General features: G+C 38.4%; 6 protein-coding genes and 1 pseudogene across 12 annotated transcripts; 4 read left to right on the top strand and 3 right to left on the bottom strand.

The window, feature by feature from the left end:
• Window positions 1-7,634: 7,634 nt before the first annotated feature.
• On the bottom strand, window positions 7,635-8,501 carry LOC140888493 (uncharacterized). The gene has a single exon (XM_073296182.1). It carries the CDS (start codon window positions 8,499-8,501, stop codon window positions 7,635-7,637), a length of 867 nt encoding a protein of 288 aa, XP_073152283.1.
• Window positions 8,502-24,207: 15,706 nt separating this feature from the next.
• On the top strand, window positions 24,208-25,794 carry LOC140888492 (uncharacterized). Its single transcript, XM_073296181.1, has 3 exons — window positions 24,208-24,857; window positions 25,014-25,203; window positions 25,429-25,794. Exons 1-3 carry the CDS (start codon window positions 24,208-24,210, stop codon window positions 25,792-25,794), a joined length of 1,206 nt encoding a protein of 401 aa, XP_073152282.1.
• Window positions 25,795-34,032: 8,238 nt separating this feature from the next.
• LOC140892895 (probable disease resistance protein RF9) lies at window positions 34,033-40,265 on the top strand (annotated as a pseudogene).
• A 906-nt stretch (window positions 40,266-41,171) lies between these two features.
• On the bottom strand, window positions 41,172-45,293 carry LOC140888491 (alpha-L-arabinofuranosidase 1-like). The gene is made up of 17 exons (XM_073296180.1): window positions 45,120-45,293; window positions 44,848-44,902; window positions 44,450-44,661; window positions 44,247-44,368; window positions 43,998-44,145; window positions 43,710-43,779; window positions 43,442-43,587; window positions 43,323-43,368; window positions 43,178-43,230; window positions 42,953-43,097; window positions 42,736-42,854; window positions 42,572-42,643; window positions 42,389-42,492; window positions 42,039-42,101; window positions 41,725-41,926; window positions 41,428-41,574; window positions 41,172-41,306 (listed from the first exon to the last, which is right to left on the bottom strand). Exons 1-17 carry the CDS (start codon window positions 45,291-45,293, stop codon window positions 41,172-41,174), a joined length of 2,013 nt encoding a protein of 670 aa, XP_073152281.1.
• A 1,850-nt stretch (window positions 45,294-47,143) lies between these two features.
• On the bottom strand, window positions 47,144-55,030 carry LOC140893365 (alpha-L-arabinofuranosidase 1-like). 4 transcript variants are annotated; one of them, XM_073302422.1, is made up of 19 exons: window positions 54,906-55,030; window positions 54,627-54,752; window positions 53,589-53,808; window positions 52,851-52,905; window positions 52,224-52,435; window positions 51,304-51,425; window positions 51,055-51,202; window positions 50,524-50,593; window positions 49,980-50,125; window positions 49,822-49,867; window positions 49,677-49,729; window positions 49,048-49,192; window positions 48,837-48,955; window positions 48,663-48,734; window positions 48,480-48,583; window positions 48,163-48,219; window positions 47,861-48,059; window positions 47,556-47,702; window positions 47,144-47,372 (listed from the first exon to the last, which is right to left on the bottom strand). In XM_073302422.1, exons 3-19 carry the CDS (start codon window positions 53,763-53,765, stop codon window positions 47,223-47,225), a joined length of 2,022 nt encoding a protein of 673 aa, XP_073158523.1. In that variant the 5' UTR covers window positions 53,766-53,808; window positions 54,627-54,752; window positions 54,906-55,030; the 3' UTR covers window positions 47,144-47,222. The 4 variants fall into 4 exon arrangements, with proteins under 4 accessions (XP_073158523.1, XP_073158521.1, XP_073158522.1 ...); XM_073302420.1 differs by having other exon boundaries at window positions 53,589-53,797; XM_073302421.1 differs by lacking the exon at window positions 54,906-55,030 and having other exon boundaries at window positions 53,589-53,797; window positions 54,627-54,798.
• A 2,550-nt stretch (window positions 55,031-57,580) lies between these two features.
• On the top strand, window positions 57,581-61,663 carry LOC140887522 (histone-lysine N-methyltransferase, H3 lysine-9 specific SUVH1-like). 4 transcript variants are annotated; one of them, XM_073294799.1, is made up of 4 exons: window positions 57,581-57,662; window positions 58,012-58,068; window positions 58,276-60,425; window positions 61,334-61,663. In XM_073294799.1, exons 2-3 carry the CDS (start codon window positions 58,066-58,068, stop codon window positions 60,280-60,282), a joined length of 2,010 nt encoding a protein of 669 aa, XP_073150900.1. In that variant the 5' UTR covers window positions 57,581-57,662; window positions 58,012-58,065; the 3' UTR covers window positions 60,283-60,425; window positions 61,334-61,663. The 4 variants fall into 4 exon arrangements, with proteins under 4 accessions (XP_073150900.1, XP_073150901.1, XP_073150899.1 ...); XM_073294800.1 differs by lacking the exon at window positions 57,581-57,662 and adding an exon at window positions 57,669-57,725; XM_073294798.1 differs by lacking the exon at window positions 57,581-57,662 and having other exon boundaries at window positions 57,778-58,068.
• Window positions 61,664-64,134: 2,471 nt separating this feature from the next.
• On the top strand, window positions 64,135-67,679 carry LOC140886902 (probable protein S-acyltransferase 4). Its single transcript, XM_073293810.1, has 7 exons — window positions 64,135-64,210; window positions 64,536-64,779; window positions 65,313-65,507; window positions 65,679-65,987; window positions 66,429-66,650; window positions 66,757-67,237; window positions 67,387-67,679. The coding sequence occupies exons 2-6, from the start codon at window positions 64,723-64,725 to the stop codon at window positions 67,228-67,230; spliced, it is 1,257 nt and encodes a 418-aa protein (XP_073149911.1). The 5' UTR covers window positions 64,135-64,210; window positions 64,536-64,722; the 3' UTR covers window positions 67,231-67,237; window positions 67,387-67,679.
• Window positions 67,680-71,208: the final 3,529 nt, after the last annotated feature.

Raw genomic sequence — 71,208 nt, 5'->3', positions numbered from 1 at the left:
GCTATGCGCTTAAAACGGCGGTATTGTTGTTGAACAACGTCCACACTAAAGCAGTGGACAAAACACCATACGAGTTATGGAATGGCAAAGCTCCTAAGTATTCGTACTTGAGGATTTGGGGATGTCCTGCTTACGTGAAGCGGACAGTGGGAGATAAGTTGGATAGTCGATCCACCTTATGTTATTTTGTAGGGTATCCGAAGAATTCAATCGGATATTATTTCTATTATCCTGCTGAAACAAAGGTGTTTGTTTCAAGGAATGCCACCTTCTTGGAGAAGGAGTTCTTATTGGATAAGAAAGGCGAGATGATGGAACTCGAAGAAATTCGAGAAGAACCCGAAATACAAAATAACGATTCTACACCTCAGGAACCATTGATAGACACGCCTGTACCTAGAAGATCCGAGAGGACTTCTAGACCTCCTATTCGATATGGTCTTCTTTTTGAAGGGGATCAAGATGAACCCGATGTTGGATGTGATCCAAGAAACTTCAAGGAAGCAATTTCTGATGCGGATTCAAATTTATGGCTTGAAGCTATGTAGTCGAAAATAGATTCGATGCATACAAACCAAGTTTGGTCTTTAGTAGATCCTCCCGATGGAATTGTTCCAATAGGGTGTAAATGGATCTACAAGAGAAAGCTTGGGCCTGATGGTAAGGTATTGACCTACAAGGCGCGATTGGTGGCGAAAGGTTATACTCAAGACAAGGAGTTGACTATGATGAAACCTTTTCACCAGTTGCAATGTTCAAGTCCATAAGAATCCTTATTGCCATAGCTGCTTGGTATGACTATGAGATATGGCAAATGGATGTGAAGACTGCTTTTCTTAATGGAGACATTAAGGAAGAAATCTATATGAAGCAGCCTGAGGGGTACACATCCATGGGAAGCGAGCATAAGGTATGCAAGCTTCAGAGATCAATTTATGGTCTAAAACAAGCATCAAGAAGTTGGAACCAGAAATTTGATGAAACCATAAAGGATTTTGGTTTCATCAAGAACCCGAAGGAACCATGCGTGTACAAGAAAGTAGTTAAGGATGCTGTGACATTCTTAGTACTTTATGTTGATGACATCCTACTCATTGGGAATGACGTAGGGATGTTGCAGTCAACAAAGATATGGTTATCAGGTAGATTCTCGATGAAGGATTTGGGTGAGGCATCCTATATTCTTGGGATACAGATCTATAGAGATAGATCTAAGAGAATGATAGGACTCACTCAATCAACCTACATCGACACCATATTGAAACGGTTTTCAATGGATAGGTCCAAGAGAGGACATCTACCCATGTGTCATGGAGTTTCTCTATCTAAGTCAATGTGTCCCAAGACGGATGAAGAGATAGAGAAAATGACACATGTACCATATGCGTCAGCCATAGGTAGTATCATGTATGGGATGATATCTACCAGACCGGATGTAGCATTTGCTCTGAGTGTCACGAGCAGATATCAAGCTAATCCCGGTCAAATGCATTGGAAAGCCGTGAAGGACATTCTTAAGTACTTACGAAGGACTAAGAATATGTTCATGGTATATGGAGGAAGAGAACTAAAATTGGAAGGCTATACCGACTCTAGCTTCCAAAGTGACGTGGATGACTTGAAGTCAACCTCTGGATTTGTGTTCATGCTCAATGGCGGTGCTGTCTCTTGGAAAAGTTCCAAGTAGGACACCACAGCAGATTCCACCACTGAGGCAGAATACATTGCAGCATCAGCTGCTGCTAAAGAGGCCGTTTGGATGAGAAATTTCGTCCAAGAGTTGGGTGTCATTCCTGAAGTTGTTGGTCCAGTTCCGGTGTACTGTGACAACACGGGTGCCATTGCTCAGGCAAAGGAACCAAGGTCTCATCAAAGATCCAAACACGTACTGAGGAAATACCACATCATCCGGGAGATTGTGGAAAGAGGAGACATCACTGTCGAAAGAGTGGCCTCTGCAGACAATATCGCTGATCCACTTACTAAGCCCTTGCCAGGACCATTATTTGACAAACATCGCGAAGCAATGGGTCTACGTAGTATGACTAGTTGGCTTTAGGGCAAGTGGGAGATTGAAAGAGTAGGTGCCCGGTGAGCCAACTTGTGGCTAAGGGCTTTGATGATTCTTTGTATAAACAATCTTTTGTTTAATATAATTTACACTTTTATTAATGGCAATGACTTTATCTTTCTTCATATTGTTATATTGTGATATACTATTGTTGTTTTGATAAAGACCTTGAATATACTATAGTGTATGTAAGATGTGGTAGAACATGGAGATGTCTATCATGAAACACATCTTATAGTCACTGTATATTCTAAACTGTTCCTAGTCGATTGAGCCGTCCGATAATAAGGATAAGGATTGCTCGAGTTTGAGACTAGCATTTGCGATGCAGAGTACCACGTTTCATTGGTAAGGAACATAGAGATGTTCGAAGCATGCAAATGGATATTCATACGATGAATGATCGAACTACCCTATCCGGACTTTCCAAGTGGTTATCACTTATCGAGTGGATAAAGTCCGCGGTTTTGGTTGTACACCATTAGTCCTTACTACTTGAAACATCATTGAGACTCTATATGCTAGTATTGTGCTTTGAATCATTTACCGACTCTATTGGGGTCATCAGGTGTCGGGATTGGGTACAGTTACAACACATATAGGAGTCGATGCTTTGTTGTCAAGGATTCACCACATACTTGAGAGTGTGGATATCCTATGCGATCTGAGGAGATATTAGTGTGACGAATCTCTGGCCAGAGTACATGATGTATTTTAAGAAATGGTTTCTTAGTAACACATGTGATGTCACTATTTGATCTTCAAGATGTATTGCATAGTTATCGAATCTCGAACGACTCTCGATTTACCAATGGTTGTTGATTCGATCGGGATATATGGATGAAGGGACCGTACTGTACGCTAACCAAAATCTATTGGTTCTTGCAGGCACTATCAGTGATACCTAGGGAATCATGGGGCGATGTTGCTAGGCGCTCTTACCATGATTCGATGGGCAAGTCGGAAATTGTTGTTCCGAGTCACAAGGAGTTGTGAGCCCACGGCTAGCTGTATCCCTGAACCATTGAGGGTCACACAGAGTAATGGATTTTTAATCCCCGTTGAGATAGTTAAATTTAAAGAGTTAAATTTAATGAACAAAGAAGTTGGACTTCTTAATTATGAGTAGAGGAGTAAGATTTCCTAAAATGACATAGGGATGGGCATTTTTGGAAATCACTGAATTCGGATTCAGAAAAATTTATCTTGACTTTAAAAGGTGCAGAAATGGTTTCTGTGCACATTGGTGAAATCGGTTTATCAATCGGAGTCACGATGAATTTTATATTAATTTCTGAACATGCGGGTTTTGCTTGTCGGGCTTGAACTTATGACTAATGGGCCCTAAGCTGTTAGTGGCCTACATTATAAATAAGTTATTGCAGTACAGAAATTACATACAACAGGTCACAATTTTCGAAAACCCTAGTATTTTTCTCTCAATAGTGGCCGCCCCCTTTCTCCCCTCTGCTCGGAAAATCCAGTCTGTGAATTTTGAATTACAGTCTGGTTTAACGGATCAAATTCGTTAATCTCTTCGTAGAAACTTCTGATAGATTTTCTAGTGCAATCTATCAGAGGGATTAAATATCCGTTCGTGGACCTGATTGAAGAACAGTTCGTCCATCAGTTCCAGGGATATACAACAAGAGCAGAGCAATCTGTTGGTGTCCATAATCTCGCTTCGAGATTGGAGGTAAAAATTTATAATCGTTATTTAATTTTTACACACACACAATTTAATCGTAAGTTTTGATACCCAATATGGAATCGTTCCATATAAAATTTTAAACTTCCGCTGCACCGGGTATCAATCCTGATTGATCTGATCGCGGCGTATTCCAACAAAAAGATCGTCGCTGGTGTTGTTAAACTACTGCCCATTCGGTCACACCTTCAATTGGCGGACATGTTCACTAAACCACTCACTTATTCATTGTTATTTTCGCTTATGTCCAAGATGGCTATCAAAAATATTTATAGTCCATCTTGAGGGGGCGTATTAAAGCTTAACTTATGCTTATTCGTGTTATTAGTTGAGTTAGTTAACTGTAGTTAAGTCAAGCGGTTAGTTTAGACCTTTGTATGTAAGCTTTCTCAGTTCACTTTTTGGATTAAGAAAAACATATTCATATATATGAATTCTCTCTTCCAACCGTAATAAAAACCGCGATTTTCAACTCGTCCTTCACAGTACAAAGCCGAGCTCCTCCTCTCGTGAGGTGAAAGAGTTTACTCACATTTACATGAGATATGATCAGATAAAAAATAAATAAATATTTACACACACATATAATATATATTACTATTTTATTAGCGTTGATTATTTTATGAGAAAATGATTTTTTTGGTAAACTTGTCTATTTTTTTTTTCTATTAACTTTTCAAATTTTGATTATGGTATAGTAAATTTTAATTTTTGGTTATTTTGGTCCAATTGCTAACGTGAGAGCTTAACATGTCAGTCTGGTGTCACGTCAACATTTTTCAATGTCACACCAGCATTTTTCGATGCCACGTAATTCATTAGACCAAAATAACGGAAAATAAAAAGTTGGTGTACCAAAACCGAGCTTTGAAAAGTTAATTGATCAAAACCAAAAAATGAACAAATTAATAGACCAAAAAAACTATTTTTCTTTATTTTATTACCGTAGATATGTTTAAATTAACTAACCTTCAATTAATTTGTGAAGTTGGTGATGAAATTACGATTATATGATAACTTAATTCCTAACAAAACCAAAATTATTATGCAACTTAGTTATTTTATACAATTTTCTCTTTTTTTAGTCATTACATGTTTTTTTATTTACAAAAAATGACACTTATTTTGTGTTTTTTGGTTTTTTATTTACGAAAATCCACTTACCTTTGTGATGTATCTATAAGCGCACGGAGCAAAACTTGTGTGAAAGGCTCACCCTAAAAATTTTTGGGAAGAGAAATCAAACTTTTGATAATTTGACAAAAGTTTAACTAATTCATCGACTTGGATATCATCTTGTACATCTAAATATATATTTATTTATACATATGCCCGTTATATATTATTATTATTATTATTATTATTATTAGATAAAAGGATAGTGCTCATTTTGACAAGATGTTGCAATTTGCAAAGCCAACTCTTTCGATCATATATCTAAGAATTACGAATGATTTTTGGAATAGATATGGGACACCCCTCTAAAACCCGAGAGTGAGAAATGGTCTTCACAACGTTCGGTTTTTAAGTGGAAGCGCGATCCTGTCGCCACAATGATTACTCCACCTATCGTCACAATGATGAGACGGAAGATTGAAAGGATGCAGCCAGGAAAGGTAATATATATATATATTCAATCTTCCGTCTCATATATATATATATATATAATACAAAACAACAATTGAAATGAATTATTATGATTGTAACAATTAAATTTGAAAGAACATTTGTACGAGATACTATAGGATTGAGAAAGATAATATAGTGGTTGTATTAGATTTTACGAGGCGCCTTCAAAATGAAGGGATGGCTTAATCCACCGACCGATGAATCCATTGGAGAAACGAACAAGGCGCCAAGGCCTCCTTTGGTTGTTGAGGCTTCGACTCACGAAAGTTCTATAGTTGGATTATATGAACAGTTTTCACAAATTAAGAATTGGCTGACTGATTCAACTCATGATCGACTCCCTCCAAGTCATGAACATTGTCGAGATGGCTGGAATCGGCAAGACTACTCTTGCAAGAATTTTGTTTGAGCAGGCAGCTACTGATTTCAAGTTCAAAATTCATGTTTGGGCATCACCGTCAGTATCTCGAACAAACAATGTGCAAACAGTGATCAGGGGCATTCTAGATTCCATAAGACCCAAGGAAGATGAAGTACTGGATGACAAGAGCATCGAACAATTTCCTGATGACTACACAATGAGCCGAATCATTTTGACGACTAGGCTAAGGGAGATGGATTTTGAAGACCAGTTGTGCAAGACTCATCGCATGAGGCTTCTTACGTCCAACAATAGCTGGACCCTTTTTTGTATGAAGGTGTTTGGTGAAGAAACATGCCCACAGGAGCTTGAGGACGATGCAAAACATATTTTATGGAATTGTGGAGGACTTCCCCTAGCTATTGTTGTGATTGGTGGTCTCCTCTCCAAAGTTAGTAGGAATAAAGATGACTGGCAGCTTATCGCAAGTTCTACTACGAACTCAATGGTAACTTCAACGGAAGAACCGAAGGAGATTTTTTCCTTGGGCTATAAGTACTTGCCACTTCATCTGAGAGCATGCTTTCGTTCCATGATAATCTTCTTGGTGGAAGATTATGAGCTCCTAGACCCTCGACTCGTGAGGCTTTGGATTGATGAGGGACTGGTGGACCAACTTGTTTCTAAAAGCCTCGAAGAGGTGGCTGATGAGTATTTGAAATATCTAATTGACAGAGGTCTCATTATGGTATGCAAGCGAAATGAAAATGGCGAAGCCGGAACGTGTGGCATTTTTATTATCTGGAAGGACTACTTCATGGCTGAGAACCCAGACATTCTTCAGGTAACTCAACATAACCAATTATTAGTTAGAAACTAGATGAAATCGTTGTATATATTGATCTTACATGTCAAAATGTTTGAAAGAAAAATATCAATGGTTTACCATCTTTTCAAAATGTAGTGCTAGCTCAACATGATCACAACTATAGCAAGGAATATTTATGATTCTTTCCCTTTCCTGAAACTAAATGTGGCTTTGTAGCATTTGTTGAATATATTATAGTTTCAGAACAAAGCTTGGCGATTATTGTTTAAATCGAAAGATCACATGTTAGATCATTCGATTAAAGTTTAATTTTCAATTATGAACGATGAACTCAATTTAAATTTTTTAGTACCATCTTTTGTGACAGATTTTACTCTTGAAATCAAGTCAACACACCACACCAAAAGAGGGCATGGAAGATCTTCCAAGAAGCTATAGCAAAGGTGTTTCCAGGAAAGTTGAGGAAGAGCAAGAGGAGGAAATTAAATTGGCGAAAAGTTTAGACATATCGATGGACATACTGTTTAATAACAGATACACGAAGGACTGCATTAGATATTGTTCATTATTTCCAACCACATTCGAATTCACCAAGGACATTCTAGTTTCTCTATAGATAGCGCAAGGGTGGACAACAGTAGGAAACGATGCATTCATCGAGGAAGCTTGCATTCAATGCTTTGATATATTGTTGAAGGGCAAATACGTTGTTCCCACGGGGTATGATCCTCATGGTGCGTGAATGTAAAAAGGAGAGTGAATGCTGATGAATAATGAATAGTGAGTAATGAATGAACACAATAATAACAGTACTTGTATTTATAGGGGAAATATATTAAGTTACCTAGTCGAATTATAATATGTCATGTAGTAGGACTCTTCATCCATTGGACCCTTCTTAATTTTATCTCTATCTTGTGAATATTTGAAAAGATTCAAGCTTATCTCATATATATCATAGTCCTAATTGAATTAGAAAGGGATACCCGCGACCCATTAGAAACAGACCATGTCGGCCCAAAATGACCAGCCCTGGTCAAAGTCCAACATAGCCCGAACTGGGCTGGACCTTAACATGTTGGGTCATATCGGGTAGACCCACTATAAAAGGGCTCGGGTTATATTTTCTCGGGGTAACATACCCCATGTTTGCTTTGTTAAAAGCAGTATGATCTTTGGTAAGAAGAGATTCGAAGAACTTAGCTCCAGACTCTTGAATACTCAGGGGGTTATCCAGCGATTCGCCATTGTCCCAGATACGGTAGATTTTATTCACCGAACTCCTTCTATTAACCATGTTGTGGAATACCTTTGTGTTCCGCTCACCCTCAGCCGCCCATTTGCAAGCTGCTTTTTGTTTCCAGAAAGCTTCCTCTATAGAGAGACCCAGGGCGAGATTAGCCTTAGATAGGTTAAGAGCAGCTCTATTCCAATCTGAAGGATCTCTGTCAAAATGATCCTCTGCCTGCGAAGCTAATTTCTCAAGACCTTTAATTTCATCAAACACATTACCAAATATGTTTCTGTTCCACCATTTGAGATGGTGTTTCAACCTCTTTAACTTGGCAACCATCCAAAGCATACCTCTATCAGAGCACGGATTGTTCCAATTAAGTCTAACTGTCTGTAAGAAATCAGGATGAAGAATCCACATATTCTGAAATCTGAAAGAAGAAGTCGGCTTAGGCAAGAAAGGAGCAGAGATCTGCAAGGGACAATGATCAAAAGAACCTCTATGAAGATGCTCAACTTTGAAATAATTAAAATTCTCTGACCAAGCAGACGAGATAAGAACTCTGTCTAATCGCTTCCAAACCCTCGAGTTAGTCCAAGTAAAATAGGGACCCACATAACCTGCATCAATCAAACCAGCCTCGACAATAAACTCAGAGAAATTATGCATGTCTGCAGGCCGACTAACAGTACACTAAGAGTGTTCCGAAGGATCCTAAATAACATTGAAATCACCACCAATCACCCACGGAATCCTTTCTTCTGGTTTGCAGTTTAGTAGACCTTCCCAGAAAATCAAACGCTCATTTCTGTCACACTTAGCATAAACTGTAGTGACCCTTACCTGGATTACCTACTAACAGAACTTAGGCATGCAATTAACTTAATTAAATAGATATCAGATTTAAACTGCGGAAACCATAAACAAAATTACAATCCCAAGAAAAGGAATCTATAAATACCCAAATATATTACAACCAAATTGAACGTTGTATCAATCCAATAACAACAAAAAATAAACCTAGACGAAGCTCCAACTGGCCAACCACTGCTTATCCCCTCTTGGATCCACCCGCCTCGTCCAATTGCAAACATGCCCCATGAAATAGGTTGTCCAGAAACACAGAGTACGACACATGAGCATAAAATGCTCAGAACGAGAGTATGAGTATACATGAATGCAAGTGAACCGCCTGCTGACTAGAGGTCAAGAATCTGATACAAAGACAGACCGGGCCCTGGTATGTAGCACGCTGTGTCGTCGCTTCAGGAGGTGGCTCACATACCGAATACATATGGATACATCGGACCCAAATCGATGGAAGTCCATCCACTAACAGGATAGGGTACAACCCTACTAATAGACATCTCGAAGGAGATAACAGCAAGATACAAATGTATGCAGCATAAAATCATGGCATATAAATCATGCAGTCACATAATACATGCATACTCAGTCAGGATATCTCGAACAGTACTTTCGTACCTCAAATACTAGGCAAATGCTACCAGCTCTAGGTCCACGCCTAAAATCCGCACTATACTGCCAAATGATACTTATATCATTATAGTGCCCTAAAAGCCTTAACTAAGCTAAATCATGCTCCTAAATATTTTTTTAGGAAGCAAAAGTTATACCTTCGTCCGTCGTTAGCCCTTTGCTGTCGAATGCCTCAAACTAGGCCGCAACTTCGCTACAACGCCTGGACTGCTATGCCACTTTCGGATTCCCAATAGGACGCTTAGAATGCCCTAGATCTGAGTTAGAAGGCTGAAAAAACGAGAGAAAAGAGGTTATTGGTGCATCTAAATCTGAATCTCGGCCCTCCTATTAATAGGCGGAGTTCGGACCATCCGAACTGGACTTCGGAGCGTCCGAACACGATCGGAACGTCCGAACTGCGCTTCAGAGCGTCCGAACCCAAAATGCGTCACTGCTTATGTCAGCCAAAATGACGTCATCCATGAAGACTGTCGGCAACACGATCGGAGCGTCCGAACTGCCTTCGGACCATCCGAACTCGACGATCGGAGCCTCCAAACTCGACAACCATCTAACCATTTTTAAGTGTTCTGAATCCAATTCCGGACTCCGTTAACCCATTAAGAGTTTCTTTAATCATGTTTATTCTTAACTAATAGGATTAATGAATTGATTAACACTGAATCATTGATTTCGGGTACGGGGTACTATATTCTCCCCCACTTAAGATATTTCATCCTCGAAAACAGATCTTAAGTACTGAAGGTAAAACAAGATACAAAAACATTCTTTCATTCAGAATCAGAGTTTTACAACTGGATACATTTTCAAAATAGAAATCAAAATAACTCCGGATGTTCTGAACGCATCCTGCTCTCAAGCTCCCAAGTAGCTTCCTCAGTGCCTCGACGCTGCCACTGAACTAACACCATAGGAATGACTTTGTTCCGCAAGACCTTATCCTTGTGATCCAGGATACGAATAGGTCTCTCAACATAAGTCAAATCCTTATCCACCTGAATATCAGACGGCTGTATAATATGAGACTCAGCCGCCACATACCGTCGCAACAGAGATACGTGGAACACGTCGTGAATATTGGACAGATACGGTGGAAAAGCTAGCCGATAAGCCAAATCACCGATGCTCTCTAAGATCTCAAACGGACCGATAAATCTGGGAGATAACTTGCCCTTGAGGCCAAATCTGAGAATCATGCGGAAAGGTGACACTCTCAGAAATACTCTCTCCCCAACATCGAACTGCAAAGGCCTACACTTAGTGTTAGCATAGCTGTCCTGACAATCCTGTGCAGTCTTAATCCGTTTCTTGATCTGATCAACAACATCCGCTGCCTGCTGGATTAACTCCGGTCCCTCAGCCTGTCTCTCCCCCAATTTTTCCCAAAAAAGTGGAGTACGACAACGTCGTCCGTACAACGCCTCAAAAGGTGCCATACCAATGCTAGTATGGTAGCTGTTGTTGTACGCGAACTCAATCAATGGCAAATGATTCTGCCAGGCTGAACCAAAATACATAACGCACGCTCGAAGCATATCCTCCAAAGTACGGATAGTGCGCTCTGACTGACCATCAGTCTCCGGATGATAGGCAGTACTCAGACTGAGAGTAGTACCCATCGCACGCTGAACACTCCCCCAGAATCTAGAAGTAAACCTGAGGTCTCGATCGCTGATAATGCTCACAGGCACTCCATGAAGTCGAACGATCTCCTGAATGTACAATCGAGCCATACGATCCACATTGTACTCTCGGCTATAGGCAATGAAATGCGCTAACTTGGTGAGTCGGTCCACCACAACCCAAATAGCATCACAATTCCTCGAGGTCATCGTCAAATGGGTCACAAAGTCCATCGTGATAAACTTCTATTTTCACTCAGGAATAGGCAGACTGTGAAGCAAACCTTCAGGTCGTCGGTGCTCTACCTTGACCTGCTTACACACCAAACATCTTGAAACAAACTGATAAACACTGTGTTTCATTCCCTTCCACCCACCAGAACCAAGCACGTAGATCCTTGTACATCTTGTTGCTCCCCAGATGAATACTCAACTTAGTGCGATGTGTCTGGGACAAGATCTCCTCTTGCAACTCTGAATCCTCCGGAATAACAAGACTACCAGACAAACATAGAAAACCGTCTGACTGATAGTGGAATCCAGACATGCTACCCTCGTTGGCTAGACGAGCCAAGCGCTGGGTCTTCGAATCAGACATCTGAGCATCCCGAATCCTCGAATACAAAGCTAGCTCAGATAATATCGCAAACATCTGAATACTCTGCATACCTTTCTTGTGCTTGAAGGTATACCCTAAAGAACATCAATCCTCGATCGCACTAGACATTGAACAAATCTAAAGTGCGGATAGTCGCACCTTGCGACTCAAAGCATCAGCAGTGAGATTAGCAGCTCCCGGATGGTACTTAATCTCGCAATCATAGTCCTTGAGCAAATCCATCCAATGTCTCTGCCTCATGTTCAACTCCGCCTGAGTGAACAAGTACTTGAGAATCTTGTGGTCGGTGAAGATCTCAAATTTCTCGTCATACAGATAATGACACCAGATCTTCAAAGAGAAAACAATGGCTGCTAACTCCAAATCATGCACTGGATATTTGTTCTCGTGCAAATTCAACTGTCTAGAAGCGTATGCGATAACATGCCCATTCTGAGTCAGGACACAACCTAACCCCTGAAGAGAGGCATCCGTGTAAACTACATACCCTCCAGAACCAAATGATAATGCCAACACCGGCGCAGAAGTCAACCGCCGTCAAAGTTCGCAAAAATTCTCCTCACACTCGGAGGACCACTCGAAATCCACATCCTTGCGGGTAAGCTGCGTCAAAGGTCGAGATAACTGAGAGAAGTTCAAAATGAAGCAACGATAATAACCTGCTAGACCCAGAAAACTACGGATCTCAGCAACCCTCGTTGGGCGTGACCAATTAAGCACGACCTCAATCTTGATTGAATCAACAGAAATCCCCTCCCTGGATATGATATGGCCAAGAAAAACCACTCGATCCATCGAGAACTCACACTTGCTCTGTTTGGCGTACAACTGCTCATCCCGAAGAGTCTGTAATACCAGCCGCAAGTGAGAAACATGCTCCTCCGCATTACGCGAATAGACCAAGATGTTGTCAATGAAAACCACAACAAAATTATCCAAATACTCTCTGAATACACGGTTCATCAGATCCATAAATATAGCCGTTGCATTAGTCAACCCAAATGACATCACTAAAAACTCGTAATGCCCATAGCGAGTACGGAATGCAGTCTTGGCTACGTCCTAATCTTGAACTCTCAGCTGATGATACCCAGATCTCAAGTCAATCTTGGAGTAAACTGAAGTACCCTGCAGCTGATCAAAAAAGTCATCAATACGAGACAAAGGATACTTGTTCTTCACAGTAACTTGGTTCAGCTGCCGATAGTCAATGCACAGCCGCATCGACTCATCCTTCTTCTTCACGAAAAGAACAGGAGCTCCCCAAGGGGATGCACTAGCACGAATGTACCCCTTGTCCAAAAGATCCTGCAACTGATTCTTTAACTCTCGCATCTCTGACGGAGCCAAACGATATGGTGCTTGAGAAATAGGAGAAGTACCTGGCATCAATTCTATGCCAAACTCGACTTTCCTAACAGGAGGAAAACCCGGAATCTCATCTGGAAATATATCTGGAAATTCATCCACAACTGGAATGCTCTCTAACCCAATGCTCTCAGCGGATAGATCAACTGCATAAATAAGGTAGCCTTCCCCGCCAGACTCCAGAGCTCGACAGGCTCTCAAAGCAGACACCAACGACATCTAGGGTCGCGCACCTTCACCATAGAAAAACCAGCTATCACTCTCTTTTGGATGAAAGCGAACTAATCACTGATAGCAGTCCACTGAAGCTCGATAGGTAGTCAGCATGTCTATTTCCAAAATGCAATCGAAGTCATCCATCGAAAGGACCATGAGATTCGCTAACAGAATGTTCCCTTCGAACTCTAAAGGGCAACCCATCACTAGACACTTAGCCAAAGCAGATTGGCCAGTCGAAGTAGAAACAGACATCACTACGTCTAGTGCAATGCATGGTAACTTATGTCTCTTAACAAAACGTGCAGAGATGAAGGAATGAGATGCATCAGTGTCAATAAATACAAGAGCAGGTATACCATAAAGCAAAAATGTACCTGCGATGACCTTCTCATTCTCCTCCACTGCCTGATCATGTCTCAGGGCAAACACCTGGCCAGAAGCTCGTGGCCTCAAATGAGAACTCCCAGCAGACTGTCCCTGCGACCTCTGCTGAATGGTGGCCTGAGAGCTAGATCCTGAACCAGAACCAGAACCAGAACCGCCTCCCCCACATGCTGGGCAATCCCTCCGGAGATGACCAACCTCTCCACAACGGAAACAAGCTCCAGAAGCTCTACGACACTTGTCAGACGGATGGTTCTTCCCACAGTGATCACACTTGTCCTTCTTCCCGAAACGGATAACACCACCAGAACCAGAGGAAGAAGTAGACCCGGACTTCTTGAAAGATTGGGCACGGGGGGCCAAAGAACTCGCAGGCTTTGACTGAGAAAAAGACCTGTTCCGCCGAATGCTGTCCTCCGCCTGGTGATAACGGCTCACCAAACCTTCGTAGGACATGTCATCACCGACCGTCACATGGTCATGGATCTCAGGGTTAAGACCCTGAAAGAACAGATTATACTTCATCTCGGAGCTGTCAGCAATCTCCGGGCAATAAGACAACATATCAAAGAATCTCTGCTGATACTCCTCGATAGACAAAGCTCCCTGCCGCAGGCTTAGTAACTCACCTGCCTTCGTTTGACGGAGTGCAGGAGGAAAATACATGTAGTACCCCGTACCCGAAATCAGTTATTAAGGGATAAAATATGCTAATTAAACAAATTGGGTATCGGACAGATCGGAAGCTCTGAAGGTGAGATCGGAAGCTCCGATCAGGATCGAAAGTTCCGATCGAAATTACGTCAGACATGACATATGGCAAGATCGGAAGCTCCGATCAGGATCGGAAGCTCCGATCGCCCTATCCGAAGTCAACCAGTGATATTTTGACACGTGACAGATAAGCGAGATCGGAAGCTCCGATGTTGGGATCAGACGTTCCGATAGTGTTCGGACGTTCCGATCGAGTAACGGAGGCTCCGATCATCGTCTATAAATAGAGGTGCCGAGATTCAGATTTAGGCACACAATCCCTCTCTTCTCTCTCGTTTCTTCAGCCTTCTAGCTCAGATCTAGGGCATTCTAGGCATCCCGTGGGAAATCCGGAAGTGGCATAGCGATCCAGGCGTTGTAGCAAAGCTGTGGCCTAGTTTTGAGGCAATTGACAGCAAAGGGCTAACGACGGACGCAGGTATAGCTTTTGCTTCCTAAAAATATTTAGGAGTATGCAATCGCTTAGTTAAGACTTTTAGAGCACTATAATGATAGTAGTATCATTTGGCAGTGTAGAGCGGACTATAGGCGTGGACCTAGAGTTGGTAGAGCTTGCACTGATTTGAGGTACGAAAGTACTGTTCGAGATATCCTGACTGAGTATGCATGTATTATGTGACTGCATGATTTATATGCCATGATTTTATGTTGCATTCATTTTCATATTGAGCTATCTCCTTTGAGATGTATGTTAGTAGGGTTGTACCCTATCCTGTTAGTGGATGGACTTCCATCGATTTGGGTCCGGAGTATCCACTGGTATTTTGGTATGGGAGCCACCTCCTAAAGCGACGGCACAGCGTGCTACATACCAGGGCCCGGTCTATCTTTTGTTCTCTGATTTTTGACCTCGAGTTATAGCGAGTTCACTTTGCATGCATGTATACTCATACTCTCGTACTGAGCGTTTTATGCTCACATCTCGCACTCTGTTTCTGGACACCCTATTCCATGGGGCAGGTTTGCTATTGGACGAGGCAGGTGGATCCAAGAGGGGCTAGTCAGTGGTTGACCAGCTGGAGCTTCGTCTAGGTTTTATTTCTGTTGTTTTGGGTTGATACAGCTATTCGATCTGGTTGTATAATATTTTGGATAATGACAGATTCCTTTCCTTGGGATTGTATTATTTTAATGGTTTCCGCAGTTTAATTTTGATATCTGTTTAATTAAGTTAGTTGCATGCCTAAGTTCTATTTAGTAGGTGATCCGGGTAAGGGTCGCTACATTTATGGTATCAGAGCATGCATAGTATTCTTGTGATTTAGATTCTGCATAAGATAACCGTGAGGTTGATTATGTAGATGGCAAACTACGATGATGAGAATAGTCACGGAAGTGGAGGCGGTCGTTGGGGTGATGCCGATCGAGTGCGTCATCGAGAACGCCATCATCGCCATCATGAGGACGAGCGTTTCACTGTGCGTCGATTCTTATCTATGGAGCCTAAGCCCTTGGTCGGAGGCGAGTCTTCGAAAGAGGCGGAGAACTGGTTAGACCGCATGGAGATGACTTTTCGGACGTTTCACTGTACCGAGGAGCAGAAGATGGAGACCCTTGGCTATCTTCTGGAGGGACGTGCCCGTAGGTGGTGGAGGTTTACTTCTACACCCTTTATTGCGACGAGAGGAGTGGCCACCTGGGCCGAGTTCCGTACAGCTTTTCAGAAGCGGTATTTTCCTCCTGCACTCCGACAGTCGAAGGCAGGTGAGTTACTGAGCTTGCGGCAGGGAGCTATGTCTATCAAGGAATATCAGCAGAAGTTCTTCGATCTACTGTCTTATTGCCCGGAGATTGCTGACAGCTCCGAGATGAAGTATAATCTGTTCCTTCAGAGCCTTAACCCTAAGATCCATGATCGTGTGGCGGTCGGTGATGACATGTCCTACGAGGGTTTGGTGAGCCGTTGTCACCAGGCAGAGGACAGCATTCGGCAGAACAGGTCTTTCCCTCAGTCGAGGCCTGCGAGTTCTTTGGGTCCCCGTGCCCAATCTTTCAAGAAGTCCGGTTCTACTTCTTCTTCTGGTTCTGGGGGCGTTGTTCACTTTGGGAAGAAGGACAAGTGCGACCATTGCGGGAAGAACCATCCGTCAGACAAGTGTCGTAGAGCCTCTGGAGCTTGTTTCCGATGCAGAGAGACGGGTCATATCCGGAGGGATTGTCCACTATCTGGGGGAGGCAGTTCTGGTTCAGGATCTGGTTCTCAGGCTACCATTCAGCAGAGGACGCAGGGACAGCCTGCTGGGAGTTCTCATTTGAGGCCGCGGGCTTCTGGTCAGATGTTTGCCTTGAGGCATGATCAGGCAGTGGAGGGGAATGAGAAGGTCATCGCAGGTATATTTCTGCTTTATGGTATACCTGCTTTTGTACTTATTGACACTGGTGCATCTCATTCCTTCATTTCTGCACGTTTTGTTAAGAGACATAAGTTATCATGCATTACACTAGACGTAGTGATGTCTATTTCTACTCCGACGGGTCAGTCTGCTTTAGCTAAGAGTCTAGTGATGGGTTGCCCTTTAGAGTTTGAGGGTAACATTCTTATTGCGAATCTCATGGTTCTGGCGATGGATGATTTTGAATGTATTCTGGGGATAGACATGCTGACTACCTATCGAGCTTCAATGGACTGCTACCAGAGATTAGTACGCTTTCATCCGGTTGAGGGTGATAGCTGGTTTTTCTATGGTGAGGGAGCGCGACCCCCGATGCCTTTGGTATCAGCTTTGAGAGCCTGTCGAGATCTAGAGTCTGGCGGGGAAGGCTACCTTATCTATGCAGTTGATTTGTCCGCTGAGAGCATTGGGATAGAGAGTATTCCTGTTGTAGATGAATTCCCAGATGTTTTTCCTGATGAAATTCCGGGTTTTCCTCCTGTTAGGGAAATCGAGTTTGGCATAGAGTTGATGCCTGGTACTTCTCCTATTTTTCGAGCACCGTATCGTCTGGCACCGTCAGAGATGCGAGAGTTGAAGAATCAGTTACAGGATCTGTTGGACAAGGGGTACATTCGTCCTAGTGTATCTCCTTGGGGAGCTCCTGTTCTCTTCGTGAAGAAGAAGAATGGGTCGATGCGGCTGTGCATTGATTATCGACAACTGAATCGAGTTATTGTGAAGAACAAGTATCCTTTGCCTCGTATTGATGACTTGTTTGATTAGCTGCAGGGTACTTCAGTTTACTCCAAGATTGACTTGAGATCTGGGTATCATCAGTTGAGAGTTCAAGATCAGGATATAGCCAAGACTGCATTCCGTACTCGCTATGGGAATTATGAGTTCTTAGTAATGTCATTTGGTTTGACTAATACGCCAGCTATATTTATGGATCTGATGAACCGTGTCTTCAGGGAGTATTTGGACAAGTTTGTTGTGATTTTCATTGACGACATTCTGGTGTATTCGCGTAACGCGGAAGAACATGTTTCTCACTTGCGGTTGGTACTGCAGACTCTTTGGGATGAGCAGTTGTACGCCAAGCTAAGCAAGTGTGAGTTCTGGATGGATCGAGTGTTCTTTCTTGGCCATATCATATCCAGGGAGGGAATTTCTGTTGATCCGAGCAAGATTGAAGCTGTGCTTAATTGGTCGCGTCCGACGGCAGTTGCTGAGATGCGTAGCTTTCTGGGTCTAGAAAGATATTATCGTCATTTCATTCTGAACTTCTCTCAGTTAGCTCGACCTTTGAAGCAGCTTACCCGCAAGGGTGTCGATTTCGAGTGGTCCTCCGCATGTGAGGAGAATTTCTGTGAGCTTCGACGGTGGTTAACTTCTGCGCCGGTGTTGGAATTACCGTCAGGATCTGGAGGGTATGTGGTATACACTGATGCTTCTCTTCAGGGGTTAGGTTGTGTCCTGACTCATAATGGGCATGTAATCGCATATGCTTCTAGACAGCTGAAGCTTCACGAGGATAACTACCCAGTCCATGATTTGGAATTGGCAGCCATTGTGTTCGCTTTGAAGATCTGGCACCATTATCTGTATGGTGAGAAATTTGAGATCTTCACCGACCACAAGAGTCTCAAGTATTTGTTCACTTAGGCGGAGTTGAACATGAGGCAGAGACGTTGGATGGATTTGCTTAAGGATTATGATTGCGAGATTAAGTACCATCCGGGAGCTGCTAATCTCACTGCTGATGCTTTGAGTCGCAAGGTGCGACTATCCGCACTTCAGACTTGTTCGATGTCTAGTGCGATCAGTGACTGTTGTACTTCAGGGTACACCTTCAAGCATAAGAAAGGTATGCAGAGTATCCAGATGTTTGCAATACTATCTGAGCCAGCTTTGTATTCGAGGATTCGGGATGCTCAGATGTCTGATATGAAGACCCAACGTTTAGCTCGCCTAGCTAACGAGGGTAGCTCGTATGGATTTCACTATCAGTCAGACGGTTTTCTATGTTTGTCTGGTAGGCTTGTGATTCCGCAGGACGTAGAGTTGCATGAGGAGATTTTATCTCAGGCGCATCGCACTAAGTTGAGTATTCATCCGAGGAGTAACAAGATGTACAAGTATCTACGTACTCGGTTCTGGTGGAAGGAAATGAAACGCAGTGTTTATCAGTACGTCTCAAAATGTTTGGTGTGTCAACAAGTCAAGGCAGAGCACCGATGAACTGAAGGTTTGCTTCACAGTCTGCCTATTCCTGAGTGAAAATGAGAGTTTATCACGATGGACTTTGTGACCCATTTGCCGGTATCCCCGAGGAACTGTGATGCTATCTGGGTTGTGGTGGACCGACTCACCAAGTCAGCGCATTTCATTGCCTATAGCCGAGAGTACAATGTGGATAGTATGGCTCGATTGTACATTCAGGAGATCGTTCGACTTCATGGAGTGCCTGTGAGCATTGTCAGCGATCGAGACCCCAGGTTTACTTCTAAATTCTGAGAGAGTGTTCAGCGTGCGATGGGTACTACTCTCAGTTTGAGTATTGCCTATCATCCGGAGACAGATGGTCAGTCAGAGCGCACTATCCGTACTTTTGAGGATATGCTTCGAGCGTGCGTCATGGATTTTGGTTCAGCCTGGCAGGATCATTTGCCGTTGATTGAGTTCGCATACAATAAGAGCTATCATACTAGCATTGGTATGGCATCTTTTGAGGCGTTGTACGGACGACGTTGTCGTACTCCACTTTTCTGGAAAGAAGTGGGGGAGAGACAGGCTGAGGGACCAGAGTTAATCCAGCAAGCTACAGACATTGTTGATCAGATCAAAAAATGGATTAAGACTGCACAGGATCGTCAGGCCAGCTATGCTAACACTAAGCATAGGCCTTTGCAGTTTGATGTTGGGGAGAGAGTGTTTCTGAGAGTGTCACCTTTCCGCAGGGTTCTCAGATTTGGCCTTAAGGGCAAGTTATCTCCTAGATTTATCGGTTCGTTTGAGATCCTGGAGAGCATTGTCGATTTGGCTTATCATCTGTCTTTGCCACCGCATCTGTCCGGTATTCACGACGTGTTCCACGTATCTATGTTGCGATGGTATATGGCAGATGAGTCTCATATTCTGCAACCATCCGAATTTAAGGTAGATAAGGATTTTACTTATGTTGAGAAACCTATTCGTATCCTGGATTATAAGGATAAAGTCTTGCGAAACAAAGTCATTCCTTTGGTTCTAGTTCAGTGGCAGCGCCGAGGCACTGAAGAAGCTACTTGGGAACTTGAGGATAGGATACGTGAAGACCATCCTGAGTTGTTTTGATTTCGGTTTTGAGTTGTATTCAGTTGTAAACTCTGTAACGTTTCATTTGAATAAGGAATATTTATGTATCTTGTATTACATTCAGTACTTAAGATCTGTTTTCGAGGACGAAATATCTTAAGTGGGGGAGAAATGTAGTACCCCGTACCCGAAATCAGTGATTAAGGGATAAAATATGTTAATTAAACAAATTGGGTATCGGACAGATCGGAAGCTCCGATCAGGATCGGAAGCTCCGATCGAAATTACGTCAGGCATGACGTGTGGCAAGAACGGAAGCTCCGATCAGGATCGGAAGCTCCGATCGCCCTATCCAACGTCAACCAGTGATATTTTGACACGTGGCAGATAAGCAAGATCGGAAGCTCCGATGTTGGGATCGGACGTTCCGATCATGTTCGGACGTTTCGATCGAGGAACGGAGGCTCCAATCGTCGTCTATAAATAAAGGAGCCGAGATTCAGATTTAGGCACACAATTCCTCTCTTCTCTCTCGTTTCTTCAGCCTTCTAGCTCAGATCTAGGGCATTCTAGGCGTCCCGTGGGGAATCCGGAAGTGGCATAGGGATCCAGGCATTGTAGCAAAGTTGTGGCCTAGTTTTGAGGCACTCGATAGCAAAGGGCTAACGACGGACGCAGGTATAGCTTTTGCTTCCTAAAAATATTTATGAGTATGCAATAGCTTAGTTAAGATTTTTAGAGCACTATAATGATAGTAGTATCATTTGGCAGTGTAGAGCGGACTATAGGCATGGACCTAGAGTTGGTAGAGCTTGCACTGATTTGAGGTACGAAAGTACTATTCGAGATATTCTGACTGAGTATGCATGCATTATGTGACTGCATGATTTATATGTCATGATTTTATGCTGCATTCATTTGCATATTGAGCTATCTCCTTCGAGATGTCTGTTAGTAGGGTTGTACCCTATCCTGTTAGTGGATGGACTTCCATCGATTGGGGTCCGGAGTATCCATTGATATTTTGGTATGGGAGCCACCTCCTGAAGCGACGGCACAACGTGCTACATACCAGGGCCCGGTGTAAGGTCCAAAAAGTCCACTAGCTTAATCACGATTAATTGATTTAATTATATGATTTAATGTATGTTATTTAGAATATTTAATTGTTATGTGGAATTATGTGAATTATTGGATGCCTGGAATTATGTGACTGCTATGTTATTTTTTTAAAGTTTTCAGATTGGTATTAATTTTGGGTCGTAGGTACGAGTCTAGCCTTGAATCGAGTTAAAAAAAATATGTTAAATTAAGTTTAAAGGGATGCAGTGTATTTTATTGAGTGGGGGAGTAAAATTTTAAAGGATTTTTAAATGTAACTAATGGGCCGTGTTGGAGCCAATTAGTCACAAAAGAAAAGCATTCAGAAATTTTATTCTGAACTCTCATTTGAATGCTCACTTTTCTTCCTCAAAATCCCTCTCAAACGCTGCATCAAGGCTAGGGTTCTTCAGAGGCTCGAGGCTAGATCGTCCTACCGCTCAGGTTATTTCCAATCAAACCAATCCAGGCAAGTTTTTACTGTTTTTAAACCCATTCAAGAATATAGTTATTTTCAAGGTAAAACCCTAGGTGTTTGATTGATGATCCATGAATGTTTTATTGAAAAATTCTATGAGTATGTTGCTTGATTGTGATACGTGAAGCATTCCTGAGGTGTTTGGTTCATGTTTATCGAGTTTTGAAAGATTTGAAGGCAATAAATCAGATTTTTGGGTAAAAGTAGTTTTGAAGGTTTTGATTCAAAATCTTTGAAATGTTTGATGCATTGGTATAATTTATTTTGAGTTTATGATGTTGTAGAATGATATTTTGATGGAAAAATCGTCCCAAAGCATTGTGGATTTTGAGAAAATGCGGAAAAGATCAGTTTTCGGAAAAGGGAGACGCGACGAGGCACCCGCGCTGCCTGACAGTGCGCCCGCGCCTGCGTCGCGTTCATCAGCGAACAGGAGGCGCGCCCGCGCTGCTAGGCAGTGCGCCCGCGCCTGCATCGCGTAAATCTGCGAGCAGGAGGCGCGCCCGCGCTGTTACGCAGCGCGCCCGCGCCTACTTTGCGAGCGGACGGCGCGCCCGCGCCGCAGGTTCGAAATTCCCACCCCATTTTATTAGTTTTTGAGTCCTAAAAATCATGATTTTTATACTTTAATGTATTTTAATTATTTTTAAGAATGTTCATGAAGAATTTTAAAGTTTTCAAGGTCCGAAACGGATGGAATGCCTCGCGTGGATTAGTCAGGTTATGTATTGCATGAATATGTGATTTTATCATGAAAGTTAACTTGTCATGAAATTTTTCGACGGATTTTAAGCATGTAGCATCACGAGAAACTTTATGAGCATGTACAAGATTTATGAAAATGACATGATAAGATGAATGATATGATGCATGGAAAATATTTTGATGATTTATGCGTCTTGTGGTGATTATATGGGGTATGCACTTCGGAATGAGCTCCGGAGCGGCTATCCAAACATGGCTCACGGGATGGTTATACGGGGTATGCACTTCGGGTTGAGCTCCGAAGCGGCTATCCAAAGAATGAAAGTTGCGGGCTTAATGTCATATGCTTGTCTGATCAACAGGAAACTATGAATGGCTCGTTATGACGATTACCACACTACTCATACTTCATCTCCCCTAATATTTTTATGATATGGCTATATTAAAGTTATGTTTATTGCATGGGAGTTTAAGTTAATGTTTCCTTTTAAAGTTAGAAAATCCTTTTCTGCATGCTCTTGTTGAGTCTTTCGACTTACTATACTTGAATGGTGCAGGTAATGATGATGTGGATGCTTTTATTGATGATTTTGTGGGCGGACATGAAGAAGAGGCAGAGGTCGGTCCAACGGGCAATGCATGAGTATGAATGCTTTAGAATGGAAGATGTTTTAAACCTTTTTTATTTGATGAGAGGCAAACAAGTTTAAATTTTTTTTTTTAGCTGATGGCCATGTTTTGGCAAATATTTTTAGATGCTATTTTATTTTGTGTACATTTTATACGCTATTTTAATAAATAAGATGATGCTTCCGCAAAGTTTTTATTTTTACCAAATCTTTAAGTAAGTATGTTTGAGTAACGTTTCGATTGAGAAATTGGGACATTACAGCTTGGTATCAGAGCAGTTCGCTTTGGGTTTGTTTGCACGCATGCATTCTCGCCACGACCCTGTGCTTCGTCTTCATTCGTAGGAATCCGAACAATGAGGACAATCAGAATAACCAGTTTTTGGTTGGGTTGGCGACTCTGTTGCAAGAGCAGAGTAGAGCCCAAGGGGAGCAGATTCAACAGTTAATCCAAGCACAGGCGGGAGGACGGAACAACAATCAACCACTACTGACTAATTCGATCTTTAAACAGTTTAAGGATCTAGGGCTGCAGGAGTTCAGAGGAGATCATTTTTTACTACATGCAGCTCACTGATGCAGACCGTGTGAGGTGTGCCATCTTTATGTTTCGTGATGATGCGCGAATTTGGTGGCAGGGAGCCCGTTCTGCTGTGGATATGACTACGTTGACTTGGAATGGATTCAAAGATGTGTTCTATGGGAAATATTTCACTATCAGTACCAGGACTAGACTTGCTAGAGAATTCCTGGAGCTCCGCCAAGGGAGTATGTCCATTGCTGAGTATATGAAAAAGTTTGAAAGGGGGAGGGATTTTTTGCCCATGATTTCGGGTAATGCTGCAGAGGAGTTGAATCATTTCACGGAGGGACTGAATGACACTATTCGTCGTGATGTCAGATTGAGTGGGGCACAAACGTACCGAGCAGCAGTCGATGAGGCTATGTTATCAGAGAAAGATGGGAATGATATTATCAAATAATCGCAAGCGAAAAGAGCCAGTTACCAAGGGAGAGAACAACAAGGGTCTAGTCAGAAGAGGCCGTACCAAGCCCCAGCTCAGAGGAGACCGCAGCAGCAGCAGCGCCAAAACCCCAATCAGGCGCGACCTCAGGGACAGAATCAGCCGAACGTCAATGCTCCAAGGCCGGCGAATGCACCTATCTGTCAAAAGTGTGGGAAGCCACACTCAGGTCAATGCATGCTTGGGACCAATACTTGCTTTCTTTGCAAGAAGCCAGGGCATTTCGCCAAGGATTGCCCGTAGTCAAAGGATCCTATCAGGGGAAGAGTGTTTGCTATGACTCACGATCAGGTTGACCCAGATTCTGCAATTGTCATAGGTATGATCCGTGTCACTGGTTTACCTGCTTTTGTGTTGATTGATTCAGGAGCTACGCACTCTTTTATATCTGTAAATTTTATGATAAAATTGGGGGTCTTGCCGGATGAATCTATTTCGAAATTTTGTGTGTCGTTACCCTCAAGAGAAGAACTGGAAAGTAGTAGTGTGGTAAGAAATTGCAAAGTTCAGATGCAGAGTCTAGTTTTGTGTGCAGATTTTATTGTTTTGAAAATGGTGGATTTTGATGCGATTTTTGGGATGGACTGGTTGTCTCGGCATGAGGCTATTATTGACTGCAAACGGAAAACTGTCTCATTGAAGGATCAGAACGGGAAACCGTTTGCGTTCCACACAACCTCTAAGAAGAGCGCACCAAGTATGATTTCTATAGGAACAGTCTGGCAATTATTGAGTAATGGGTGTACAGGCTTTCTTGCGAGTCTAATTGGTGATCTGGAGGTACAACGACCGAAACTTGTGGAGGTGGAAGTAGTGAAGGACTTTCCAGAAGTTTTTCCCGATGATGTTGCGGGATTGCCTCCAGTCAGGGAAGTTGAATTTGGGATAGAATTGTTGCCTAAAACTAAGCCAGCTTCTAAGGCACCGTACAGATTGGCACCGACCGAGATGAAAGAATTGAAGGATCAGTTGCAGGAATTACTGGATAAGGGGTTCATCAGACCGAGTGTATCGCCTTGGGGTGCACCGATGTTGTTCGTCAAGAAGAAAGATGGGTCAATGAGATTGTGCATTGACTACAGAGAACTGAACCGTGTTACAGTGAAGAACAGATATCCTTTGCCCAGAATAGACGACTTGTTCGACCAATTGCAAGGGGCAAAGGTGTTCTCAAAAATTGATCTGCGATCAGGTTACCATCAGCTAAAGGTAAAGGATGGAGATGTGCAGAAGACAGCATTCAGGACTCGCTATGGCCACTATGAGTTCTTGGTAATGCCGTTTGGGTTGACCAATGCACCAGCTGTGTTCATGGATTTGATGAACAGGGTGTTTCAACCTTTCTTGGATCAGTTTGTCATAGTCTTCATAGATGACATATTGATATATTCTCGCAGTAGGGAGGAGCATCGTCAGCACTTGGCTACGGTGTTGCAAATTTTGAAAGAAAAGCAACTGTATGCTAAGTACAGTAAGTGTGAATTCTGGCTGGAGCAGATTTCATTTTTGGGTTATATAGTTTCAGCTAAGGGGATTGAGGTGGATCCGTCGAAGGTGGAAGCGGTTCGTAATTGGGCTGCCCCAAAGAATGCTACAGAAATACGAAGTTTCTTGGGTTTAGCAGGCTACTACAGGAGATTTATTCAAGACTTCTCCAAGATAGCCCTACCACTAACTTCCTTAACTCGAAAAGGTGTGAAGTTTGTGTGGTCAGAACAATATGAGAAGAGTTTTACAGAATTGAAGGAAAGACTGATTTCAGCGCCAGTGCTAGCAATTCCCGAAGGCACGGGTCGCTTTGTGGTTTATACCGATTCTTCTAAGAGTGGATTAGGAGCTGTGTTGATGCAGGATGATAAGTAATAGCGTATGCATCTCGACAGCTGAAGGTCCATGAGAGGAATTACCCGACTCATGATCTTGAGTTGGCGCCAGTTGTTTTTGCTTTGAAGCTATGGAGACACTACTTGTAAGGCGAAAGGTGTCAGATTTTCACTGATCACAAAAGCCTAAAATATTTCTTCACTCAGAAGGAGTTGAATATGAGGCAGAGGAGATGGCTGGAATTAGTGAAGGACTACGACTGTGACATTAGCTACCATCCTGGTAAGGCTAATGTTGTAGCAGATGCCTTGAGTCGCAAGTCTGCAACATTGAACCAATTGACAGTGCAGCAGGAGTTGACTGCTGAATTTGCACGTATGATTTTGGAGGTATTTGAACCAATGGAGGTATGCACTCTAGCAGCTTTAACAGTAGTACCTAGTTTGCTTGAGAGAATCAGAGTAGGCCAAGCTTCTGATGAACAGTTGACGTTGTGGAGGAACAGAGATGAAGCCAAGGGTGGTACATTGTACACTGTCAAAGATGGAATTGTTCATCACCGAGGTAGAATGTGGGTGCCAGCAGTAGACTCATTGAGAGTGTAAGTCATGACTGAAGCCCATACTGTTCCATATTTCATTCATCCAGGAAGTACGAAAATGTATAAGGATCTGCAATCCTTATATTGGTGGCCAGGTATGAAGAAGGATATCGTAGAATTTGTGAGTGAATGTTTGACTTGTCAACAGGTAAAAATTGAGCATCAAAGGCCAGCGGGATTCCTAAAACCCTTGTCAATACCCACATGGAAGTGGGAAGATGTCACTATGGATTTCGTAGTAGGATTGCCAGTCTCACCGCGAAGGATGAACCCGATTTGGGTGATAGTTGACAGGTTAACTAAGTCAGCTCATTTTATTCCAGTCAGGAATAACTTCTCGATGAATCAGTATGCAGAGATGTACATTCGAGAAATTGTCAGATTGCATGGAGTTCCAGCGAGGATAGTATCTAACAGGGATCCTAAGTTCACTTCGAACTTTTGGGGAAGTTTACATAGAGGATTGGGAACAAAGCTAGCTTTCAGTACAGATTTCCACCCTCAGACAGATGGTCAGTCAGAACGAGTGATCCAAATACTCGAAGACATGTTGAGAGCTTGTATGATCGACTTTGGAGGGAATTGGGAATCGAAATTACCTTTAGTGGAGTTTACTTACAACAATAGTTATCAAGCAACTATTGGCATGGCTCCTTATGAGGCATTGTATGGGAGAAGGTGTAGAACTCCCTTGCACTGGGATGAAGTTGGAGAGAGAGCTGTTTTGGGACCAGATATAGTGACTCAAACGGTGGATGTAATAGCTAATATTAGAGACAGAATGTTGACAGCTCAAAGTCGACAGAAAAGTTACGCCGACCAGCGACGTAGAGATTTGGAGTTTGAAGTAGGTGACCATGTATTTTTAAAGGTGTCACCATGGAAAGGTGTTATGAGATTTGGAAAAAAGGGTAAATTGAGTCCAAGATATATAGGACCTTTTGAGATCCTAGAAAAAATTGGGGCTCGAGCTTACCGAGTTGCACTACCACCCAACTTGGGGGGTGTCCACAATGTCTTCCATATCTCTATGCTAAGGAAGTATGTGGCAAATCCTTCTCATGTTATCCGCCATGAGCCAGTGAAATAGACGTCAGACTTGTCCTACGAGAAGATGCCTGTTCAAATCTTGGACAGACAAGTTCGTAGGTTGAGAAACAGAGAGATTCCAATGGTGAAAGTATTATGGAGCAACCAGTTGGTTGAAGAAGCTATTTGGGAAACAGAACAAGATATGCGAGCACGCTATCCTGAACTGTTTGGTAAGTCGAATTTCGAGGACGAAATTCTTTTAAGGAGGGTAGAGTTGTAAGGTCCAAAAAGTCCACTAGCTTAATCACGATTAATTGATTTAATTATATGATTTAATGCATGTTATTTAGAATATTTAATTGTTATGTGGAATTATGTGAATTATTGGATGCCTGGAATTATGTGACTGCTATGTTATTTTTTTAAAGTTTTCAGATTGGTATTAATTTTGGGTCGTAGGTACGAATCTAGCCTTGAATTGAGTTAAAAAAAATATGTTAAATTAAGTTTAAAGGGATGCAGTGTATTTTATTAAGTGGGGGAGTAAAATTTTAAAGGATTTTTAAATGTAACTAATGGGCCGTATTGGAGCCCATTAGTCACAAAAGAAAAGCGTTCAGAAATTTTATTCTGAACTCTCATTTGAACGCTCACTTTTCTTCCTCAAAATCCCTCTCAAACGCTGCATCAAGGCTAGGGTTCTTCAGAGGCTCGAGGCTAGATCGTCCTACCGCTCAGGTTATTTTCAATCGAACCAATCCAGGCAAGTTTTTACTGTTTTTAAACCCATTCAAGAATATAGTTATTTTCAAGGTAAAACCCTAGGTGTTTGATTGATGATCCATGAATATTTTATTGAAAAATTCTATGAGTATGTTGCTTGATTGTGATACGTGAAGCATTCCTGAGGTGTTCGGTTCATGTTTATCGAGTTTTGAAAGATTTGAAGGCAATAAATGTAACGCCCTACTGTATCAAGACGGGTCTTTTCAGCGTGCTTATGTCCTCACTCACACGCACCCTGGAAAACTTCCCAGGGGGTCACCCATCCTATAATTGCCCCAAGTCAAGCACGCTTAACTTTGGAGTTTTTATGTGATAAGCTTCCGAAAAGAAGATGCACCTTCTTGATATGAATAGTACATATGAAATCTTTTAAGCCCTCCTCAACCATGTAGTCCCATACCTACACAGTCTCAGAATCCCTCTCATTCCGGCACGGGATCGGTTCATTCATGTCTCCCTCCACCTAGAAGCCTACCAGGAGCCGCTCATTGTCCGTGCAACCTCTTGGCACCGGCGATCACTCTCTGCCTCTTCAGCCCCGGGCGTCACATGCCCACCAGCTTCCGCTTGGTTCGTCCCCGAACCATACCGTACTAAGAGAGGTCGGCTCTGATACCATTTGTAACGCCCCACTGTATCAAGACGGGTCTTTTCAGCGTGCTTATGTCCTCACTCACACGCACCCTGGAAAACTTCCCAGGGGGTCACCCATCCTATAATTGCCCCAAGTCAAGCACGCTTAACTTTGGAGTTCTTATGTGATGAGCTTCCGAAAAGAAGATACATCTTCTTGATATGAATAGTACATATGAAATCTTTTAAGCCCTCCTCAACCATGTAGTCCCATACCTACACAGTCTCAGAATCCCTCTCATTCCGGCACGGGATCGGTTCATTCATGTCTCCCTCCACCTAGAAGCCTACCAGGAGCCGCTCATTGTCCGTGCAACCTCTTGGCACCGGCGATCACTCTCTGCCTCTTCAGCCCCGGGCGTCACATGCCCACCAGCTTCCGCTTGGTTCGTCCCCGAACCATACCGTACTAAGAGAGGTCGGCTCTGATACCATTTGTAACGCCCCACTGTATCAAGACGGGTCTTTTCAGCGTGCTTATGTCCTCACTCACACGCACCCTGGAAAACTTCTCAGGGGGTCACCCATCCTATAATTGCCCCAAGTCAAGCACGCTTAACTTTGGAGTTCTTATGTGATGAGCTTCCGAAAAAAAGATGCACCTTCTTGATATGAATAGTACATATGAAATCTTTTAAGTCCTCCTCAACCATGTAGTCCCATACCTACACAGTCTCAAAATCCCTCTCATTCCGGCACGGGATCGGTTCATTCATGTCTCCCTCCACCTAGAAGCCTACCAGGAGCCGCTCATTGTCCGTGCAACCACTTGGCACCGGCGATCACTCTCTGCCTCTTCAGCCCCGGGCGTCACAATAAATTAGATTTTTGGGTAAAAGTAGTTTTGAAGGTTTTGATTCAAAATCTTTGAAATGTTTGATGCATTGGTATAATTTATTTTGAGTTTATGATGTTGTAGAATGATATTTTGATGGAAAAATAGTCCCAAAGCATTGTGGATTTTGAGAAAATGCGGAAAAGATCAGTTTTCGGAAAAGGGAGACGCGACGGGGCGCCCGCGCTGCCTGGCAGTGCGCCCGCGCCTGCGTCGCGTTCATCAGCGAACAAGAGGCGCGCCCGCGCTGCTAGGAAGTGCGCCCGCGCCTGCGTCGCGTAAATCTGCGAGCAGGAGGCGCGCCCGCGCTGTTACGCAGCGCACCCGCGCTATTACGCAGCACGCCCGCGCCTACTTTGCAAGCGGACGGCGCGCCCGCGCTGGTTGAGCGCGCGCCCGCACCGCAAGTTCGAAATTCCCACCCCATTTTATGAGTTTTTGAGTCCTAAAAATCATGATTTTTATACTTTAATGTATTTTAATTATTTTTAAGAATGTTCATGAAGAATTTTAAAGTTTTCAAGGTCCGAAACGGATGGAATGCCTCGCGTGGATCAGTCAGGTTATGTATTGCATGAATATGTGATTTTCTCATGAAAGTTAACTTCTCATGAAATGTTTTGACGGATTTTAAGCATATAGCATCACGAGAAACTTTATGAGCATGTACGAGATTTATGAAAATGACATGATAAGATGAATGATATGATGCATTGAAAATATTTTGATGATTTATGCGTCTTGTGGTGATTATATGGGGTATGCACTTCGGGATGAGCTCCGAAGCGGCTATCCTAACATGGATCACGGGATGATTATACGGGGTATGCACTTCGGGTTGAGCTTCGAAGCGGCTATCCAAAGAATGAAAGTTGCGGCCTTAATGCCATATGCTTGTCTGATCAATAGAAAACTATGAATGGCTCGTTATGACGATTACCACACTACTCATACTTCATCTCCCAAAATATTTTTATGATATGGCTATATTAAAGTTATGTTTATTGAATGGGAGTTTAAGTTAATGTTTCCTTTTAAAGTTAGAAAATCCTTTTCTGCATGCTCTTGTTGAGTCTTTCGACTCACTATACTTGAATGGTGCAGGTAATGATGATGTGGATGCTTTTATTGATGATTTTGTGGGCGGACATGAAGAAGAGGCAGAGGTCGGTCCAACGGGCAATGCATGAGTGTGAATGCTTTAGAATGGAAGATGTTTTAAACCTTTTTATTTGATGAGAGGCAAACAAGTTTAAATTTTTTTTTTTAGTTGATGGCCATGTTTTGGCAAATATTTTTAGATGCTATTTTATTTTGTGTACATTTTATACGCTATTTTAATAAATAAGATGATGCTTCCGCAAAGTTTTTATTTTTACCAAATCTTTAAGTAAGTATGTTTGAGTAACGTTTTGATTGAGAAATTGGGACGTTACACCCGGTCTGTCTTTTGTTCTATGATTTTTGACATCGAGTTATAGGGAGTTCACTTTGCATGCATGTACACTCATACTCTCGTACTGAGCATTTTATGCTCACGTCTCGTACTCTGTTTCTGGACACCCTATTCCATGGGGCAGGTTTGCGATTGGACGAGGCAGGTGGATCCAAGAGGGGCTAGTCAGTGGTTGACCAGCCGGAGCTTCGTCTAGGTTTTATTTCTGTTGTTTTGGGTTGATACAGCTATTCGATCTGGTTGTATAATATTTTGGATATTGACAGATTCCTTTCCTTGGGATTGTATTATTTTAATGGTTTCCGCAGTTTAATTTTGATATATGTTTAATTAAGTTAATTGCATGCCTAAGTTCTGTTTAGTAGGTGATCCGGGTAAGGGTCGCTACAATACAGCTTCTGAAAAGCTGTGCGAAACTAGACCCAGGTGGCCACTTCTCTCACCGAAATAAAGGGTGCAGAAGTAAACCTCCACCACCTACGGGCACGTCCATCCAGAAGATAACCCAGTGTTTCCATCTTTTGCTCCTCGGTGCAGTGCAATGTCTGAAAGGTCATCTCCATGTGGTCTAACCAGTTCTCCGCATCCTCCGGAGACTCGCCTCCAACCAGGGTCTTAGGACCCATCTGCAAGAATCGGCGCACACTGAAACGGTCCTCATCACGACGACGATGATGGCGTTCCTGACGACGCTCCCAGTCGGCATCGCCCCAACGTCCACCAATACTGCCGTGAGAACTCTGATCATCCCTATCTTCCATCTACAAAAATTACCTCGCGGTTAACTTATGCATAATCTAAATTCCAAAAATACTTTGCATACTCTGATACCATAAATGTAGTGACTCTTACCTGGATCACCTACTAACAAAACTTAGGCATGCAATTAACTTAATTAAATAGATATCAGAACTAAACTGCGGAAACCATAAACAAAAGTACAATCCCAAGAAAAGAAATTTGTAAATACCCAAATATAATACAACCAAATCGAACGTTGTATCAATCCAATAACAACATAAAATAAACCTAGACGAAGCTCTAACTGGTCAACCACTGCCTAGCCCCTCTTGGATCTACCCGTCTCGTCCAATCGCAAACCTGCCCCATGAAATAGGGTGTTCAGAAACACAGAGTACGAGACGTGAGCATAAAACACTCAGCACGAATGAGTATACATGAATTCAAGTGAATCGCCTACTGACTAGAGGTCAAGAATCTGATACAAAGACAGACCGGGCCCTGGTATGTAGCACGTTGTGCCGTCGCTTCAGGAGGTGGCTCACATACCGAGTAAATATGGATACGCCGGATCCAAATTGATGGAAGTCCATCCACTAATAGGATATGGTACAACCCTACTAATAGACATCTCGAAGGAGATAACAGCAAGATGCAAATGTATGCAGCATAAAATCATGGCATATAAATCATGCAGTTACATAATACATGCATACTCAGTCAGGATATCTCGAACAGTACTTTCGTACCTCAAATACTAGGCAAATACTACCAGCTCTAGGTCCACGCCTAAAATCCGCACTATACTGCCAAATGATACTAATATCATTATAGTGCCCTAAAAGCCTTAACTAAGCTAAAGCATACTCCTAAATATTTTTAGGAAGAAAAAGTTATATCTTCGTCCGTCGTTAGCCCTTTGCTGTCAAATGCCTCAAAACTAGGCCGCAGCTTCACTACAACGCCTGGACTGCTATGCCACTTCCGGATTCCCGATAGGACGCCTAGAACGCCCTAGATCTGAGTTAGAAGGCTGAAGAAACGAGAGAGAAGAGGTGATTGGTGCGTCTAAATCTGAATCTCGGCCCTCCTATTTATAGACGGAGTTCGGAGCGTCCGAAATGGACTTCGGAGCGTCCGAACACGATCGGAACGTCCGAACTGGGCTTTGGAGCGTCCGAACCCAAAATGCGTCACTGCTTACGTCAGCCAAAATGATGTCATCCATGACGACTGTCGGCAACACGATCGGAGCATCCGAACTGCCTTCGGACCATCCGAACTTGACGCATCGGCTCCAAGATACCCCATGAACAAGAGTTTATTAATTTGCTTCAAGAGCTTAATCCTCCGTTGATCTGATTTATTACTAGCACCTCTAATATTTCAAATTAGACAATTCATAAAGAAATAACGGTGTTACCTTCCTGGATATTTAAAGAGTTACCTCTCGATTTTGCCGGCACGGATTTGTTTCTTTTCGGGGGTCTCCCACGACCTCTCTTGATAGGGATATCCATAGAAGGATCCTGCACGGCGCCCATATCAATATTTTCAATAAATTCGAGAGATTTTAACAGAGAATGGTCCGGGCCTGTATCTAGGGCCATCGTATCCAAAACCGAGAGCTTAGTTTCATCTCGTTGCGCCACGCCACTAAATCGAACAGGAATCAATATCTGTGATCCAGCATGATCTAGTGGATTCTCGGGGTCATTCCACCCTACATACAAAAAAATACATAATAACTTATTTTAAAGTGTGCAAATACTTATATTTAAATGAGTGCTAAATTTTATTTTATGTTATATTTTCATGATGAAAATATTATAAATTTTAATTCAAACATTATCAATTATCATGTTAAAAATATATTGTTTAAATTTTATTCATTGACAAAAAAACTTCACGGTACTCATTGAATTCGAAAATATGATATGAAGAAATTGTTAAAAATAATATTATATTAATAATAATATTTAATTTTATAGGCATTATTTAAATTAATATTGCTTCAAATTAAATAAATTTAACCCACAGTTGTGCAAAACAAATTGAAAAAAAAGAAAAAAAAGAAAAAGAAGGAAACTTGGCGTTGAAACGAAAGGCCAAAAACGAATTGAAAAAAAAAAAAAGAAAAAGAAAAATAAGGAAACGGCGCCGTTTGGTGCAAAGAACCATGTGCTGTGTTGGTCGATCCGTGCCCCCTACAACTGGGTCTTTGAAGATTCTTCAAATTTTGGAATAAATTCTCGGCTTCCGAGCGAATTGATTGATTTTTCTTACCTTTCGGGCGCAAGATTCTCTTCAGTTTCTAGTATTTTGGGGTATGTGGAAATGATAATGATTTTGATTGGTTTTGTTTACGTGGGTACTTGAGAGATTCAGCTAAGTTGTGGTGAAAAAGAAGAAAAAAGAAAGAAAGAACTAGAAAAAGGAGAGAAGAGAAACTACACATGACACAGGTCCCGGTGGAGATACCGGAAACGGTGTCGGGTTCCGGAGGTTCACGTCGGTTTGTAGACCTCCGAGGGGTCCAATGGCGCGTAGATTTGGGGATTTTACCATCTTCTCCTTCTTCATCCATCGATGACCTTCGCCGGGTTACGGCCAATTCTCGTAGAAGGTGATTCTTTTGTTTGTTTTCTTGTATTTGACCCGATGTAGTTTTGGCAAGTTTAAGGTTCTGCGTTGCTTTCCAGCTTGTTTCTGCTTTTTGTTTCATTCGTGTATGTTTTTCTGTACACATTAAAAAGTGGACAGTTTATAAAACGAATTCTCAGATTTGATTTATTATTTAGGTACGCTGCTTTAAGGAGACAACTTCTGGTTGATACCCATGTCCCAAAAGATGGAAGCAATTCTCCCGATCTTGTCATGGACAATCCCCTTTCGCAAAACCCAGGTCTGATTTCATTTTATTTCAAGAAAAACTATAGATTTTTGACTACCCCCTTTCACAAATCCCTGCCGATGTCTGTTATTGACTTATTGCTACTCAATCTTTTGACATATACCAGCTTCTGATATATCATGTGTGTGTAATTTGATACAGAGTTTCTTACCCGATTTACCAGTTCTCTTGTCAAGAACCTCATAGAGTGATTGCTGAGAGGCCTATTTTCTTTGTCAGAAACTCAAATTGCTGTATGTTAAGCATTTAAGCTATGTTATTGGTACTGCAGACAGCATGTGGGGTCGCTTTTTCAAGAATGCGGAATTGGAGAGAATGATTGATCAGGATTTGGCACGGTTGTATCCAGAAAGAGGCAGCTATTTCCAGAGTAGTGAATGCCAAGGCATGTTGAGGCGAATGCTGTTGCTTTGGTGCCTTAGACATCCAGAGTATGGTTACAGACAAGGTAGAATTATTTGCATGTTTTTTTGTTCCGGTTTGATCCCAATCAAATTGATCAACTTTTTCTCAAAAGCTCTCAATTCTCTATAGGTTGTCTTCTTAAAGTTCTAAAGTTTAACTATTTTTCATCTCTAACAATTTTCTCCATTTTGTTTCTACAGGGATGCACGAACTATTGGCTCCACTTTTGTATGTTCTTCATGTTGATGTCGAACGCCTCTCGGAAGTGAGAAAAGCTCATGAAGATCACTTTGCTGATAAATTTGATAGCTTTTCATTTCATGAAAATGACTTGACTTATAAGTTTGATTTTAAGAAATTCTCTGAATCCTCCGAAAATTGGAACGGGTTCGAAAAGAATTCTGGAAAATCTGGTAGTCCCAGTGAACGTGATCCAGAGATACAAACCATTGTGTTATTAACCGATGCCTATGGAGCAGAAGGTGACCTTGGAATCGTAATATCAGATAAATTTATGGAACACGACGCTTATTCTATGTTTGATGCCTTAATGAATGGTGCTGGAGGTGTCGTTGCCATGGCTGAGTTTTTCTCTCCTTTAACTTTTAGCCGTGCCAATACCGGAATTCCACCGGTGATTGAAGCTTCTGGTTCGCTATATCATTTACTTTCCGTTGTCGATTCATCTCTTCATAGCCATCTTATTGAATTAGGGGTTGAACCCCAATATTTTGCTCTCCGCTGGCTACGAGTGCTATTTGGACGCGAATTTTATCTGGAAGACCTTCTGGTCATCTGGGACGAAATTTTTTCCCATGAAAATGCTAAGTTTATTAAAGCGACTGACTCTAATGAAGAATCTTATTCTGGAGTCCTCTGCTCGTCAAGGGGGGATTCATTTCTGCTTTTGCGGTTTCCATGATGCTTAATTTGAGATCTTCATTGCTTGCCACTAATAATGCTACCACCTGTCTTCAAAGATTATTGAATTTTTCTGATACTGTAAATCTTGTGAAACTTATAAAAAAGGCAAAATCCTTGCAAGGACTGGCAGTAGAAGCAAACAAATCGAATTCCCTGATTATTCATTCTGGATTACATGATTCAAGAAAGTCTACGAACCACAGGGGTCATAGCCTTTCTCTAGATCTGGCTGCTTCTCCTCAAACGTCTCTGAATATGGTGCCAGTAAAGGTAATATATTATGTTTTTTTTTATAAAAAAAAAACAACAATTGAAATGAATTATTATGTTTGTAACAATTAAATTGAAAAAACATTTGTACAGATAATATAGGATTGAGAAAGATAATATACTCGTTGTATTAGATTTTACGAGGCGCCTTCAAAATGAAGGGATGGCTTAATCCACCGACCGATGAATCCACTGGAGAAACGAACAAGGCGCCAAAGCCTCCTTTGGTTGTTGAGGCATCGACTCACGAAAGTTCTATAGTTGGATTCTATGAACAGTTTTCACAAATTAAGAATTGGCTGACTGATTCAACTCATGATCGACTCCAAGTCTTGAACATTGTCGGGATGGCTGGGATCGGCAAGACTACTCTCGCGAGAATTTTGTTTGAGCCGGCAGCTACTGATTACAAGTTCAAAATTCATGTTTGGGCATCACCGTCTGTATCTCGAACAAATAATGTGCAAACAGTGATCAGGGGCATTCTAGATTCCATAAGACCCAAGGAAGATGAAGTACTGGATGACAAGAGCATTGAACAATTAACAGGTATTCTACACAGAAGTTTGAAGGGTATGAGGTACCTCATTGTGTTGGATGATGTGTGGGATATCCAGCTCTGGGATGATATCAAAACATCGTTTCCTGATGACTACACAAGGAGCCGAATCATTTTGACGACTAGGCTAACGGAGATGGATTTTGAAGACCAGTTGTGCAGGACTCATCGCATGAGGCTTCTTACGCCCAACTATAGCTGGACTCTTTTTTGTATGAAGGTGTTTGGCGAAGAAAAATGCCCACAAGAGCTTAAGTATGATGCAAAACATATTTCAGGGAATTGTGGAGGACTTCCCCTAGCAATTGTTGTGATTGGTGGTCTCCTCTCCAAAGTTAGTAGGAATAAAGATGACTGGCAGCTTATAGCAAGTTCTACGAACTCAATGGTGACTTCAACGGAAGAACTGAAGGAGATTTTGTCCTTGGGCTATAAGTACTTGCCACTTCACCTGAGAGCATGCTTTCGTTACATGATAATCTTCTTGGTGGAAGATTATGAGCTGGCAGTCGCTCGACTCGTGAGGCTTTGGATTGATGAGGGACTGGTGGACCAACTTGGTTCTAAGAGTCTCGAAGAGGTGGTTGATGAGTATTTGAAAGATCTAATTGACAGAGGTCTCGTTATGGTATGCAAGCGAAATGAAAATGGTGATGCTGAAACGTGTGGCATTTCTAGTATCTGGAAGGACTACTTCATGGCTGAGAACCCAGACATTCTTCAGGTAACACAACATAACAAATTATCAGTTAGAGATCAAATGAAATCGTTCTATATATTGATCTTACATGTCAAAATGTTCGAAAGAAAAATATCAATGGCTTACCATCTTTTCAAAATGCAGTGCTAGTTCAACATGATCAGAACTATAGCAAGAAATATTTATGATTCTTTCCCTTTCCTGAAACTGAATATGGCTTTGTGGCATTTGTTGTCTGTTGAATATATTATAGTTGCAGAATAAAGCTTGGAGATTATTGTTTAAATCGAAAGATCACGTGTTAGATCATTCTGTTAAAGTTTAATTTTTTCAATTATGAACGATGGGCTCGATTTAAATTTTTTTAGTACCATCTTTTGTGACAGATTTTACTCTCGAAATCAAATCAAAGCACCACACCAAAAGAGGGCATGGAAGATCTTCCAAGAACCTATAGCGAAGGTGTTTCCATGAAAGTTGAGGAAGAGCAAAAGGGGGAAATTAAACTGGCGAAAAGTTTAGACATATCGATGGACATATTGTTTAATAACAGATACACGAAGGACTGCATTAGATATTGTTCATTATTTCCAACCACATTCGAATTCACTAAGGACATTCTAGTTTCGCTATGGATAGCCCAAGGGTGGACAACAGCAGGAAACGATGCATTCATCGAGGAAGCTTGCATTCAGTGCTTTGATATATTGTTGAAGGGCAGATACATTGTTCCCACGGGGTATGATCCTCATGGTGATAGGATAAAATACAAGGTTGGTGAAGAGATGGATGCATTCCTTCAAGATCATCTCATACGACCTCAGTTTTCAAAAGAATTGGATGGTAATTACATCGAGGACTTCAAACTTCAACATTTGTCCTTGTCCTTTAAGGATATTGGCCAAATCAATTTTCAGATCATAAAAAATTTGAATCGTCTACAGACTCTCATAATTCATGGTTGCTACGGTTTTAAAGCAACACACTTACCTTTTGATCTGTTTTCGGGAGCTAAAGTCATTGAGGATCTTAAGTATAAGTCATACTGATGTGGTGGAATTGCCAAGTTCTATTGAATGTTCAAAGGAGTTGCGATATCTTGATATGTCTGAGACACCTATTAGATGGTTGCCCGAGTCGATATGCAATCTCAGCAATTTGCAGACTTTAGAACTTGATAATTGTTTAGGCCTCATTCGTCTGCCTAAACGCGTGAAACAGTTGATTAACCTGCGTCATTTGATTCTAGACATCCCTCGCCAGTTGCAATCAATGCCGGAAGGTCTCGGAAAGTTGTCCAAGTTACGCACTTTAAGGGCATTTTTCGTTGGCGAAGAAGATGGCTATACCATAAATGAGTTGAAGCAAATGAATAAATTGAGTGGATCACTTCGGATTTTGAAACTTGAAAACATTAAAACCCCTGAGCAGGCTGCAGATGCTTCTCTTTGCAGCAAACAAGACCTCAAAAAGATTGAATTGCAGTGGAGTGATTTACAAGATGAGATTAATCGAGATGAAGAGGAAATACTAACACGTCTCGAGCCACCGTTGGGTATCCAGGAGCTAAAAATACTCTATTACAGCGGAGGAAAACTTCCTAGTTGGATAGGCAATCCATCTTTTAGTGAAATGGTTAGTATTACCCTCCACAAGTGTAGATACTGCACCAGCCTTCCGTTTCTTGGACAATTGCCATCTCTAAAATTCCTCAATATCATTGGAATGGATGAGGTGAAAGATGTCAACAAACTCTTTTGTGGGGGAAAAGGTATTAATCAGCATCAACCCTCGTTTCCAGCGCTCGACAAGCTGACACTCGATTCCATGCCCGAATTGGAAATATGGACGACAGAAATAAGAATAGGAGACTTTCCCTGTCTCATGAATCTCACTATTGAGTCTTGTCCGAAAATCAACTGTCTTCCTAGTCTCTCGAATTTGAAATCTCTAATGCATATGGAAATAAGCTACTGCCCGGAGCTATCATGTTTGCCTGATGGGAGACTGCCATCAACGCTTGAATCTTTGATGATCAGAGATTCTCCGAAGTTAAATGAGCGCTGCAGTAACAGTCAAGGTGAAGATTGGCCCAAGATTGCTCATGTACCTATTTTTTATATCGACAATATGGAGGTTCACACGAAATAGTTCAGAATTACACTTCGAACGAGATGCTCGGATTAGTCTTTCTCCAGGAGCAAAGGTAGATTTTATATTTCACCTTACCTCAGTCCAGATTCAGTTATAGAGAGATCTTAGAATACTCGGATATGCAATTTAGATTGATGATCAATGATGTTGGTTTTTTGAATTATCAAAAAATTATGTAATTCGACCAGCGACACCACCTTGAATAAAACTACTGATTCAAGTGCTGACCAAATTTTCACATTCTTGTAGGAGATACTTGTGTTTGATTCCCTCTGATGCTTGCAGCAGGAGTTGTATCAGAATGTTAAGAGTTAAAAGACAATAAAATCACAGCATTCTCTGCCAGCAGCTACAAAGAACAACCACAAAAATAGATACAAGCCGATCTGTATCAGTATCATATGATGATGCATGTGTTGGAAGGTACACTGACTGACTGATTCGTTCACTTTTGTAACAGCACATAACAAATAAATCTTATTATAGGTTGGCTTGTTTTATTCTGCCCTTGGCCTAGATATGATCTCTCTTTCGTAACATCGTTGGATCACGTGGGTCCGTCACAATTTGGGAAATGAATGCTTAAGATATCATGTGGACATAGAAATACCCTACTCGATGATAATAGCAGTGATGAAATTCTAGGTTGCTGCTGCTCTGGTAACTATCTTGTTTCCGCTTTGCTTTCCTTTTCCCTGTATAGAAATATATCAGATATTCGTCTCGATAATCAGCCTATAATATTTTAAATTGTGTAATTACACTGCGTGTTGTGTATATTGTAGGCTTATGGTTTTCTCGAATAATTCCTTTTTTCTTTTTCATACAACTCCATTTTGAATTGTAAATTTTATCGATCCCCCCTCTATTATAAGTTCAAACTATTATTTTTAAGAATACAAATAATCTTAATTGTATTATTATACGAAATAAAATAACATTTCAAAAATCACTACATTCACATCATGAAGTATATATATGAGAAATAAATTAAATGATATTAAAAAATCACTACATTCACATCATAAGTAATTTTTTGCGATAAGATGGATGCTTTCAATTTTTTGACGATAGGTTTTATAAAATATTTATATTGAAAAAATCCTAAAAAATTTATTTATGTTAAACTGAATTATATCAAAACTTATGCGCATCCTTGTACACAATACAATACAATACATTTCATTTTTTTTAATCAAAGTATCAAACTAACAAAAACTAAAACTAGATTAATTGAAAATAGCTCTTTCAAAACTGAATTCTCATATATTTTCCTATATTGATCTCAAAATAATTAGGGATCTCAGTATATATGAAATCTATTAACACACCATCACATTTGAATCGCAGTGTTTATTATAGACATAAACATAGAACAGCAGCATGTAATATCATCAGTACGAGGATCACAGAACAGAATCAAATCCTACAATCCGACTGTTTGGGTATATTGGCAAATCGATGGATGTTAAAGATCGCGGAGAAAGCATGATATCCATCTCCTCCGCAGCATCTTCTAGTAAACTTTTCACAGGCACAATCTGCACAAAGACAAAACATAGAACTAGAGATTAGCATTTGTATGTGCAGGGGCGGAGTCAGAAATTTTAAGCACAAAAGAACCATGTTATTTATTCGACTATGATAGGGGTGTTAGAGTACCTTATTGGGATGTTCGAAAGAATTCTCATCCATATCATCTGCAGATGTTAATTCGGTCTTGATCCATCCTTGTGACTGTATCGAGTTCAGCTCCAATCCATCTATAGATATTTGAAGAGTCACCCTTTTTCTCCCATAATTAACCACCTGCAGTATTAAAGCGCCCCCTTGTATTAGTATTCAACATTAAATTATATACTAGTTTCTCAATTTGATATATATACAATCAACTTAAACCCATGCCACATGCATGGTGTACTACTAGTAATGGTGGAAAAAGGAAATGAACATACATACCTTCACTCTTAAGTACTTGTTGTTGTCCTCTGTATTCGTCCACATAATCGCGGAAGCAACGAGAAAACTCTCCACGCCAGCTTGAAGCGTTGCATTAAGAAGAGTTGCGCCGCCGTTTGATTCCTTGAAGAAATGTTGCATCCAATAACTAGGAGTTCCGTACACCTTGGATGAGTTGAAGACGATGGCATCAGTTTTCCACCTAAACGCATGCAAAAGCGAAATGTTTTCGGCTCAGAAACAGATCACAAGTAAAGAATATTATAAAGAAGTTGTCGACAAACCAAGAAATTAGGGGAACAAAACAAACTTACTTTGTGTCATCTGGATTCTCCAATACTAGCATTGGTGCGTAGCATGCCATTTCGACTACATCACTGCATTGTACGTAGGAGCGAATGTCAAGCATTCATCAATATCAAGCGCACACACACATATATATGTATCAGAAGCATAATATCAACCAGCTCGTAAGAAAAAGACTATTGAGGGGTCGGAAAGATTACGCCATATGTCATTAGACTTGCAAGAGTTTAACAATAGATCATGAGGTTTTTTAGGTCTACTAGCATGTGGACAAGTTAAAAACCCAAAAACCGACCAGGGTATAATCATCTATTTTTACTTTTTTTAGCAAATAAAAGTTTGAAAAGCGTGAAAATACCAGTTCCTTTCAAGCCCGATAACAAATCCGGCTTCAGCCAGAGCTGCTAAGAGACTACCCTTGCCAACTTCATCTCCGTTCACAGCATATTCACTCACAAAAGCCTGCACCATTTACAATGCAAGTTAAAGATTCATTATTTACTAAACCTATTGACAAATCTTATAGGAATGTGTTTAGAACCTTTGGACCTCCTCGTGGCGCTTTATCAAATTTTCTAGCTTGTTCAAACACAACGTTTGCATGATCGTAAAGCTGGTAGCATAAAATACATGATTATTTTGTTTGCCGAAAACCGAAGTATGTCTCAAGTGCTTGAAAAGAGAGTTTATGTTCTTAAATCTCACGTGATAGTCATAATAATGAGCTGGGAGATCCAATACTTCAGAAGAGTAATCACAGTTGGATATTATTTTGATGTCCGGATATGCACGACTAATAGCGTCATAGAACTTGAGGTAGCTACCTATATATCATCAGAAAATAAGAGAAATTATGTAAAAATATTGCTTTACTAAAACTTAGATTAAATAACGCAAGCATCATCTACAAAATAATTCCTACCTTTGTAATCTTGCCTCTCACAATCCTCATTCCCCACTGCAACATATCTCAGATCAAAGGGTTCGGGGTGTCCCAGTGATGCTCGAACAGAACCCCATTTTGACTTAGGACTTCCCTTCGCAAACTCAATCCCATCCAGAATCTCCTGCATTTTACGCGAAACTTTTTGTAGGCTAATGCAATAAAAAGTAACATATATATCTAAAGCAAACCGAAATGCCATACATGTATGAAAGGTAGGAGGGCAGAAGGATCAACATGGTCATTGTGACTAATTCCTGAATCATCAGACATGACAAGAAGAGAAAAGGTGAGTCAAAAATCAATAGAGCATGTTCCAAGGGAGATTTAAATGTAGCACGAAAACTACCGTTGTTGAACACCCATATAGGTAATGCGTCCAAGTCCTCAGCAAGCTGCAGAAAAGTGGTGAAAAGAGGAAATTAGGATACGTGCTTATCAAATGTGAGGAAAATTGCTGATATACACCTGTAGATATTCAAGGTGACCGAGCCCCTCATCGGTCCAGTATTTCCAGACATCACCAAAATGACCAGGTCTCTCCTCCCACGGCCCGATAGTTTCTTTCCAGCGGTATGCATTTCGTAACCAATCACCTTCAACAAAGCAACCACCTAACATATGGATATCAAGCACGTTAGATCTACGTTAACGTTATCGCGGTAGTCACACACATCAGCACAAAATACTTGGAAATATAAATATAATGCATGTAGTGAAGGCATTATAGCAATACCTGGAAACCTTAAAAATCCAGGGTTTAAATCTTTCAGCATCTTAAAAAGATCCTTGCGAAATCCATGCCCCTGTTTCCAGAGACAGAACAGAAAATTATATTTGTTTAGTCGTTTTGAGAGCATATAAGAACATATTAAATAGTTTCACTGAATTCTTAACTTTGAAAAGCACAGAAACAAAAGAGATGGAATGATAATTGGCAGTATTATGCTCAAGAGAGTGTTCATAATTCAAGTAAAACTATTCAATCAACTACGAATAGAAATTTATCGCGAAATACATTTACCTTATGTGTATCTACAGGCATCAGTGATACTTGATCAAACCATATGACACCTTTACCGGTTGTGGTCAGTTGAAGCCTCGAGCGTGCATCTGTCCCTTTTGCTTTCATCGACACCTCCACCTTTGTCCAATTTGAAACATCAGAAGCTCTGCAAGACCATATATGACACACAAGTTTGTCCAAATGAGGCTTTCATAAATTGAAAACTATACATTGAGAGGCTATAAGTGGTGAGCCATCAATTCTCACTTAATGTTAGCAGTAGCCAGTGTCTTCGGTTCAATTGACCCAACCAATGATGCAGTAATGTTAACTGACTGTGATGCACGAACATAAAGAACCAACTTATAAGTCTTCCCTAGTTCAATATTCTGCAATAGAGATCACGACACAGTTGGCAAACAATCAGCGAAAGACGAGGATCATTTAGACCATTAGTAATAAACTCTTACCATTCCCCAGAAGCCAGGATTGAAAATGCCAACTCCTCCATCTGGACACGTTTCGGGGCCATCATGGTCACATAGCACATCCATTCGTAGTGCAATTTTGTTTCGATCAAAGCACGATGAACGTTCAGTTGATACTATTACATATGAGTCATCCCCAATAACAGACCAAGGATCAATATTTGAAGGAGTGTTGGAACCACCAGCTTCAAATCCTGCAGTTAAATTACGTCCCATTAACAGTCTACCATCTAAAAGAATCCCTTTTTAATACACCATGACTATTTCTTCAAATCATCAGAGCCAATAGTCGAAAACTAGAAAAGAAAGTAAAAGTAGTTTAAAGAGTTATTGTCACATATAAAGTAATGCGTGAAGAACACAAGGAAATTCTTGCTGACCTCTGTTGCAGACAAGTTCGGCCCAAAGTCCTCCAGCTCCACCATTAGTAATCTCCTGGAATATCAAAGAGTAGCATGATGCAGGCTCAATACACTATAAGCAGAAGCAGCATGGCTAAATAATTTTTTTTCTGGGCAAATGTCTTATAAAATAACACAAACTTAAAGAATGCATCTCATTCGCAAATTTAAGAGGCACAGCCAACATCCCGCGATTAAGGGAGCATAATAACAACGTCGATTATATTTTGTCCATGGATGATTAATCTAACCTCGAAAAATATACCAAACATTGTCTTTGGTATCTCCCTTGCTGATGCTTCTGAGGCATTTATAAAAAGTGCAACATTGTGGTTTGTTTCATTTCTCGAAGCGGAAGATTGACATATAACAGTCAGCAAAATGAAAAGCAGAAGAATACTGCTCGAGGGGGTATTTGCATCCATTTCGTCCTAAACGCATCCAGAGCTTATGCTACCTATTTATAAACTAACAGCAATGCTTGCTCAGTTGTCCTTATCAATAAACAGGGAACAAAGCGAGTCAATTGATAGAAGAAAAGTACAAAGTATGAACGGAGAGCTTATCTTTTACAACAAACTTCTGTCTTATTTCACGCTAGAAAGCATTTTGCCTGGATGGTGAACTTACCAAACTTGCATAAATCCAAAATGTCTACATTTTTCTTCTATCACTAAGTTACTTTGAAATGGATATTATTCAAGAACTTTATCAATACGTGTATAACTTGCTCATGCATATAAAACGAGAGCAACCAAAATAATTCTTGATCTTACAAACGAAACATTCCTTCTTGCAATAACTTGTCGAATATTCGATTGAATCTACGGCTCTTTCATTTCCTGATTTCTACACAGAAGATTACATTTGATTGTATGAAACTGTTCTCAGTATCTTTTTTTTTTTCTGGAAAACTTTGGGTGACAAATTACAAGATGGAATTTACCAGTAACTAGTGAATGATAAAACAATAAGCCGTTCAAGTAGGCCTAATCAACACTTAAAGACACAATCCATAATGCATTTTAATTCATTCTGAAATCTCCTTTTTAAGTTTATGATCAATCAGTTCTTCCTATTTGGGAATCAAGGAGCATGGAAAATTTTCTTTGAATATCATCAGCCCACTTTCATCTTTTAGGTAATTGACCATCATGTAAAGATTTTTCTATTTTTAGACAACTCCATCATTTCACAAATTGCAATCACTTACAAGGCGTTTAGATACAGAAGCTTTTCGAAATTTAAAGATTCATGTTATAACTCTTGCTTAGACAATACTTAAATAAAATTCGCTATTAAAATTATATAAAAAAAGTAAAATAAAATCATGAAAAACATATAAATTAACTTACGTTTTAATTTCTATTATTTTATCTAATTTAAAATAAAATATTCTCTCTACCAAGAAATTATATTTTAATTCTTGTCGATAAAATTTTGTTTACTTTTATCATTCTTTACACACTATTAAAATTATTTTGCATTCTTGTAGGAGATACTTGTGTTTGATTTCTCAAAATTGAAGACAATAAATTACAGCATTCTCTGCCAGCTACAAAGAACAACCCCAAAAAAGATACTTGTGTCCTAACAAATTTATTTATGTTATCCAACCAAAAACCCCCAAAAAAAAAAATTTATGCATTATTATTTTTTTCCTACACTGTAATTACTTTTTTTTAGCACATTGTAATTACTTTTGAAATGTTAGTTTATTAAAAATATTTAAATAATTTAAAATATTTTTTTTTACTTTTTAACTGAAAAATTTCAAAACTTAATTAAACGCATCCTTGTACACATACGACTTATTTTAATTTACATCAAACTAACAAAAACTAGATTAATTGATCATAGCTTTCAAAGCTGAATTCTCATAAATCGGTGTTAATAAAATAACTTCTACCAAGAGATTAAATTGTTTCGTAAATTAATTCTTTAATTAATTAAATCAATGACTATATGAAATAATTTCACCGATAATTTATCGTGTATATCTATCTAATTATAAAAATACACCATTTAGTCAATAAATAAATGTATTGAAATTTAACATAATTTAAATCAAATTGATCAAGGATATTGTGGTAACAACAGTCGCGCATTTTGGTATTTAGAGTTGTTGGATATGGGATTTGGAAAAATTAAATTAAAAAAAAAATAAAGTTTTTTACTTATGATTGTTGTAAAAAAATAAATTCTTCTTATTTTATTATTAAATTTGCTAAAATGTCCTTTTGATCTCAAAATAATTTAGTGAACTCAGTATATATAAAATTAATGAACACCATCACATTTGAATTGCTGTTTTTATTATACACCTAAACATTCAACAATAACATATATTATCACTAGTGCGAGGATCTCAGAACAGAATCAGATCCTACAATCCTGATATTGTTCGGGTTTATTGGCAAGTCGATGGATGTTAAAGATCGCGGAGAAAGCACGATATCCATCTCCTCCGCAACGTCTTCTAGCAGACTGTTGATAGGCACAATCTGCACAACAGTACAAGAAGTAGAGATTAGCATTCGTGTGTGCACGTAGTGACGGAGCCAGAAATTTTAACTTCGATTACTGTTACTAGGATCTCAGCAACTGGTATTCGCAGCAAATTATGTATCGGTGAGCCAATGATTTTCCAGGATTTGCATGTTGTTAGAAAGTGGTTTTAAGAGTACCTTATCAGGATGTTCGAAAGAATTCTCATCCATATAATCTGTGGATGTTAACTCAGTCTTGATCGATCCTTGTGACGGAATCGAGTTCAGCTCCAATCCATCTATAGATATTTGAAGAGTCACACTATTGATCCCAAAATTAACCACCTGCAGTATTAAAGCACCTCCTTGGTATTAGTGTTAAACATTAAATTACATGTATATTAAAATTTGATAATTAAATTATTGGATTATACACAGTTAACTTAAACTCATGCCACATGCATGTACTACTAGTAGGTGGTGGAAAAAGGAAAGGAGCATACCTTGACTCTCAAGTATTTGATGTTATCCTCTGTATTCGTCCACATAACCACGGAAGCAATGAGAGAACTCTCCACGCCAGCTTGAAGGGTTGCATTAAGAAGAGTTGCGCCGTTTGATTCCTTGAAGAAATGTTGCATCCAATAACTAGGAGTTCCATACGCCTTGGATGAGTCAAAGACGATAGCATCAGGATTCCACCTAAACGAAAGCGAAAACATTTCGACTAAGAAACAGATCACAAGTAAAGATTATAAAGAAGTTATCAAGAAAGGAAGGAAGTAGGGGAACAAAACAAACTTACCTTCTGTCATTTGTATTCACAAACAATGGCGCGTAGCTTGCCATTTCTACTACATCACTGCATTGTAGGAGCAAATGTCAAGCTTTCGATATTTATTATACTACAACATAGAGTCAGAATAACTGCTGGTACAAAGTACACAAAATCAAACACTATATTCTCCAAACAAAAGCTGCGTTTTTTTGAAATTTATCCTTCGGAGAAATCCAGGTTTGGAAATGTGGTGAGTACGGAGTTGAAGGGAAAAAAGCAAAGCCTGAAAAGCAAGCAAGGTAATCATCTATGTTTAGCAAATACAAGTTTGAAAAGCGTAATACCAGTTCCTTTCAAGCCCAATAAGAAATCCGGCTTCAGCCAGAGCTGCTAAGAGACTACCCTTGCCAGCATCATCTCCCGTCACGGCATATTCACTGACAAAAGCCTGCATCATTTACAATGCAATTTGAAGAATCATTATTTACTAAACCTATTGACAAATCTTATACGAAAGTGTTTCAAACCTTTGGACCTCCTCGTGGCGCTTTATCAAATTTTCTAGCTGCTCCAAACACAATTTTTGCATTTTGGTAAATCTGGCAGCGTAATATATACGATAAAGAATAAATAAATGATTAGCGTGTTGCGGAAAACCGAAGTATTTCTCAATTGCTTGAAACGAAAGTCTTCGTTCTTACATGATAGTCATAATAATGAGCTGGGTGATGCAATAGTTCAGAAGAGCCATCACAATTAGAGATTACTTTGATGTCTGGATATGTATGACTAATGGCGTCGTAGAATTTGAGGTAGCTACCTATATCATTAGAAAATAAAATTATGTAAACGTATTGCTTTACTAAAAAGTAGATTAAATAACAAAAGCATTATCTCGAAAATAGTTCCCACCGTTGTAATCTTGCCTCTCACAGTCCTCATTCCCCACTGCAACATATCTCAGATCGAAGGGTTCAGGGTGTCCCATTGATGCTCGAACAGAACCCCATTTTGACTTAGGACTTCCCCTCGCAAACTCAATTCCATCTAGAATCTCCTGCATTTTAAGCGAAACATTTAGTAGGGTAATACAATTTGGTGGGGCTAAAGTTTAAGTGCAACTAAAGCTTGTTATATAGGAAATTTCTAGACAACAAAACTTTCTTCCTTGCTGCATGTGTAACAGTAGCGCAAAAGGGTTATAACCTGTCCCACATTTGATTGTGGGAGGGGCTTGAATAGATATATAAGAATTTAAGAAGATATAATACTCTTTGACAACATGATGTAAAAACAAGAACTAATACGATTAATTACTGCGAGAGTTCATTGTGTGGAGTCTCATTTGTGTGAGCACGCGCCCGCAGACCCGAGACATGACAGAGTGTTTGGCATAAGTTAGATTTCCTTATTATCAATTAGATAGTGGCAAGTGAAATCAAATAAGCCACCCTGGATCGCTTTAATTTTCCACATTCTTGAAAAGTGTTTAACAAAAAGTAACATATATATCTAAAGCAAAAAAGAAAACCCATACATACATGCACGAAAGGTAGAATGGCAGAAGTGTCAACATGGTCATTGTGACTAATTCCTGAATCATCAAACACGACAAGAAGAGAAGAGGGGAGTCAAAAATCAATAGAGCATGTTCCAAGGGAGAATTAAATGTAGCACAAAAAGTACCATTGTTGAACACCCATATAGGTAATGCGCCCAAGTCCTCAGCAAGCTGCAGAAAAGTGGTGAAAAAAGGGGTGATGATGAAAAAAATGACAAATTAAGATTTTCACGGAAATTATAATGCATGCTTATCAAATGTGAGGAAAATTGCTCATATACACCTGTAGAAATTCAAAATGACCGAGCCCCTCATCGGTCCAGTAATCCCAAACATCACCAAAATGACCGGGTCTCTCCTCCCACGGTCCAATAGTTTCTTTCCAGCGGAATGCATTTCTTAACCAATCACCTTCAACAAAGCAACCACCTAACATACGGATATCAAGCACGTTAGATTATCAAGCACGTTAGATCTACGTTAACGCAGTCACACACATCAGGACTTAAAACTGCAAGATAAAAATACAAAATTTTCAGAAAGAAATATTAAAACGAGTATGATGTGCGAAACAGAAGATATAATAGTATGAAGCCCATGCCTTCTTGAAGGCGCTCTTGCCTGACCGTGCTACAAGCCTCATATGTTATTTATTTGGATCTTTGAAATTTATTTCTTACCACTTTTAATCTTCTTAATTTGTACTGCTTTCTCAACTCGATGGGAGTAAAAGCCAAGAGAAGGTATAGAGCTTGATAAATGTGATACAATGTCCAAACTTGAAAATATAAAACTTAATTCATGTAGTGAAGGCATTATAGCATTACCTGGAAACCTTAAAAATCCAGGGCTTAAATCTTTCAGCATCTTAAAAAGATCCTTGCGAAATCCATGCCCCTGTATCCAGAGAAAATCACTAAAAACAGAGTTGAACATAAACCCTTGGTGATATAAGTAAAATACCAAGACAAATGCTCTATCTGAGATTTTTACTTTGATTTTAAGATGGGAACATCAGAGAAACAAATTAAAAAATTGTATTTTCTTAGTCGCTTTGAAAGCAAATTAAGAACAACTCCAGATAACAAAAGCTCCTTGCCTTAAAGGCTCTAAAGACCAAGACCCCAGTTTTGTTTCAAATGGAGTCAAAATCTCTATATTCGCCAGTTTATCAATGTGTATTGTTTAAATCACCATAACCTTTTTAAATAGTTTCACTGAATTCTGAACTTTCAAAAGCACAGAAACACAAGAAGCGGAATGATAATTGACATTATCATGCTCAAAAGAGTATTCATAATTCAAGTGAAACTATACAATTAACTCCGAATAGAAATTTATCACAAAAATACATTTACCTTATATGTATCTACAGGCATCAATGATACTTGATCAAACCATATGACGCCTTTACTGGTTGTAGTCAGTTGAAGTCTCGAGCTTGCACTTGTTCCTTTTGCTTGCATCAACACCTCCATCTTTGTCCAATTTGAAACATCAGAAGCTCTGCAAAACCATATACGAAACAAAAATGTGTCCAAATAAGGCTTCTATAAATTGAAGACTATACATTGAGAGGCTATAAGTGGAGAGCCATCAATTCTCACATAATATTAGCAGTAGCCAGTGTCTTCAGTTCAATTGACCCAACCAATGATGCAGTAATGTTAACTGACTGTGATGCACGAACATAAAGAACCAATTTATAAGTCTTCCCTAGTTCAATATTCTGCAACAGAGATCACAACACAGTTGGCAAACAATCAGCGAAATGTGAGAACGGAATTGATTGTCCGTAGAAAAGAATAATAAAAATGTATTTTTTTTCCTAGCATCAGCTGCAGAGATGGCTCCACTGTAAGCTAATAGCTTGATTATAATGGAGCACAATCAAAGTAACAATAACTCTTATTATCGAGTACCTCCAATTAAATAAGAAAGATTGAAATGGTTAAATTGGAATGATACAAAAAAAGATAAAAATGGGCATTGGGCAGGAATGACACACATAAAAAAAAAAAAAATGGACCACACATATCCACAGGGATGATCATAACATTAGATTTTAAAAAAACAATTTATTAAGCTAGGCCTTTTAGACTGTTATTTTTTTTAAAAAAAAATTTATGTTTAAGTATGTTAATTGAAAATCATTTCTTTTTTAACTTTTTAAATTTTAGAGAGAAGTGAAGCAAAAGCCGTGAAAAGTCATATTTTTTTATTTCATGATTTTTGTTTTTTACCTTGCTTCTAAAATTTCATAATCCAACCAAAACTACAACTATCGTGAAAATACACATATTGTTGAAGGCAGAAAAAATGTTTTTCTGAAAAATCTTCTCCATCTAAAACACTCAAAGGATTAATTACATACAAATAAGAACATGATCAACGATTCAAAATTCCCTTAGTTTTGAAGGAAAATCAAACAATCATAAAGTTCAGTAGGAAGACGACGGTCATTTAGACCGTTAGTGATCAGGAGGCAAAACTTTTTCAAATATATCTGGCAGAGATAGACCCTTACCATTCCCCAGAAGCCAGGATTGAATATACCAACTCCTCCAGCTGGACACGTTTCGGGGACACCATGGTCGCAAAGCACTTCCATTCGTAGAGCAATTTTGTTTCGATCAAAGCATGATGAACGTTCAGTTGATACTATTACCAATGAGTCATCCCCAATAACAGACCAAGGATCAATATTTGAAGGAGTGTTGGAACCCCCAGCTTCAAATCCTGCAATTAAATTAAGTCACGTTAACTGTCTTAACCTATGCTACAATCTAAAAGAATCCCCAGCGTTTAAAGATTTTCAGAACCTAGCAATTTCGGATTTATTAAGGGATTGGTCGTTTATTTTCTGTTGATGTTATAAGTTTTGTTAGGTTCTTTCACTATTCGCGGATGTCTTGCCCGCACTTATCTTGTAATTTCTTACATTATGATATATTATATAAAGTTTCTTATCAAAAAAAAAAGAATCCCCTTTTAATACGCCATGACTACTTCTTCAAATCACCAGACCCAACAGTGGAAAACTAGAAAAGAAAGTAAAAGTAGATTGAAGAGTAATTGTCATATAAACAAATGCATTAAGAATGGTGCGTATGGTTGTTTGTTGCATGAAAAACACAAGGAAATTCTTGCTGACCTCTGTTGCAGACAAGTTCGGCCCAAAGTCCTCCTGCTCCAGCATGATTAATCTCCTGGAATATCAAAGAGTAACATGCTGCAGGCTCAATACATTAGAGCTGACAAAACCATTATTTACAGTAGGTTCGGAAAGGACAAGTGGTGTTAGACGTTTCAGTTACATAAGCAGTGCTACAGGCCATGTATCTTTTGGCTTATATTCTACTGGGATTCAGCCTAGCATTTGGTGAATGGTGTTTCAAAAAAAATTACAACAAATATAAGAGGTATAGGGAAAAAACCCAGCTCCTACCATCCTCAATGTCAGAACTGGAATTACCAGTTTTCCTTTCAAGCATCCCCCAAAGGATCGGCAACATAAGCCAAAGCACCAGGGCTAAATAATGTTTTCTGGACAAATGTCTTATAAAATAACACAAACTTAAAGAACACATCTCATTCGCAAATTTACGAGGCAGAGCCAACATCCCGAGATTGAGGAAGCATAATATACAATTAACATTTTTATAATTTTTGACGCCGACTATAGCTTGTTTGTAGCTCTAGCAAAATGATCAATATTATGACCTATTGACTAATAACATGACAAGTGATGTGCCAATTAACATTCATTTAAACTAAGAACATATATTGCATCTGCCTCTTAAGATGAATACAATGATGTTTCTGCTGCTATCACAAGCAAAAAACACAGACAACATCGATCAGTACTTTCTTCATGGCTGATTAATCTAACCTCGAAAAATATACCAAACATTGTCTTTGGTATCTCCTTTGCTGATGCTTCTGAGGCATTTATAAAAAGTGCAACAGTCTGGTTTGCTTCAATTCTCGAAGCAGAAGATTGACAGATAGCACTCAGCAAAATGAAAAGTAGAAGAAGAATATGGCTCAAGGGGGTATTTGCATCCATTTCGTCCTAAATGCATCCAGAGCTTGTGCTACCTATTTATACACTAACAACAATGCTTGCTCAGTTGTCCATATCAATAAACAGGGAACAAAGCGAGTCGATTGACAGAAGAAAAGTACAAATTATAAACGAAGAGCTTATCTTTTACAACAAACTTCGTCTTATTGAATGCTAGAAAGCATTTTGCCAGGATGGTGAACTAACCAATTGCATAAATCCAAAATATCCACCTTTCTTCTTTCACTAAAGTTACTTTTAAATGGTTATTATTCAATAACTTCATCGATGCATGTATAACTTGCGTATGCATATAAAAGGAGAGCAACCAAAATAATTGTAAATCTTACAAAAGAAACATTCTTTTCTTACAATAACTTGTCAAATATTTGATTGAATCCACGGCTCTTTCATTCCTTAATCCTTATTTAACCATTGAATGATAATACTGTAAGCCGTTCAAGTAGGCCTGATCAACACTTAAAGACAATCCATAATGCATTTTATTTCATTTCGCATACTCTTTTTTAAGTTTATAATCAATCAGCCCAAATTCACCCGTGTCATCTTTCAGGTAACTGACCATCATGAAAAGAATTTTTCTACTTCTAGACAACTCCATCATTTCAGAAATTGCAATCACTTACAGCGCGTTTAGATACAGAAGCTTTTCAAAAGCGTTTTCCTTGAAAATCATTTTCTTAAAGTTTGATGAAGAAAATTATTTATTACTCTTGCTTAGACAACACTTAAATAAATTTCGCTATTAAAGCACACACTTTCAACTTGTGGCTTATATTTCCCGAGTAATTCCGCAAAGATTAAAACTTTATCCCCTCATGCATATCAAATAAAGAACTTTACCTGGAAATCGGTCAAACCCAGAAAAATCTTGGATTGATGCTTCGTATATCCGTGTGCGCGACTACTGTGTGTGAGAGAGAAGGGAGTGGTGGACTTCAATGCTTGCAGAAAAACGTGACCTGATGGCTGATGGGTAGAATACAAAATATACAATATATAGTTTGTTGGATTTTATTATTATTTATGGGAAATTTTGATGCAAAACACTCTCAGTGGGTGTGTGAATTACTGTGTGCGTTTTGTATTGCTTGAAGGGTGAAGCCAGAAAAAACAAAAAACCTTGATTTTGACCCGATCTTTGCTTCAACGTAAGCAGATGTTTGCCATGGCTTGTACGCAGCAGGTTTGTTACACAAATTCTTGCTTTGAAGCTTCTTTTTATTTATTTTTTCCTTTTAAATTAATTAATAAACCTTTTTACCCCAATTTTCTAATAATCTCCTCTTTCTTTCTTTCTTTCTTTTGTTTTTTGTTTTTGTGTTTTGTTTTTTACTCCAATTTTAATGTAATCATCCATTCCATTTGTCGGAAGTTGAGGAGTATGTGTAATTGTCACTAACTTTGCTGATTATATTATCAATTGCTTGAAGAATAAAAATTCAGCACAATAGTATAGAATTCCAGTGAAATTAGTTACATACAAAAATTGTCACGTTCTCACCACTCGTTGAATTGCTATTCTAATAAGTCGTTATATATATATATATATATATATATATATATAAAGTCCGTGTTTTTTAAAAGAAAAAAAAAATTGTAAAATTAAAAAAATACAAAAAAATATAGTGTTTTCATACATAAATATAAATAGACACTAAAATGCAACAAATACATCGATTTTAAAGGTATGTGACATTTTCTTAAATAAAAAAACATCAAAGCTCACAAAGTTAATATAATTTTGGTGAATAAGAAAATATTTACTGACTGAAAAATATAAAGTCATATAAAATGACTAATTTGCCTACTAATTTTGTTTTGTTGTAAATTAAATTATGATATAATCGTAATTTTATCTTAAATTTTATCAATTAATTAAAATTTAGTTAATTAAAAGACATCTAGTCATCTACTATAATAATATAGTAATATATATATATATATATATATATTTATTTATTTATTAGTATACCATTTTTTTTAGGGAAGTATATATATATTTATTTATTAGTATACCATTTTTTTTAGGGAAGCTTGTAATATTATTAAAAGGACAAAAGGTCATGAGTTACAAGATTTATTACCCAACTAGAAAAATCTCTAGATTTTCACACAAAAGATGAAGGAGATGAAATAGCAAAAAAAGATAACTAATGTTCAACTGTATTCGTCGATTGCAAAATGTGACTGAGCGATAAATCAATCAGAATTAATAGCCGACGAATCTCTGAAGCAATAGCGCCAACATAACGATTGTGTGCATAAAAAAACAAAATTGTAAAAAATTTAAATTTAATTGAAATAAAAAATTATGTAGAATATATTTGTGTGATTTATGCTTTTAATATCAACATTATGTAATGTAGCTGATAAACTTATGATAACAAACTTTTTTCTTGGTGAATGTTAAATTAAATCATGATAAATTTAACATCAAATAAAATGACGGATCATGAAATTAAATAGTATCAAGTTTAATAATAGAGTCTATCCAATTGGCTAATTTGAGACTAAATTTGCAGTTTTGGCCATTGAGTGTCACAATTATTATATTATTTGTTCTAAATTTGAAGAATAAAAACACATCAAGAACTAATTATTATGGTCTAATCTCTAAAGTACGAGAATTAATTTTTCTCCTATATTTTTCTTTTGTTATTATATTAATATAAAGATATGATAACAAAAACAGTAAAATAAAAAATATTTTTAACAAAATTTTACTTTCGATTCCACCATTGCAATGAAATTTCTACCACACTTTTAAAAGTTAATTAATTAATAATTTGTTAGAATCGTGTTATGGAACTTATCTAGTCGTCAAATATTAATTATACGTCTCTTTTCTTGTTTTCCAACCTTAATTAACAAATATTATCCTTGTGGCTGAAGTTGGTGGGCACAATGGACTATAATTTTGACTTTTAAAAGTGTGGATATTGTATTATTAATTGTTAGGATAAGGTAAGATTTTTCTTTTTTGTTGATTTTTTTTCCCCAATGATGTGGCTTAAAAACTTTACATAAATAATAAGTACTGAAACTGAAATAAATTTAATTATGAAAACACTTGTTTATGTAATATAAAATAAAAATATGTAAATATTCTTTACCTTATATAAATATAAATTTCCATTCATCACAAACCCAAATTCACGAATACGAATGTATGTATTGTCAACTACATTCTCTTCTGTGAAATTCAAGTGATCCAATTATATTTTTTGTTCCAACCTGAATTGTATTTTTACGTGATTGAAAGCATATTGTAACAAAGAAAAAAAAAATTACAATCAGTTTCTTTTATCAGTAAATATAAATTTCACAATCATTACGAATATATAAATTTACCAAAAAGATCTCTGATCTAGAGTTGATGTTAAAATTTGAATAAGGATTTGCACTTTGTTGTAATTCAATATGAGACAAGGTATGTAAAATCTAAATATCCTTTATAGGTTGATATTTTTTATATTTGTGTATGCAAGATAAGTTATACATTTGATCATTCATTGAATAATAATCTATGATCATCCTATTATATAATTTATCACATTTTTGTCACCTCACTCAAACGGTGATAGCAAGAACACATTTTATTTGAAAGCAGAAGAATTTTTTTCCAAAAGAAATAAATTTATTTACAAAAATATTTCACTTAAAAATCACTCGAAAAAAATTCAAACTAGAGTTTATAATTAATACCCAAAAAAAACAAAAATACCTTGAGGGACTTAAGTGCAATATTTCGAAATTCCTGCATCTTCAAAGTACATGAAATAATACAGTAGTCAGCACAAAGCGCAATTGACTGTCCACTCGCTAACGCCAGATCCCTCCCTCCCTCCCTCTCTCTTAAATCTTAATATTATTTAGGTATTTTTTTCAATTTCAAGATCTGTCTCCAAACTTTTTCAAATGAAGTCTGCAACCCGTGCTGTATAAATTATAATATTATTTTAATTTGACATTTATATAATAGATGCATAGTGTCTGTTGTGGTTGGTTACTCTCTGAGGGGTTTCTTATACCCTACACAAGTGCCGTGGCAAAAATTCAATTTTTATCTATTTCTGAACTGGGTTTTGAAATTTTGTTGTGTTGCATCTGTTTTGTGCTTTGGTCATATTTTTTCTGGTTAAATTTCTTGTGGGTTTTTGAGGTTTCAATTGATTTTTGATTTACTGTTCTAGGTACTGACTGTATCGTTTTTCATGTGTTTCAGGAAGCTGATTCGTACAAAAGTTTCTTGGAGTTTGTACCTTTCACCTTTTGAGCTATGGTTTGTTTAGAGACATACAATTTGATTAGTTTTGTGTTTTAGTGTTTAATTAAAGATTGGTCTTTTACTGTTATGCATGCGATATAGGATCATTGAGTAGTTTCTGGGGCTTTTGTATGCAACTTGTATAACATATTTTTAAGCGATTAGAACTCATCTAGTGGGGTGGTACATTGTGGTTAAATGGAGCACGGTTTGAATTCGCAGGCAAATCATCAACCTGGGTCAATTGATAAGTCTAAGGTAATGGATGTGAGGCCTTTGAGATGTCTCATTCCGATGTTCCCGAACCCACCGGGCATGCCTAATGTTCCGACCCCCCATGCCTCCCCCTTTGCTTGTGTCCCACCAGGTGGTCCTTTTCCGCCGGGAGTTCAACCATTTTACCCTTTTCTGGTTCCCAATGATCCCCAGCACACTGGTTATGGTTCTCAAAACCAGCAAGGTAATTTTGGTGACGATGGCACTGTACCAGCTCCTGTTCCATTGAATTCATTTAGGACCCCAGCGCCTAAACCACATGGCCGCCGTGGTCGGCCAAAGAGAAACTTCAATCCACCCGAACCTGTAGTTGTGGAGGGTGATGGGTATAGCGACTCACAGAATGACCAATATGTGAATGAGTTTGGCTTACATACCACTGATGCAGAGGCTTCCAATAAACCGGTGAGGCGAAGGGGCCGCCCAAGGAAGAGAAGGCCTGGTGAGGGTGATGAAGTTGATGTAGAATCTCTAGTTAATAGCTTCTTGGCGCTCTTTAAGCTTAATGGATTTGATGACTTTAGAAGGGCTAGTGGGGACAAGGAAACTGTTGGAACTATACTCTTGGTTTTTAGTTTACTTAGGAGAAGACTCACTCAACTTGATGAAGCAAATGACTCGGCTAATGGTATTGCTAGACGTCCCGACCTGAAAGCTGGTACGCTTTTGATGACCAAAGGAATTCGGACAAACGCGACAAAGCGGATTGGGCATGTTCCGGGAATTGAAGTTGGTGATATTTTCTTTGTTAGAATGGAACTTTGCGTAGTTGGGTTACACTCCCCAAGTATGGCTGGAATAGATTATATGAGTGTGAAAAGTACAACAGATGAAGAACCGGTAGCTGTCAGCATAGTTTCATCTGGAGGATATGACGACGAGGGGGATGGCGGAGACGTGTTAATATATACTGGCCAGGGTGGAGTGCAGAGGAGAGATGGACAAATGTTTGACCAGAAGCTCGAAAGGGGAAATCTTGCTCTAGAAAAAAGTCTACACCGAGCCAATGATGTGAGAGTCATAAGGGGCATTAAGGATACTCTTTCAACTGGTAAGATCTATGTGTATGATGGCCTGTATAGAATTCAAGAATCATGGGCAGAGAAGAAGTCGGGATGCAATGTTTTTAAGTATAAGTTGGTTAGGGTGCCAGGACAACCGCAAACTTATACCCTGTGGAAATCAATTCAGCAGTGGAGAGATGGAACAGCTACTCAGACAGGTGTCATACTTCCAGATTTAACTTCGGGTTCAGAAAGTCAGCCTGTCACTCTTGTGAATGACGTTGATGGTGAAAAGGGACCCAGTCATTTCTCGTATATTTCGAGCCTCAGATACTCGAAGCCTTTTCCGGCATCTAAACCTTCTTCTGGTTGTCATTGCATGGGTGGATGTCAGCCTGGGGACACCCATTGCCCGTGCAATCAGAAAAATGATGGCTTTGTCCCCTATTCATCAATTGGGGTTCTTCTGACTAACAAACCCTTGATATATGAGTGCGGTCAGACGTGCGCATGTCCTCCGAATTGCCGGAACCGTACGTCTCAAGCAGGTATTAAAGTTCGTCTTGAGGTTTTCAAAACAAAGAACAGAGGCTGGGGCCTTAGGTCTTGGGATCCCATACGTGCAGGAGCTTTTATTTGTGAATATGCGGGGGATGTCATAAATGACGCCGGTGGTAGTTTTGGGAATGGAAGTGACAATAATTATATTTTTGATGCAAACCGTTATTACAAGCCATTAGAAGCTGCTCATGATGATTCCCCGGGTTCTAAGAAAGCCCCATTTCCCCTTGTGATAAGTGCAAAGAACAATGGAAATGTAGCCCGGTTTATGAACCATAGTTGTTCGCCAAATGTATTCTGGCAGCCAGTTTTACGTGAAAGTAATAATCAATCGTATCTCCATGTTGCTTTCTTTGCGATCGGACATGTTCCCCCATGCAAGAGCTGACATATGATTATGGGACTGTTCAGCCTGAGAAAGGAGACAAAGGAAGGAGAAAGTGCTTGTGTGGATCTGTGAAATGCCGAGGGTACTTCTATGGATGATGGTACAACAGAAGGATTTGGTGCCCGAAGCCTTGCGAAGAAAAGGTTATTTATTTTTCTATTTTTTTACTCCTTTTAACTACCGAATATTATCTTTTATTATTTAACCGTCTTCATATTCTCCATAATGGTGGCATATGTTTCTAGACACTTTTGGGCATTTACAGAACTTCATAATATGAAAACATAGACTTTGGGGATCACTGATGAGTCTTTTGGAATTTTAAGCGCACCTTCTTGTTAAATGCTCCTTCTGCGAATTTGGAAGAATTTTTTTTATTTTTATTTTTTTTAATCTTAATCCTGTGTTCAATTCATCGAACTGTAGATATATGTGGTTTTCTTATACGAGAAACTCTATAAATTTTTAAGTTCTTGAAAGTCAATCCCTTGTTAATAATAACCATAGGGAGCTCGGAAAGCACTTTGGTCTTTGGTTATTTGAAAAACAGAATGCACTAAGCCTGCTGCTTTTGTTTTTACTAGGAGTCGAGATATTCGGGAATTAAGTTCAGAAGGCTTGTTGGAATATAGCCTTTTCAGAGTTGAATACTTGTTATTTTTAGTCTTTTCTTATACGCTGAAATTTAAGACGCAGTATCTATGTTAGTTGCCCTGTAGTGTGCACATTTTAGTTTCTTTTCCTTTAGCAGGAAGGAGGGTGAATTGTTGTGTCGCGCTCTCTGTAAAATTCCTTCTCTTTTAAGGGGTGGAACTGAGGGCGTAGAGCGACGAACATTCCCATTTCTCGCATAATTGACTAGTCTTGTTGGTAAAAAAGCCTCCTAAGTCCTAAATTTATCAACCAGACAACCACTCAACAATTTGTTGAGAAGCCGGTTTGGGATCGTAATTCGTAATAACATAATCCTGAATATATTTCACGAACTTGCAGTTCACAAGATAGCAGCCCAAATTTTTTGGACTAAAAGAGTGTATTGGTCATTCTGCAGGCGAGACGTCGACTACCTGGTGAGAAGAACTTCCTCAGTGTATGGCAGGTATGTTTTTTGTGTGGTGGTCGTAGATATTTCTCGTTTTCTTACTTAAGCTGAGGTCGAAAGTAGGAAGGAGCATGCCTTCTAGTAGTACTAGGAATGTGGAAGTATGCGATGCGACGTTAGCGTATTGACTCAGAGTTAGGATTCATCCAGTTTTTCATGTACAATTGTGAATTATGTTTCGAATGTAGCTTAAACTTGGTGAGGTAGTGTCATGGATTTCGGATTCTTCATTTATTTTTTTAGCTATATTGTATTTTGTTTCTAGCAAAATGCCGTCAATAAATCTATGTTGTCGAATTTCATTTTTACATTTATTTCTCTTCATCGATATATTGAAAAAAAATACTAAAATAAGAAAAAGAAAAGAAAAAAAAAAGTTATGACTTATGCGTTTACATGTATGTACATGGATTGATGGGACACTCCCATTATTCCAGCTCTGAATTTATCTTAATCACAGGTTTCCATTTATTCTTCTTTGTATGGAGTTGAGAGATAAATTATTATTTGGAGTAAAAGATTTTAGGTAGTCAACGCATCCAACAGACGTGTCACCCATACGATTCTAAATAAAAGAATCCAAAGGTAAATATTGGGAAATTTTGAACAAATAAATTATGTGTAAGAACCTGAGGGATAATTTCTTTTCTTTTGGAGAGAAAAGAAGAAATAATTTGTTCGAATATATTCACCAAAATTTTATGAGGACGTTTCGTGGATGAATTTTGCGAGACGAATCTTATATTTGTTCTGACTCATAAAAAAATATTATTTTTTATATCAAAACTATATAGATATGGATCGAAACGATTCGTCTATCACGATATCAACTCATAAATATAAGAGTGAAAATACATTTTTTCATGAGAAATTAATATAAGGGCCTAAATTATATTTTGTAGCTTAAGCCTTAAAAGGTGTTTTTTTTTAGTTTTTTTTTTATTAATTTTTACACATGGCATTATCTAATTCTAGTTGAACTCAAAAACATTTGAAATTTTTTTACAACTAAATTTGAGCCAAAATTATTGTGTTTATTGTTCGGAAGCTACTTGCGAGCATTAATATTTTGTCAATTTAAATAATGATACATTAAATATATATAAATTTCGAGCTTCAAACACATTTTGAGCTTTCGAATTTTAATGTTTGAGAAATAGCTTGAACAACTCACAAAAAAGTTCGAAAATTTTGACTTGAACTTGAGTCAAAAGTTTCGAGCTCAAATATAGTTAATTCAAACTAAATTCGATGCTCATTTTTTTATTTTTTATTTTTTTTACTAATCTTCACTCCATTCGTTTTATTTCTAGTGATATCACATCTCGCATGGGAGACCTGTGAAGAGTATTTGAATTGGTTACTAAATGGTAAAATATGCTCCTAAATAAAATAATGACAATATGAAATAACTGCTACATGAGTCCATTTGTGTAATAGCTTTATATATATATAAACATGAACGTGTTACTCACTTCGTATTGATTATATAAACCTTGTTTTTTCACATAGAGTAAAAAAAATCATTGAAAAAGTAAATTATATACAAATTTTTCATTTATCCATATTTAATGTATTCAAAAAATAATTTCACAATTTTTTAAAAAATGTGACCTATAAAGGAATATTTTCTTTTAAAAATAATAAAAAAGGAGTTTCACTGACAAATAAAATCCCACAAAAGGATCCTCTTTTCAAGATAGACTTGAGCACGGTGATAATGTGCCCGCACGTTGGGTGAACAGCAACAACTAATTATATATAGAATTAAAAATTATATTGAATGCTATTTATTTTTACGTCACGAGTGGTTACGTTATATATAGTTGTCAAAGAGGAATTGATAATCAATACAAGTTGACCAATGTCGTGTTATGCCCAAATGTGGTCCGTTGTTGACTTCTTCAATATTTTTTTTTTACAATATTTGAAATTTTGGCACAAGACATGCATCCACCTCATTTTCTAATATCGTTTTTTTTTTTTGTTAAAAGTGATCTTAAGAGTTAAGTTAATTGCACTCGAATTATGCATAAAATCATTCGAGAAAAAGCAATTGAAATTTATATTGTACTTTAAACATGTAATATCAACTACATTATCAACACAAAACTTTTTTTCACGGATCAATTTTGTGAGATGAATATCACATTCGACTCAACTCATAAAAAAAATTATCTGTTATATCAAAAATATTACTTTTGATTGCAAATATTGATCGAATAACATAAATGTAGATCAATGATAATACAAAATCTATTTTCTATACTTCTATCGTAGAAGTTAATATATGAAAAACGAATAGTGAAAGTCCAAAAGATACCAAAACAATGGATAAATAATATGATGTAATTTTTATATATACAAAATTTATTTAATTTAAATTTATAAAAGACAATTAAAATCTTGATATAAAAAATAGGGAAAATTGTTTTTTGTCTTATATATTTGACTCGGTTTTGGTCATTTATGCGGCTATAGTTCGCTATGTATTTTTTTTTTTTCAATTTTAATTATTTTTTGGATTTGATATTGACATGGATCCAATGCAATATTGATGTGTATCGTGTCATTCACATCATTACTTTTATTTAAAAATGACTAAAATTATCGAAACTGGAAAAAATATAAAATCAAAATTGAAATTTAATAATATGGAATTGAGATCAAACTCATAAAACGATACGTTACAACGAATTAATTTTTCCCTTACAAATAATGAACAGCATATTTCCATTTCGTACCCGGGAAAAAAGGTCAGAAATGGGAACCTCCGCCCCGCCTCGGCAGCGCAATCTGCCAGAAGAGAGAGAAACAGCGAGTTAGGTGACACCTTTGAGACAGAATGTAACTGAAATCTTTTGTTTATTTTACAATATAATATATGATTTATATATATGTTTTTATTATAAATCAAGACTTTAGAATTCAGCAGATAATCGGAAAAGAACATGAAATAAGTTTAAAAAAGGATTCAAAGGGCGAAATAATTTAAAGAGGAACAAAATATTCATTATTCATAAGAAGATCCGTCTTCTTCAGACACAAAGCGAGTAAAATGGCAGCTGTTTCTTGATCATCCCATCTCCAACATTTTCCCGACTCTCTCTCTCTCTGGCCTAATACTTTCCCGTATTTTCTTGAAATTTAGACCAAGAAACACTGGATGAATGATTGATAATGATGAAAAGACACGAGCTTTGAGATTTTGGACGTGTTTCTCCATGTGGGCTGCTGCCAAGAAACACAAAGAAGAGGGAAAATAGAGCCTTTTGTGGTTGAATTCAACGACAATCCGAATTTAGCTTTGGGTTGTCTGTTTCTTGCATTGAATCTGTATGGACCTCGGAAGGCCCCATCCGAGGAGGCTTTATCAAGTTTGGAGGGGAAGCAATGTAATCTCTTGTTCTTTATGCTTCTTCTAATCAATCGTTTGTCGGGTATTCTTGAATATGATACGTGATGTTTCTTGATTTTTTAAAAAAATGGGCTTTCTTTATTCATCAAATCTTGGCCTTTTAATAGGAGGTGGGAACAAGTCTTGGAAGTAAGATCAAAGCTAATAAACTGTGTATTTAGGATCATTACTGGATTTATCATTTGATGCTTTGGACTTTACTGGAAGAGCCCTTCTGATGTTTTCCAGTGTAGATCTGAAATTCCCGGTTTGATTTGAATTTTCATTTGTTATATGATAGATTCAAATGTACATTTGTAGTGTGTATGCATGCTAGTATGTATTTCTTGTAAATATTTTCCTCTTCATTCCTAGTACTGTAAATTGTAATAGAGCTTATATTGACAATACTGATCTTTGTCTAGTTGCAGTGGGGTGGATACATATTAGTATATATAACTTTACAGTTATGATGGTTGCAGATATGGTTTGTTCATTAATTTATGTTTTTTGTTGTTTCACTTGTTACAGAAATTCTTGTTAGGGGGGAGATTGATCTTCGGACCCGATGTGTCTTCTTTGTTCTTGTCCACGTTTTTAATTGTTGGTCCGGCCCTGGCGTTTTGTATAAAGATTCTGTTAGTCATTAAACACAACATCAAAGAAGGCGAGAATGCCAATCCTTGGTATCCAGTACTTACTGTGGCTATAGTGCTAACCATGTTGGTAAGTTGACTGATTTTCGAGCGGTTTACAATTTTGTGTAGATCACGATTGGTAAATTTGGATTTATACTCGTGCCATGAAGATAAAACTATTATGGAAATCGAGAGCTGTTCTATATAAAGCATACTGAAGGAGCTTTATTGAGAATATTGATCCTATATATTTTTGCAGGATGTATTCTTCCTCTTCCTCACCTCAAGCAGAGATCCGGGAATCGTCCCTAGAAATACAAAACCTCCGGAATCTGATGAAACATTTGAAATAAACACCCCTTCAATGGAGTGGGTCAATGGTAGAACTCCTCATTTGAAACTTCCTCGTACAAAAGATGTCGTTGTAAATGGGCACACGGTCAAAGTGAAATTTTGTGACACGTGTTTACTCTACCGTCCACCTCGTGCATCTCATTGCTCCATCTGCAACAACTGTGTTCAGAGATTCGATCATCACTGTCCATGGGTTGGTCAATGCATTGGTATAGTGAGTATTCTGACATTCTAAAACAAATTTTGATGGCTAAAGTATAAACATTCAGTATAGTAATCGGTTTAATTTTTCAAAACAGCTGAGAAGTGCTTCCTAGAAGCTCTTCCAAACACTACCTTAATGTTCCCATTTTTTACAAACTCAAATCCGATGATTCACTAACTGTGGTGGAGGAGCAGTTTCCCCTGCTATTTCTATGTGATGGTTTCTTTGCAGAACAATTGAAAAGTTGTTGTTTGAGCTATGTCGTAAAAAGGATTTGGGTAGCACTGTTAATATTTGCTGTAACCTTTCATGACGTATGGCTCTACACTAAATCTTGAGAAGCCGTCTTGTTATAAGCTTGCCGAAATAGCTATTCTCCATAAACTTCTTCATCATAACACATATCATGCTCTTGTAAGTGACAGTGTCATCTGTTGTGATTTTATGCAGCGGAACTATAGGTTCTTCTACATGTTTATATCAACATCGACGATTTTATGCATTTATGTTTTTGTCGTCTCTTGGATCAACATTGTCCGACCGAAACGCAACATATTTACATCCATGTCGAGAGATATTTTATCGGTTGTACTCATCGTGTACTGCTTCATTGCTGTTTGGTTTGTTGGTGGCCTCTCAGTTTTCCACTTCTATCTGATTAGCACGAATCAGGTGAGTTTTCTTTCAAAATTATGAAAAAAAAAATCACCTTTATATTCGAAAACTGTAAATAAGAGTCCGTTAATTATGCCTAAATTTTAAACGTTTACATATGCAGACTACATACGAGAACTTCAGGTATCGATACGATAAAAAGGAGAATCCATATAACAAAGGGATGATCAAGAACCTCAAAGAAGTCTTCTTCTCTAAGATCCCACCTTCAATCAATGATTTTCGAGCATTTGTCCGCGACGAAGAAAGTGTGGTGGTGGAACCTACGGATCATGATTTCATGAACATGGGAGGTATGAAAAGCTCCAAAGAAAAAATCGACATTGAAATGGGATCGTCAAAGTACGATGAGGAACACGGCTTAACGCTCCCTGAGATTTTGAATAATCTTGCATATGATGATATAGTTGACGACTTGAAACCAAGGGAAGAGGGTGAAAGAACTGATTCTGGCAGGCTCATTGTTCCTATCGAACAAGAATTGAACGATCCCACGGATATAGAAGTTGAGGATAATGTAGACGAGAAAAGGCAAAATGTACTATCGGAACAAACCACAACATCAGTTCAAATGTAGAATTCAGGTAATCTTCCTTCTTACACTCGAAAATGGTAATGCATGCCAGTTAAAGCATTAGTGAACTTCAAACATTGTTCTGAACATGTGATATCAATCAACACAGTCTTAAACTGTTTAACTATATATGTTAATAGACTATGTTTTTGTTTGCAGAGTCGCTCCGTGAGATAGCCCTATGATCGTTCTTGTTCGATGATGATTCAGGTTCATGCCTGAGGCGATTTTCATTTGTTCCAAGATTCATTGCAGTTCCAAGGTCGCAGCAGAAATATTTGAACTTCTATATAAGATGCTTTTGTTGAGAAATAATATGTCATGTTCAATCTTACAACACTGAGGTTGAAGAGTGTAGATAGGCCAATTTATAGTGATTTTTCTGTGTGATTTTCAGTTTTTTCCCCCTAATTATCGTCTTTTACTTTTTTTCTATGTCCCTTTTCAACGTGATTTTAATTTATCCTTGAAGTTATTGTTCGATGCAAATATTCAAGAAATTATGCGAAACAATTGGTTTTATTTTCTATTGAAACAGGTCTCGTACAAATCTAAGAAGTAAATATTGTAAAATAAATTAAAAATTTTAAAGTAATTATTAGATTTTAATATTTAATTAATTTGATTAAATTTCTAAGATAATAATGATTAAACTTGTAATTTAGAAACTGATAATGGTTTTATCATAGATTAATTTTTTTTTTATTCATGGGATATAAATCAATCCCATCCATAATTTACATGAAATGGTTTTAATGTTGAGATAGGATTTCAAGTTCGAGATAATAATTATAATAATTAATTTCTGAAATTTAAATTTTCAAAAAAGATATTAAATAAGAAGTGTAAATTTAACATTCTTATAAAATTTCTCGTGGTGCTAAAATTAGTTAACTAGGATTTGATCTAAGGTACGTTATAGCAATCAATCAAGCCAATCGAATCATTTTACTTCACCATTGTTCATTGGATAAGGTTAGAATAGTATCCTTGATTCATTGAATGATTCATAATCTTTTATTATTTATTAAGTTTGAGCAATGTATAATAAGTACTCATTGTGTTATGGTCTGTTTTTTAATCTATCTAGAATGTCTTTCATCTCATACTCTTCAATCCACGTTCAATTCATTCAGTTTCTCTAACTCTCGCCTCTCTATCAAAGCAAACGTGTCCACTTTTTTCAAGAGAAACAGATCCCAACTACACTCGTTGAAGAAAACCCCATCCCCATCCTATTGCAGAGCATAAAAGCGCTCTTTGGAAATCGATCGGCTGATTCTTCCGTTTCATGGAAAACTAGGTTTTTTCGGGAGTTATTTAGCTACGGCAGGAGCCAAAAATTGGTCGATTTATAGATCTTATTTATCCAATTCTAAGCACTTAATTGCAAACGCCCGGATACGTAGATTTTTTTCCAATAAAGCGCCAAAGAAGAAAAATAAGAGCTTTTATTTTTAGTTATATATTGAAAATTTGGAATTGTGTGCCAATGGTCGTGCCTTTTAATTTGTTTGTTGTGTTTTCTGGCTAGACTACGGAAAATTTTATCCCAGACAAGAAAAAGAAATTCCGAAGCAAAATGAGCAGAAACCTGGTTCGAAAGATTTGTTATTCTTTCCTTATTTTTTGCGTAGCAGACAGTCAGTGAAAAATTGGTACAACTCAACAAACAAATTCATAAAATATTTGTTAATTATATTACACACGCAACGTGTGTGTAGAGCTGTCAAACGGGTCAACTCATGGCGGGGCGGGTCAGCCCACCAAAAACCCACCTTCTGGCAGGTCGATGGCGGGCTGGAAATTCTCAACCCAACCCAACTCAACTCAAGGTGGGTTGCGGGTTAGGCGGGCCGGCCCGCGGGTTGGCTTATGACAAATAAAAATAAATAAATAATATTATAATTAATTATAAATATCATTTCATAAATAAATATTAATAGAAAAAGATTAATAAAATTTTTTAATTATTGATTTTATATGTGTAAATTTTATATAAAGTAATTAATACAAAAAAAATTCACAAATTTTATTAAAAAATACATATATCACAATAAAAATAAAAAATAAATTATTAATTCTTCAGGCCCGCGGCGGGCCAACTCGCGCGGGTCGCGGGCCTAGGCGGGTTGGCCCATCTAGGCCCACCTTTTGTTGGGTTGAAAAAAATTCAACCCAACCCACTTAAAATATGTGGCGGGCCGGGCCAACCCGACGGGTCTAACCCAAATTGACGGCTCTACGTGTGTGCGTCGTATGCTAGTATAAACTAATACTCGGGTACATGCATTGCGTAATTGTATAATTTTTTTTAATCAAAAAAATAAATAATAAAAAAATACAAAATGTTGCTTTCATAAAAAATAATCCATATAAGGGCACAAAAAAAAAAAGACGAAAATTGACATTGTTGTAATTAAATAGTCATCAACAGATAAAAAATTGAGAAGTGGTCATGCCAACACACCAATCTCCTCAAACTTAATACTCCAATCCCTCCGTCTCATGTCAATAAGCAAGTATATGTTTTCACACAAATTAAGAAAGTGAAAGTAAATTATAGAAAAAAAAAACATTTTACCCTTATTTAATTAAGATTTTAGTATAATAAAATAATTGTACAAGTAGTTAATGATATTAATTTAATAGGGGTATATTGTTTAAAAAAAGAGAGATAACATTAAATATGAAATCTAAACTATTTGAAATGGATGAAAAATAAAATATAGTCTAAATGAGTGGGACGTAGCCATATATGTAGGGAGTATATAAAAAAGAGATAGAGATAGAGATAGAGATATAATAAAACAATATATGTGGATAAGAGAATGATGCATCGTATAAATCATTTGTAAAATTTGAGTCAAACATTGGATAAAATGAAGAATAATCAATCGATTTTCAGGAGATAAAACCAAACATTTCAATTGTTTCCGGATATGTTGCTTCACATATTTTCGGGTTAAGCACGCATGACCAAGAAATTTTGGGATGAGTGATCTTATGAAAAGTTCTCGTGCGTTAAAGTTAGCTCAAGCTACTGACACTACGATGTTTAATATAGTAAGCCATAAAAATGAACACTAAATTTTAATGGGTAAGACAAATAACTCCTATAGACAACATCTACGATACGAAATGAATATGACCAATATCCACTCAATCATGTGTTTGTCTATTAGGCCCATGAATCCAAGGAGGTGTTTGCTTTACTTTAGATATCACATATATGAATACACGGAGCACATGCGACGCGTCGCATGTGCATACAATATATATTATTTGAAATTAAATTATTTTATAAACTTGAATTTAATTATAATTTTTGTTTAAATGTTAGGATAATGTGATAGTGGTTAGGATAACACGGATAGTGGAACCAAATGTGGAAAGTTTTTGAATAAGAAATTTACTTTTTTGGACTTCCATTATTAAGCATATTAGAATAATGATTAAAGATAAATTTGAAAATACATTAAAATGACCAAATATGGTTTTTTTATGGGGTTTATGTATTATAATATAGTAAAGAAATATATTTGTAGCCCCTCATTCATCCGTTGCATAGTATGACATCTGTACTGTCAGAAGTATAAAAAAAATAAAATCATGTCTTGACTAACAACTATAATTTTGAGCTAACAATAAGCTTTAGATCTTAAACTTTGTTTTATTGAATAATTTTTTTTATGGCTGTTTTATTGAATATCTAATCAAAATTCAGTTGCAATTTTTTTTTTTCATTTGAAAAAATAACGTCGTTTACTAATACTAATGATTGGACAGAGACAATGCGAGGTTCACTAAATCAAAAGTTTTTTTCTCACAATCTCCCTTGGTACGGATTGGTAGGTATGATGAGATAAATAATACATAAATAAGTAATATAAAGTAATAAAAAATAAATAAAAAATGATAGTGAATATAATATTTGATTTGATTGATGAATTATAATTTATTGATTTGATTGATAAAATT

Source organism: Henckelia pumila, chromosome 3 (assembly GCF_033568475.1).
Source record: "Henckelia pumila isolate YLH828 chromosome 3, ASM3356847v2, whole genome shotgun sequence".
In the NCBI taxonomy this organism is placed as follows: Eukaryota; Viridiplantae; Streptophyta; class Magnoliopsida; order Lamiales; family Gesneriaceae; genus Henckelia; species Henckelia pumila.
The sequence above is the reverse complement of the archived record's forward strand: the minus strand, read 5'-3'. Positions and strand labels throughout refer to the sequence as shown.

Bases quoted from the DNA above. Each gene is read 5' to 3' on its own strand.
- LOC140888493 (XM_073296182.1), bottom strand. From the start codon at position 8,501: ATGCATAATTTCTCTGAGTTTATTGTCGAGGCTGGTTTGATTGATGCA.
- LOC140888491 (XM_073296180.1), bottom strand. From the start codon at position 45,293: ATGGATGCAAATACCCCCTCGAGCAGTATTCTTCTGCTTTTCATTTTG. The intron at 44,369-44,449 runs GTAAGAGTTTAT...TCTCTATTGCAG, and splicing joins ATCCTGGCTTCTGGGGAATG to AATATTGAACTAGGGAAGAC. The intron at 41,575-41,724 runs GTATGTATGTTC...TTAATACTGCAG, and splicing joins ACAAGTACTTAAGAGTGAAG to GTGGTTAATTATGGGAGAAA.
- LOC140888492 (XM_073296181.1), top strand. From the start codon at position 24,208: ATGACTCACGATCAGGTTGACCCAGATTCTGCAATTGTCATAGGTATG. The intron at 24,858-25,013 runs GTACAGATTGGC...CATTGACTACAG, and splicing joins AAGCCAGCTTCTAAGGCACC to AGAACTGAACCGTGTTACAG. The intron at 25,204-25,428 runs GTAATGCCGTTT...TGGCTGGAGCAG, and splicing joins ATGGCCACTATGAGTTCTTG to ATTTCATTTTTGGGTTATAT.
- LOC140886902 (XM_073293810.1), top strand. From the start codon at position 64,723: ATGGACCTCGGAAGGCCCCATCCGAGGAGGCTTTATCAAGTTTGGAGG. The intron at 64,780-65,312 runs GTAATCTCTTGT...CACTTGTTACAG, and splicing joins AAGTTTGGAGGGGAAGCAAT to AAATTCTTGTTAGGGGGGAG. The intron at 66,651-66,756 runs GTGAGTTTTCTT...TTACATATGCAG, and splicing joins ATCTGATTAGCACGAATCAG to ACTACATACGAGAACTTCAG.
- LOC140893365 (XM_073302422.1), bottom strand. From the start codon at position 53,765: ATGGATGCAAATACCCCCTTGAGCCATATTCTTCTTCTACTTTTCATT. The intron at 49,730-49,821 runs GTACTTTTTGTG...TTGATGATTCAG, and splicing joins TATATGGGTGTTCAACAATG to GAATTAGTCACAATGACCAT. The intron at 48,220-48,479 runs GTATTACGCTTT...CCTACAATGCAG, and splicing joins ATTGGGCTTGAAAGGAACTG to TGATGTAGTAGAAATGGCAA.
- LOC140887522 (XM_073294797.1), top strand. From the start codon at position 58,252: ATGGAGCACGGTTTGAATTCGCAGGCAAATCATCAACCTGGGTCAATT.